Below are 60,000 nucleotides of genomic sequence, written 5' to 3'. Positions count from 1 at the left end.
AACGCGACTTACAAGCAACACTGACACAACAACGGCAACAATACTGACACAACAACAATACTGACACAGCAAACACTGGGCAACAACAGTGACACAACAACACTGACGCAACAACACTGACACAACAACACTGACACAACAATGCTGACGCAACAACAATGCTGACACAACAACACTGACACAGCAACTTGGTGACACAACAACACTGACACAACAACACTGACACAACAACACTGACACAGCAACACTGACACAACAGCAACATGACACAACAACACTGACACAACAACACTGACATTAACAACACTGACACACAACAACACTGACACAACAACACTGACACAACAACATGACACAACAACACTGACTGCAACGCACTGACACAACAACGGTGACACAGCAACACTGACTGGCAACACTGACACAACAACAGTGACAACAACAACACTGACACAACAACACTGACACAACAACACTGATAACAACACTGACACAGCAACACTGACACAGCAACACTAACACAACAACAACGACACAACAACACTGACACAGCAATGCTGACACAACAACAACACTGACACAACAACACTGACACAACAACTAACACTGACACAGCAAGCACTGACACAGCAACACTGACACAACAACGGTGACTTACAACAACACTGACACAACAACAGTGACACAACAACACTGACACAACAACAGTGACACAACAACACTGACGCAACAACACTGACACAGCAACACTGACACAACAACACTGACACAACAACACTGACACAACAACGGTGACACAACAACACTGACACAACAACACTGACACAGCAACACTGACACAACAACATGACACAACAACACTGACACAACAGCACTGACACAACAACACTGACACAACAAACACTGACACAACAACACTGACACAGCAAGCACTGACACAAGCAACAACACTGACACAACAACACTGACACAGCAACACTGACACAACAACACTGACACAGCAACACTGACACAACAATACTGACACAACAGCACTGACTCAACAACACTGACACAACAACAACACTGACACAACAACACTGACACAACAACGCTGACACAACAACACTGACACAACAACACTGGCCTTACAACAACACTGACACAACAATGCTGACACAACAACAACACTGACACAGCAACACTGACACAACAACAACACTGACACAGCAACACTGACACAGCAACACTGACACAACAACAGTGACACAGCAACACTGACACAACAACAGTGACACAACAACACTGACACAACAACAGTGACAACAGCAACACTGACACAACAACGCCTGACACAACAACGCACAGAGCATAGCACTGACACAACAACACTGACACAACAACAACACTTTGACACAACAACACTGACACAACAACACTGACACGACGACAACACTGACTTACAACAACACTGACACAGCAACAACACTGACACAACAACAGTGACACAGCAACACTGAGCTTGCAACAACACTGACACAACAACGCGACACAGCAACACTGACACAACAACAACATGACACAACAACACTGACACAACAACACTGACACAACAACGGTGACACAACAACACTGACACAGCAACACTGACACAACAACACTGACACAACAACACTGACACAACAACAACACTGACACAACAACGCGACACAACAACACTGACACAACCAACACTGGCCCACAGCAACACTGACACAACAACACTGACACAATAGCAGTGACAACAACAACACTGACACAACAACACTGACACAACAACACTGACACAACAACACTGACTAACAACAACACTGACACAACAACACTGACACAACAACACTGACACAACAACAGTGACACAACAACACTGACACAACAACAGTGACGCAACAACACTGACACAACAACACTGACGCAACAACGCACTGACTGTACAACAACAGTGACACAACAACACTGACACAACAACACTGACACAACAACACTGACGCAACAACGCACGACACAACAACTTGCGGCACAACAATGCTGACACAGCGGCATAACACTGACTCAACAACACTGACACAACAACAACACTTTGAGCACAGCAAACACTGAGGCACAACAACACTGACACATAACACTGACACAACAGCACTGACACCTTAACACTGACACAACAACACTGACACAACAATACTGACACAACAACGCGACACAACAACAGCACTGACACAACACGAACACTGACACAGCAACAACTGATGACACAACAACACTGACACAACAACACTGACACAACAACATGACCTTTGTAACATGACACAACAACACCCCGGCCCACAACCACCCCTGAGCCCCAAGCAAGCACTGTACAGCAACACTGACACAGCAACACTGACACAACAGCACTGACACAACAACACTGACACAACAACACTGACACAACAACACTGACACAACAACACTGACACAGCAACACTGACACAGCAATACTGACACAACAACACTGACACCTTAGCACTGACACAACAGCACTGACACAACAGCACTGACACAACAAGCACTGACACAGCAACACTGACACAACAACACTGACACAGCAAATACTGACACAACAACACTGACACAGCAACAGCACTGACACAACACGAACACTGACACAACAAACAACACTGACTGTAGCACTGACACAACAACAGCACTGACACAACACGAACGCGACACAACAGCAACACTGACACAGCAACACTGACACAACAACAGCACTGACCTGCTTACGAACACTGACACAACAGCAACACTGACACAACAACACTGACACAACAACAGCATGACACAACACAGTTACTGACACAACAACAACACTGACACAACAACACTGACACAACAACAACACTGACACAACAACTTACTGACACAACAGCAGCACTGACACAACACGAACACTGACACAACAACACTGACACAACAACACTGACACAACAACACTGACAGCAACACTGACACAACAGCAACACTGGAGAACTTCATAACCACTTCAAACACGTCATAACCCCAACAGATGACGTCACCGACACGTCATAAATGTTCATGCACGTCATAAACCCCAGCAGGTGACGTTACACACGTCATAAACCCCCGCAGGTGACATCGCAAACACGTCAAAACCCACATCATATGACATCACAAACACGTCATAACCCTGGAAATAGACGACCCAAAACAAAGCTTCACAAACATCACACGATCGACAGCGGATGACGTCACAAACACGTCACAAACACTTTGGTCTCACCGTCATCTAAAGCAATTTCCTACCAACTAGACCACAAGACTACCGCCCAGGAGATCATCACTGTGGCATAGTGGGGGGTGGGAGGGTAGGGGGGTGAGGGAGGGGGTGATGGGTAGGGGGGTGAGGGGAGGGGGTGATGGGTAGGGGGAGGGGAGGGGTGGAGGGGAGGGTGATGGGTAGGGGGGTGAGGGAGGGGGTGATGTGGGTAGGGGGTGAGGGGAGGGTGATGGGTGGGGTGGAGGGGAGGGGTGATGGGTAGGGGTGAGGGAGGGGTGATGGGTAGGGGTGGAGGGGAGGGGTGAGGGAGGGGTGATGGGTAGGGGGGTGGAGGAGGTGATGGGTAGGGGGTGAGGGAGGGTGATGGGGTAGGGGGGTGAGGGAGGGGTGATGGGTAGGGGGTGAGGGGAGGGTGATGGTAGGGGGGGTGAGGGAGGGGGATGGGTAGGGGTGAGGGAGGGGTGATGGGTAGGTGAGGGAGGTGATGGGTGGGGGTGAGGGGAGGGGTGTGATGTGGGTAGGGGGGTAAGGGAGGAGTGATTGTGGAGGGAAGGAGAACGGAAAGGTGAGGGAGAGGTGATAGGTAGGTTAATGAGGTAAGGGTGATAGGTAAGGGATATGAGGGAGGAGTAATGGGCTGGGTAAGTCAGTGGTCAGGGAGTTCAGTAAATGGGAGAGGAGTGAGAATGGGTAAGGAGGAGGAGGTAGATAAGGATGGAGAGAGGGAAGGAAGAATAATGAACAGGGAGACGAGGAGGTGGTGAATAGATAGATAGATAAGGATGCAGGATGATGGTCATAGATAGTGAAGGAATGAAGGAAGGGGCAAGAGCTGGGGCAGTATGAGATCCTTCAATGGCAGGATACGTGGTGGTGGTGGTGATGTGACATGATAGATACCTTTAACATGATAGAAATGATTGTTAATGTACTCTGTAGATACCATAACATGACGTCAGTACTAGAGTCCAGAGTACATTATTAGATGAAGAACTGGATGGGACCTCGAAGAGCTTACATATGAGATAACCTAACCTAACCTAACCTAACCTAACCTAACCTGACCTAACCTAACTAACCTAACCTAACCTAACCTGACCTAACCTAACATAACCTAACTAACCTAACCTAACCTGACCTAACAAATAACCAACCTAACCCAACCTAACCTAACCTAACCTAACCTGACCTAACATAACCCAACCTCCAACCTAACCTAACCTAACCTAACCCAACCAACCTAACCAACTAACCTAACCTTAGTAGGGAGAACGTGTGGATGTGTGAGAGAGAGAGAGATATGTATACAAAGGGAGAGAGGAGCAGAGAGGAGAGGAGAGGAATAAAGAGAGGGGGAAGAGGGGTAGAGAGAGGGAAAGAAAGGGATGGGAATAGAAACAAGGATGAAAATGAGGTGGAGAGAGGGGTATGAAGAGAGAGAGGGGAGGGGTAGTTATTGGGGAGGGAGGGAGAGATGGGAGAGGGGAGGAGATGGGAGAGGGGAGGGAGATGGCTGGGGAGGTGAAGGATCTGGGTACAGAAGGGGTGGGCAGGACGGCAGCTCTTTATCACGGGTTGGGGGGGGGTGGAGGTGGGGTGAAAGGTGTCTGGGTTTGGGGAGGGGGGGAGGGGGTGGGGTGAAAGGTGTCTGGGTTTGGGAGGGGGAGGGGGTGGGGGTAAAAGGTGTCTGGACTTTGAGAGGGAGGAGGAGTGGATGAATTAGGAGGTGGAGGGGTAGAGTGAGGAGGAGGTGGAGTGGATGGAAGGGGCAGGGAGGTGGAGTGGGTAGAGGAGGAGGTGGGAGGGGTGGAAGGCAGAGGGAGGGTAGAGGAGAGTGAGGTGGAGGTGAAGGGGCAGGGCAGAGAAGGTGAATAGTGAAGGGTTATTGTGGTTCGATATATACCAGGATCTCTCAATTACTCACCTCCCTTTCTCATTCTATTTCTTCCTCTTCCATCCCCCCAATCTCTATTTCTTCTCTATTCCTCTCTCTTCTATCCTTCACCATAAATTACCCTTCATAAATAGAATAAGTTACTATTAAATAACACCACGTAAATACCTTCACTGGACCTATTAATAAGTGTCTATGGTCTTTTGGTCTCTGCAGCGGCGTTTACAATAAGCGGTAACTTATCTAAGGTGATTACAGTACAGTATATCCGTCTAAGTCAGCGATACATTGGTTATAGTGTTTTGAAATATAATAGTTTTGCACCAACCTTACTGTGTATATAAATAATAACCTAACCTAACCTAACCTAACCTAACCTAACCGTACATATAAAATAATCAAAGTAGTTTCGCTTATAATAATAGAAAGAGTTGTGGCGATCAAGTGGACACAACACTCGCCACCCGTCCTAATGGTCACTGGTTCGATCCTATGGGGAAACTCCTATAGTCCACCCTGTTTGTATATGAGCTGTACTTAACTATATAATATATCTGATTATTTATTTATTTATTTATTTATTCATTTATTTTATCTTATTTTTATTGATTGTTTTTTGTTAATACACAAACCTGAATGAAAAAATAAATACTTTCAGGGAACGACCAAAGTGTTTTCTTGTGAATTCTTTGAAGTAAAAAAAATTATCATATATGCAAACTCGATTTAAAAAAACTTGACGGAACACTTCAAGTTTTATCTGAGGAAGAGAGTCTTGTGTTTTGTTTATTGTGAGGACCTGTTACTTGAGGTGCTCCGAGATACTGTGTGTGTAAGAAGCTGTTACTTGAGGTGCTATGAGATACTGTTTCCGAGTTGTTACTTGAGGTGCTCATATATGGAACTGACTTGAGGCTATGGATACTGTGTCCGAGTTGTTACTTGAGGTGCTTGGGGTACTGCTTCTGAGTTGTTACTTGAGGTGCCTTGAGGTACCGTGTCTGAGTTGTTACTTGAGGTGCCTTGAGGTACTGTGTCTGAGTTGTTACTTGAGGTGCTTTGAGGTACTATATCTGAGTTGTTACTTGAGGTGCTTTGAGGTACTGTATCTGAGTTGTTACTTGAAGTGCTTTGAGTACTGTATCTGAGTTGTTACTGAGGTCCTTGAGGTATGTTTCTGAGTTGTTACTTGAGGTGCTGAGGTAGTGTCTGGTGTTATTGAGGTGCCTTGAGGTACTGTATCTGAGTTGTTACTTGAGGTGCCTTGAGGTACTGTATCTGAGTTGTTACTTGAGGTGCCTTGAGGACCGTGTCTGAGTTGTTACTTGAGGTGCCTTGAGGTACTGTATCTGAGTTGTTACTTGAGGTGCTTTGAGGCACTGTATCTGAGTTGTTACTTGAGGTTTTTGAGGTGCTTTGAGGTCTGTTCTGTGTTGAGGTGCTTTCTGTATCTGAGTTGTTACTTGAGGTGCTTGAGACTGTTCTAGTTGTTACTTGAGGTGCTTTGGTACTGTTCTGAGTTGTTATTGAGGTCTTTGGATGTATCTGAGTTGTTACTAGGTGCCTTGAGGTACTGTATCTGAGTTGTTACTTGAGGTGCCTTGAGGTACCGTGTCTGATTTGTTACTTGAGGTGCCTAGGATGTATCTGAGTTGTTCTTGAGTGCCTTGAGGTACTGTGTCTGAGTTGTTACCTGAGTGCTTTGAGGACTGTATCTGAGTTGTTACTTGAGGTGCCTTGAGGTACCGTGTCTGGAGTTGTTACTTGAGGTGCCTTGGGTACTGTATCTGGAGTTGTTACTTGAGGTGCTTTGAGGTACTGTATCTGAGTTGTTACTTGAGGTGCTTTGAGATGCTGTGTGTTGACGACCCTTGTTATGAAACCCCTCATCACCCCCTTGTCCCCCTCATCACCCCCTTGTCCCTCCCCCTCCAGCCTGTTATCATTTCATTTCGATAACTTTTACCATTGTAGCGTCGTTATGTGTGTGTGTGTGTGTGTGTGTGTGTGTGTGTGTGTGTGCGTGTGTGTGTGTGTTTATGTCTCGTGGTCAACAGGTCCTTCACATATTATCCTATTTCCTGCAAATTTGTGGTCACGTTATTCTTTGTGTGTGTGTGTGTGTGTGTGTGTGTGTGTGTGTGTGTGTGTGTGTGTTTTGTGTCTCGTGAAATTGTGTTTTTTGTGTATTAGTTGTAATTATTCTATTTTATTCTTTTATTTATTTTATTATTTATTTGACCTAATTTTCGTTTTATTTATTTATGAATTTATTTTTTTTTTTTACTTTATTAATTTATTTAAATTATTTTTATTGTATTGTTTATTTACTTATTGTTGTCAGAATTTTTTTGAAAAATCGAACCCATGTAATTACTTTTTGGTGCTGGAATTTTTGTGGTATGGTTGGGTTAGGTTAGGCTATGCTAGGCTAGGCTAGGCTAGGCTAGGCTAGGCTAGGCTAGGCTAGGCTAGGTTAAGAAGAGCTAGGTTAGGTTAAGTAGGGTTAAGGTAGGTTAGGTTAAGTAGGTTAGGTTAGAGTAAAAATATTTAATTAGTTCTTATAAATATCGTTCACATATTGGTCTTGGGTAAATAAAAAAGTCTCCTTCCTCAAGATATTATAGAAAACGAGACTCATATTCCTGTTTTCTGTCACCATAAACTCAGCGCTATTGTTGTAAACATGTTTTCACCTTGATCTTTGTCGACCTTGTTCGTGTTTTCTTCGTGTTTGCTCACCTGTTGTAGTACTAGGGCAGGTAAATCAGGGTAATTTGTGGCTCTGGTGTGCGTTGTCTGTCCTCCAGGTGTTGATCTAACCTTGTAAACAGATTAGCCCGTTTTTGAGGGGCTTTAAACATATTAACCCGTGTTTAAAGGACTAGTAAACAGATTAAACCATTTTTAAGGGAATTGTAAGTAAATTAACCCAGTTGTTCTTTTAAGGAACTTGTAAACACATTAGTTTTCTTGCTTCTGTAAACGCATCGGCCACGAATCGCGGCCCGTGTACAAAATAATCTCCAGTTGAGTTGTTGTTGTTGTGTTTTTGATGCCTCGCCGCGAATGGATAAGGGGCATATATATATATAGGCCTAGTTACAGTTGTACTTCCGTCTGTCTGTCTGTCTCTGTCTGTCTTACCTGTTTATTCTTCATTAATGTTTATCCCTACAGTAAAAAAAAAAAATCTTCAGGTATATTTTAATGAGTACTTCAATATTTCAGGTAATTAATAACGCCTGGTATTATTTATTGATTTATCTTTTTATTAATTATTTTTTCATCCTAAAACGAATAAAAAATTAATAAAAAAATTCTTCACTATTGACTCGAGGCTTCACATTGTTTGTATGATGTTATTCTCTTTTAATTGGCTGTTGAGACTGTTAAGCTGACGAGCCGTGTTGTCTAGTGTTGTTCATGTTGTGTTGTTGTGTAGTGTTGTTCATGTTGTGTTGTTGTGTTGTTATTGTTGTTGTCTGCGTTGTGTTGCTGTGTTGTTATTGTTGGTGTTGTTGTTCAGTGTTGTTCATGTTGTGTTGTTGTTGTTGTTGTGTTGTGTTGTTCATGTTGTGTTGTTGTTGTTGTTGTTGTGTGGTGTTGTTCATGTTGTTGTTCATGTTGTGTTGTTGTGTTGTTATTGTTGTTGTTCATGTTGTGTTGTTGTGTTGTTATTGTTGGTGTTGTTGTTTAGTGTTGTTCATGTTGTGTTGTTGTTGTTGTGTGCAGTGTTGTTCATATTGTGTTGTTGTGTTGTTGTTGTTGTTGTTGTTGTTGAGTGTTGTTCATGTTGTGTTGTTGTGTTGTTGTGTAGTGTTGTTATTGTTGTTGTTCATGTTGGTTGTTGTGTTGTTGTTGTTGTTCAGTGTTGTGTTGTTGTGTTGTTGTGTTGTTGTCTGTGTTGTGTTGTTGTGTTGTTGTGTTGTTGTGTTATTGTTGTTTGTTCGTGTTGTGTTGTTGTGTTGTTATTGTTGTTGTTCATGTTGTGTTGTTGTGTTGTTATTGTTGTTGTTCATGCGTGTTGTGTTGTTATTGTTGTTGTTCGGCGTTGTGTTGTTGTGTTGTTGTTGTTGTTCATGGTTGTTGTGTTGTTATTGTTGTTGTTCATGTTGTGTTGTTGTGTTGTTATTGTTGTTGTTCATGTTGTGTTGTTGTGTTGTTATTGTTGTTGCGTTGTGTTGTTGTTCATGTTGTGTTGTTGTGTTGTTGTGTTGTTGTTGTGTTGTGTTGTTGTGTTGTTATTGTTGTTGTTCATGTTGTGTTGTTGTGTTGTTATTGTTGTTGTTCATGTTGTGTTGTTGTGTTGTTATTGTTGTTCATGTTGTGTTGTTGTGTTGTTATTGTTGTTGTTCATGTTGTGTTGTTGTGTTGTTATTATTGTTGTTCATGTTGTGTTGTTGTGTTGTTATTGTTGTTGTTCATGTTGTGTTGTTGTGTTGTTGTGTTGTTGTGTTGTTGTTGTGATATTGGTTTGTTATTAAAGCTTTTATGATTAATGGCAATAATTGTAGGATCGCGTGTGAAGATTAGCAACTCTGCCCCCGACTCACCAACCCACCTAACTAAACCACTCAACTCCACTAATCTCCACCCCACCAAACCTCTTCCACCACCATTCCCCTCTTCTCCTACCCCCAAACCCCCCAATTACTACCATCCTCCTATCTTCAAAACACTGCTGTCCACTTTACGCCCTCTTTCCCTGCACGCACGCCCAGTTTATTTTACTTAATGATTAAATGGCTTGAGTCTACCTTGGGAGTTTAGGTTAGGTTAGGTTAGGGTTAGGTTAGTTAGGTTTGGTTAGGTTAGGTTAGGTTAGTTAGGTTAGGTTAGGTTAGGTTTGGTTAGGTTAGGTTAGGTTAGGTTTGGTTAGGTTAGTTAGGTTGGGTTAGGTTAGGTTAGGTTAGTTAGGTTAGGGTTTGCTAGGTTAGTGAAAGGTTAGGTAAGTTAGGTTAGATTAAGTCAAATTAGGCTAAATGAAGTTATGTGAGCTTAAAGTTAGATTAGATCAGGTTAGATTAGGTTATGCAACTCATTTTGGCTTAGGTTAATTTTGATTAGGTTATATTAAGTTAAATTTGTGTAAGAATGGTTAATCTTCAGGTGAAATAAGTTAAGACGACCTCATTTTTCACCTAATCGTAATTGTATTCAACATATTGCAACAGCCACCACAAACATCTTGACATTGTACCATTTATGAAAGTTTCCTGTACCATTAGACAAAAACCCGACAGGTGAGTTCATAAGACGATAACTCTGGCTGGAGGTGTGAGACTATGCTAATTATTTTCCCCATTTAAATCCTTATTGTTATATATCCACGTACTGAGGTTAGTTAATATGTGTTTATAACTTCTGGATGCACGAATGCTTTCCCCACGCACGGATTCACGCACGCACTGACTCACGCACGCACGGATTCACATACACGGACGGTAAGCATATGGTGATATTAAAAGTATTTTATGCAATTCCTCATACAAGTCTCTGCAATAAATAAGACACTCTTAAATCATCACGAGAGAGAGAAAAAAAAGTGAAAGAAAGAAAGAAAGAAAGAAGGAAAGGAAGAAGAAAGAAAGCCACACACACACACACACACACACACACACACACACACACACACATACACAGACACATACACAGACCCCACACACTGGGTCATTTGGTGAGGTTTTGTACGTCTCAGTCAGCTGATCAGGAAGACACAAGGTCTCTGTAAGCGATTATCTCTTATTACCTCCTTATTTACCCTTAACTTAGAACTAACTTTATTTTACTCCCATGTGGAGGTGGGGAGGTGGGGTGGGGAGAGGAGGTGAGGATATGGGGCAGGAGAGGGGTGAGGGAAGAACGAGGGATGAACAGTTTGACGGGGGGTAGAAAGTTATTGACAGTTACAGGAACGGAGTCGTCACGGAAGGGGGAAGGGGGGTTAAGTACACGGCAGGGGAGATGTGAGAGGAGGGAGAGGAGGAAGAAGGGTTAGGTAGGGGGCTGCAGATGTTAGGTTTACTTTGAGTTTAGATGCGATTGGCAGGGAAGGTGCTTGGGGAAGAAACGATGAATGACACGATGCAGGAAATGATTGACAGGGTGGAGGGAGTTTGGCAGGAGACGGGTCACTAAGGATGGATGTGGGGAGGATTATCGACAGGGAGATCCAGTTTGGCAGGGGAAGACGGTCACTAGGAAGGATGTAGGGACCCTATCATTTAGGGAAGGTCAGTTTGGCAGGGGAGACAGGTCACTAAAGAAGGATGTGGGAGATTGTATCGACAGGGAAGGTCCGGTTGGCAGGAAGGCGAGTCACTAAGGAAGGATGTAGGGAGATTATCGACAGGGAAGGTCAGTTTGGCAGGGGAAAGACAGGTCACTAAGGAAGAAGGATGTGGGGAAGTTATCGACAGGGAAGGTCAGTTTGTGAGGAAAAAAAACAGTGTTAGTTTACAATGCAGAGTTTGGATGATTGGCAGGGAAAAAATTAGTGAAGTTGAATGCAGGAAGATGTGGGTGAAAGAAGAAGAGAAGAAGAAGAGGAAGAAGAAGAGGGAAGAGGAAAGAAGAGGAAGAAGAAGGAAGAAGGAAGAAGAAGAAAGAGGAAGAAGGAGAGAAGAAGGGGAAGAAGAGGAAGAAGAAGAAAGAAAGAGGCGAAGAGGAAGAGGAAGAAGAAGAAAGAAGGAAAGAGAATAGAAGAGGAGAAAGAAGAAGAAGGAAGAGAGGAAGAAAGAAAGAGGAAAGAGAGGAAGAAGAGGAAGAGAAGAGGAAGAGGAAGAGGGAAGAAATTAGAAAGAAAAGAAGAAAGAAAGAGGAAGAAGGAAAGAAAGAAAGAAAGAAGAGGAAGAAAGGGAAGAAGAAGAAGAAGAAAGAGGCAGAAGAGGAAGAGAAGAAGAGGAAGAAGAAGAAAGAAGAAAGAAAGAAAGAAGAAGAAGATGAAGAAGAAAGAAGAAAGAAGAAAGAGGAAGAGAAGAAGAGGAATAGAAGAAGAAGAAGAAGAAAGTGAGTGAAAGAAAGAAGAAGAACAAGAACATACTTTCGTGGTAGAGGGGGACTATAGCAGCATCACATCAATATAGCAACACTGAACAGCATCATGTAACAACAGCATGAACACATATCAACAACAGCACTGAACCTGGCATCAATAACAGCACTGTAGCATGTGACAGCACTGAACACAGCATCAATAACAACAGCGCAGAACACAGCATCAATAACCGGCTTTGAACACAGCACATCAATAACAGCAGCACTGAACACAGCATCAATAACGACAGCACTGAACACAGCATCAATAACAGCAACACAGACACAGCATCGAAATAACGACAGCACCTGAACACAGCATCAATAACAACAGCACTGAACGCAGCATCAATAACGACAGCGCAGACACAGCATCAATAACGGCACTGAACACAGCATCAATAACGACGGCACTGAACACAGCATCAATAACGACCGGCGCCAGACACAACGTAATAACGACGGCACTGGGCTGGCATCAAATAACAACAGCGCAGACACAGCATCAATAACAACAGCACTGAACTGGCGCAAAATAACGACAGCACTGGTTACAGCATGAAAACGACAACAGACACAACGCATAAATAACGACAGCACTGAACTGGCATCAATAACGACCGGCAGCATAAATAACGAAGCCAGCACTGAACACAACGTAATAACAGCAGCACTGAACACAGCATCAATAACAACAACTGCCGGAACACAGCATCAATAACGATGACACTGAACACTGGCCTCATAACGACCAGCACTGAACGCAGCATCAATAACGACAGCACTGAACACAGCATCAATAACGACGGCGCTGGACACACAGCATCAATAACGTTGGCACTGAACACCCAGCATCAATAACGACAGCACTGAACACAGCATCAGCGACGGCACTGAACACAGCATCAATAACGACAGCACTGAACTGGCATCAATAACAACAGCACTGAACACATCAAAAACAACACTGAACAGCATCAATAACGACAGCACTGAACACCTCATCAATAACAACAGCTCTGAACACAGCATCAATAACGACAGCACTGAACACAGCATCAATAACGACAGCACTGAACACAGCATCAATAACGACAGCACTGAACACAGCATCAATAACAACAGCACTGAACACAGCATCAATAACAACAGCACTGAACACAGCATCAATAACAACAGCACTGAACACAGCATCAATAACGACAGCACTGAACACAGCATCAATAACGACAGCACTGAACACAGCATCAATAACAACAACACTGAACACAGCATCAATAACAACAACACTGAACACAGCATCAATAACGAAGCATTGAACACAGCATCAATAACAACAACACTGAACACAGCATCAATAACAACAACACTGAACACAGCATCAATAACAACAGCACTGAACACAGCATCAATAACAACAGCACTGAACACAGCATCAATAACAACAGCACTGAACACAGCATCAATAACAACAACACTGAACACAGCATCAATAACAACAGCACTGAACACAGCATAAATAACAACAACACTGAACACAGCATCAATAACAACAACACTGAACACAGCATCAATAACGAGGACATTAGCCACAGCAGCTGCAGCGAGAGAAGAAATAAAGAGCGCCAGGTGAGGATGATGATGATGCAGGAACAGCAGCTGGGCGGTGAGAAATGCCTGCAGGGAACAGCAGCAGTGGCGGGGTGGGGGGTGAGGCTGGATTGTGACGTCACCCTGGCCAGGACGGAACACGTAAAAATTGTCACTTAATTGCATAGTGGCGGTGACTTGGGCCATGGTGTGTGTGTGTGTGTGTGTGTGTGTGTGTGTGTCTGTGTGTCTGTCTGTAATGAGTATGTATATAAAAAGACAGTTGAGAAAAATTTAATAAGAATTAAAGGAGAGAGAGAGAGAGAGAGAGAAAGAGAGACACAGAGAGAGAGAGAGAGAGAGAGAGAGAGAGAGAGATTATTGATTCGATCCCAGCCTTTAACACTTCTTCTTCTTCTTTCTTCATTTCCTTTTATTTCTCCTCCTTGTCCACCTCTCCTTCCTCATCCTTTCCACTCCCTTTCCCTTCCCACCTCCACCCATTTTTCTTTTTCCTCCTCTTTTTCCTCCCTTTTCGCCTCCCCCTCTCTGTTATTCCTCCTCCTTTCCACTCTCCCCCTATTCCTTTTTCGCCTCTTCCTCCTACTTCCACTTCTCCATTTCTTCATCCTACTTTTTCTTCTCCCTCTTCCTTTCCGCCTCCTCCTCTTTCTCCTTTTCTTCCTCCTTCCTTTCCGCCTCCTCTTTTCCTTTTTTTTCTGCCTCCTCCCCCTCCTTCTCCTTTTCTGCCTCTTCCTAGTTTCCTTCTCCTCCTCATTTGTCTTCTTTCAAACTCCTTCCCATATCCTTAATTTCATCATTACTTCTGCTGCTCTAACCTCATCCTTCCCCCCTCCTCCCTCTCTCCTCTTCCTCATTTATCACCGGTTCTCTTTCATCATCTTTCTTCCTCCTCCATCTTCTCCCGACGTCCTTCTTCCATCATCATCATCACATCTTATTCCTCTTCTTCCATCATTACACTTATTCCTCCTTTATCACCTTTCTTGTCTTCTCTCTTTCTCCATCATATCTCCTTCATATTTATCTCCTCTCCTTTCTCACCTACACCATCTCCCCCACTTTCTCCCCCCCCTCCCCCCCCATAGAGAGAGAGAGAGAGAGACAGACAGACAGACAGACAGACAGACAGCCAGCCAGACATGACAGACAGACAGCCAGACAGGACAGACACAGACAGACAGACAGACAGACAGACAGACAGCCAGACAGACAGACACAGACAGAGAGCCAGACAGACAGACAGCCAGACAGGTGGCAGACACAGACACAGACAGAGACAGACAGACAGACAGACAGACAGGCCAGCCACAGCAGACAGACAGACAGACAGACAGCCAGACAGACAGACAGCCAGACAGACAGACAGACAGACAGCCAGACAGCCAGACAGACAGCCAGACAGACAGACAGACAGACAGACAGACAGACAGACAGACAGACCTGTACACTGATCGTATCTCCCTGTAATATTTATTCGTCAAAAATAATAATAATAATAATATAAATTTTCTGTTCTAAATGTGTGAAGTATTTTTAGTCCTAATGATAGTAATAAAAGTAACAGTCAATATTTATTATATTTTAAAACACGAATATAACTCAGGAAATGTATTGTTTGGGTTGAGTGGTTGTAGTTTGTTATTGTTTGTTATTGTTTGTTATTGTTATTATTATCGTTGCTCTTATCATTATTGTTATCATTATCTTTGTTATTATTATTTTTATTGTTATTGTTATCATTATCTTTATTATTATTATTATTAGTAGTAGTAGTAGTAGGTAGTAGTAGATAGTAGGAGTAGTAGTTGTAGTAGTAGTTGTAAGTAGTATTAGTACCATCAAAATTATTCTCTCCCTCATTATATTTATTATTTTCTTTCATCAAAGTAACTAGAATCGACTACCAATGAAAGGTCACAAAATAACTTTAAAGCATCAAGACAGGTTCTAATTGGTCTGTCGTCGCTGTCATCTTAACTTCCCGAACAATGATTAGAGTTGATTGGTTGATTTCCTTAAGACGTCATATATCAAACCAAACGCTGATTGGTTGCCAGAATATTGCCACTGGATTGGCTGATTTCCATGAGACGTCACATGTCAATCCGAAACCTGATTGGCTGGGTTAGTTCCCCACCACAATAGACAGGAATACTATGTCACAGCGCAGGAACAGCATCACACAGCACAAGAACAGCATCACACAGCACAAGAACAGCATCACACAGCACAGGAACAGCATCACACAGCAGAGGAACAGCATCACACAGCACAAGAACAGCATCACACAGCACAAGAACAGCATCACACAGCAGAGGAACGGCGTCACACAGCAGAGGAACAGCATCACACAGCACAGGAACGGCATCACACAGCACAAGAACAGCATCACACAGCACAAGAACAGCATCACACAGCACAAGAACAGCATCACACAGCACAGGAACAGCATCACACAGCACAGAACATCACACACCACAAGAACAGTCGCACAGCATCACACAGCACAAGAACAGCATCACACAGCACAAGAACAGCATCACACAGCACAAGAACAGCATCACACAGCACAAGAACAGCATCACACAGCACAGAACAGCATCACACAGCACAAGAACAGCATCACACAACACAAGAACAGCATCACACAGCACAAGAACAGCATCACACAGCACAAGAACAGCATCACACAGCACAGGAACAGCATCACACAGCACAAGAACAGCATCACACAGCACAAGAACAGCATCACACAGCACAAGAACAGCATCACACAGCACAGAACAGCATCACACAGCACAAGAACAGCATCACAGCACAGAACAGCATCACACAGCAGAGAACAGCATCACACAGCACAGGAACAGCATCACGCAGCACAAGAACAGCGTCACACAGCACAAAACAGCATCACAGCAGAGGAACAGCATCACACAGCACAAGAACAGCATCACACAGCACAGAACAGCATCACACAGAGACAGCATCACAGCACAAGAACGTCACGCACGAACAGCATCACAGCAGAGAACAGCATCACAGCACAGAACAGCATCACGCACAAGAACAGCATCACAGCACACGCATCAACAGCAGCAGATGAACAGCATCACACAGCAGAACAGCATCACAGCAAGGAAGTCACACGCAGGCAGATCACAGCACAAGAACAGCATCACAGGTCACAGCAAGAACAGCATCACACAGCAGAGGAACAGCATCACACAGCACAGAACAGCATCACACAGCAAGAACAGCATCCAGAAGGAACAGCATCACAGCACAGCAGCATCACACAGAACAGCATCACACAGCGAGAACAGCATCACAGCACAAGAACAGCATCACACAGCACAAGAACAGCATCACACACAAAGGGCAGATCACACAGCACAAGAACAGCATCACACAGCACAGAACAGCATCACAGCACAAGCAATACACAGCAAATTGCGTCACTTTGTCCCTAAATCATTGTACTCAAGCGGTTTAAAATCTCTCTCTCTCTCTCCTCGTCTCCTTTAATCTGGAAACTTTATTCATCAAATGTTTACAGAGACAGTATATCATAAGAGTCCCGGCAGATGAAGCAAACACTGGAGGATTACCTTCTGCTCGAGTTGTACCTTGAGGATTTTCTCGAGTTATACCTTGAGGATCATCTCGAGTTGCACCTTGAGGATTTTCTCGAGTTATACCTTGAAGATCATCTTGAGTTATACCCGGATCATCTTAGATTATACCTTGAGGATCATCTTCGAGTTGCACCTTGAGGATCATCTTAAGTTACCTTGAGGATCATCTTAGAAGTTATACCTTGAGGATCATCTCGAGTTATACCTTGAGGATCATCTTAAGTTACCTTGAGTCTTCTTCTTGAGTGACTGCTCAAGCGATTGTCTTTGTCGTTTTTCGAAGGATGTTTTAATTCTCGGCATTTCAGATTTACACACACACACACACACACACACACACACACACACACTCCAGCTGGGCTATGGCACGAGAAGGTCTGCAGTGCCATTTTTGTTTACGTCTGATTTTTCAATATTTCTCTCTCTCTCCCTTTGTCTTTCTTTCTTTCCTTTCTTTTCTTTCTTTCCTTTCTTTCTTTCTTTCTTTCTTTTCCTTTCTTTCCTTCTCCCTTATTAATTTCTTATCTCTCCTCTTCTCTCTTATCTTTCTTATCCACCTTTACTATTTTCCCTATTTCACCTTGTCCCCCTTCTTTCTTGCTGCCATTTCTCAATCGCCCTTAACCTCTACACCTCCTCCCCTTCCCCCTTAAACCCTACATCCTCCTTATCTTTCCATTCCTTTCCCCCTAGTCCCCATTCCCCTAAACCCTTCCTTCACCTTTTCCTTCTCTCTATCTTCTTCCCCCATCCCCTCCTCTTCCTCCCCTTTGCGACCTCTCCCTGGCCATCCCAGCGGTCGTAAAAAAATCCCCGTAAAAAAAAAATTGCGATGTCTTCTTCTGTCATGTTTACCAAATGGTGTCAGGGTAGTGTGTGTGTGTGTGTGTGTGTGTGTGTGTGTGTGTGTGTGTGTGTGTGTGTGTGTGTGTGTGTGTGTGTGTGATCAGCTCCGGGTCCTTCTCTTATTTGCGTTAGATTACGTTAGTGTTAGGTAGTTTTAGTTAGGTTGGGTTAAGTTAAGTTAGGTTAGTTTGGATTACCTTAGGTTAGTTTGGATTAACGTTAGGTTGGTTAGTTAGATTAATTTACTATTTGGTCGTTTTATGTTACGTTAGCTGAGATTAGTTTGGGGTAGTTTAGGTTAGGTTAAGTTAATGTCAGTGTTAGGTTAAGTTAATGTCAGTGTTAGGTCAGTTTAGGTTGGTTAAGTTAAGGTCAGTGTTGGTTGATTTGGTCAGTGTTGGGTCAGTTTAGGTTGAGTTAAGAGTTAAGATCGGTGTTAGGTTAAGTTGAGGGTCAGTGTTGGTTAGGTTAATGTCAGTGTTAGGTCAGTTTAGGTTAGGTTAAGTTAAGATCGGTGTTAGGTTGCTAAGGTCAGTGTTAGGTTAAGTTAATGTCAGTGTTAGGCCGTTTAGGTTAGGTTAAGTTAAGATCGGTGTTAGGTTAAGTTAAGGTCAGTGTTAGGTTGTTAATGTCAGTGTTAGGTCAGTTTAGGTTAGGTTAGTTAAGATCGGTGTTAGGTTGCTGGTTGTCAGTGTTAGGTTGTTAATGTCAGTGTTAGGGTCAGTTTAGTTAAAGGTTAAGATCGGTGTTAGTTGGGTTAAGGTCAGTGTTAGGTTGGGTTAATCGCTATGTTATCAGTTTAGGTTAGGTTGTTGCTTCGGTGTTAGGTTATTAAAGTCAGTGTAGGTTAAGCTAAGATCGGTGTTGGGTTGGGTTAAGATCAGTGGTAGGTTAAGTTAATGTCAGTGTTAGGTCAGTTTAGGTTAGGTTGGTGATCGGTGTTAGGTTAAGTTAAGGTCATTGTCAGGGTGGTTAATGTTCAGGTGGCCCTAACCCTTGGTCTCTTAATAGCACTTTCTTCCTCAGTACATTTTAGTGTTTTAAATGGTTGACACTGTGAGCTTTATCACTCCATAAAGTAGTAATGCCTTTTTCTTTCACTATCTTTATCTTCTCTTTACTTATCTAACTCTATCTTTATCTTATCTTATCCTCTCTTCTTTTATCTGTATCTTTCTCTCTCATTTCTTCTATTTTTCCCATTCCTCTTGTATTTATTGTATTATTTCATTCTTGTCCTATCTATCTGATTCATCTAGCTATGTCTGTCTTCTTCTTCTTCCTTCTTCTTCTTCTTATTATTATTATTATTATTATTATTATTATTATTATTATTATTATTATTATTATTATTATTATTATTATTATTATTATTATCATTGTTATTATTATTATTAATTATCATTTAATTTATTATTATTATTATTATTATTATTATTATTATTATTATTATTATTATTATTATTATTTATTATTATTATTTTTTATTATTATCATTTATCATTATTAGTTTTATTAATATTATTATTATTATTATTATTGTTTATTATTATTATTATTATTATTATTATTATTATTATTATTATTATTATTATTATTATTATTATTATTATTATTATTATTATTATTATTATGAGACAAATTTCAACTGCTCTAAGAGGTTTGATAGCGGAAGGAGAAGAGTGAGTGGGAGTAGAGAGGGAGGGACAAGGGGGTGGAAGAGAGGTTGAGGTTGGGATGAATTGAAGATTAGAAGGTGTATGTGTGTGTGTGTGTGTGTGTGTGTGTGTGTGTGTGTGTGTGTGTGTGTGTGTGTTCTTGTTCTTTTGTTTATATTATTTTTGACTCATAGATAGAATGATAGATAGATAGATAGATATACATACACTCCACATGTATATACTCAATACATTGTACATACACACATCAGTACACATATACACACACACAAGGTCAATACCACACACACACACACACACACACACACACACACAACACACACACGTCTAAAAATAAAGGCCATTCTTTACCGTGTATAAATGTTTGTCTCATATCGTGTTTCTCACTGGGAGGGAACTAATGTGAGGTGACAGGGTACAGAGGAGGAATGGGAGGAGGTGGAAGAGAAGGAGGTGGTGGAAGAGAAGGAGGAGGTGGTGGAAGAGGAGGAGGTGGTGAAGAGAAGGAGGGGGAGAGGAGGAGGGTGGAAGAGAAGGAGGTGGTGGGAGAGGAGGAGGAGGAGGGACGAGTGGGAGTAGGTAGGGTTGTGTCAGAGAGTGAGTGGGAGTAAATGAGAGGGGGGAAAGTACTGGAGTAGAGTGAGTGGAGTAGGGGAGGAGGGTCAGGGAGTGATAGGGAGTAGGGAAGAAGGATCACAGAGGGAGGGAGGGAGTAGGGAGTGGGAGTAGGGAGAGGGGAGGTTACTGGAGGAGAGCCAAGGTTCCATTCACAGACTTAAGCTAGAGTAAATATGAGGGGGGCGTGTGGCAGCATCCCTTACCCTGACTCCCCGAGATCCTAAGAGAGAACCCATGACACCACCAAACATCAGCATCCTTCCCTTCCTTCCTTCCTTCCTTCCTTCCTTCCTTTTCTTTCCCTTCATTCCTTGTTCTGCTTTTCCTCTTTCCCTGTTTCCTTCCTTCCTTCCTTTGCTTGTATCCCTCTTTCCCATTTTTCTTCTTTCCTTCCAACCTTTACTTGTCTTCCTCTTTCCTTTCCTTCCTTCCTTCCTTCCTTCCTTCCATGATCCTTCCTTTCTTCCTTGTCTCCCTCTTTCCGCCTCCTTTCTTCACACTCATTCACTACTCACCTTCCCTGTCTTTGTCTTCCTCCTAACCTCCTTCCTTCCTTTTGTGTCTCTTGTTTACCCTCCTCCTCTCCATCCCTCCTCCCTCCCTCCCTCCTCCTCCCTCCCTATGATACTATTGCCAGGTTAGTGATCAGGCCAACCTCGTTACGGGTGTGTGGTGACTTCTCTAAATTAAAACCGCCCTGACCTTAATCCTTGGGGGTGGTGGGGGGGTTTGAGGGAGACACGAGGAAGGGGAGGGAGGGAGGGGAGGAGGGGGGGTGGGGTTGGAGGGAGGAGGGAGGGGGAGGGGGTTGTCTCAGAGAAGGACGACGTGCTCACATCTCATCCTGTGAGTGACTTTTAACTACCACCGTGAGGCTGAGCTACGTGGGAGCTCATTACAGCTTATCGCCAACCTGCCGTTACTGCCTGGCTGAGGGGAGGAGGGCGATGGGTGGGGCCGGGGTGATGGGTGAGGGCCGGGGGTGATGGGTGAGGGCTGGGGTGAGAGGGATTGGTGACTCTGGACTATCTGCATCGTGTTGTTCCTGCTGAATATTGAGGTGTTGTTGTTGTTGGTTTGTTGCTGTTGTTGTGGTTGTCTTAGTTTGTTTTGAAGGCCCTGGATTCGATACACGCCCGAAGTTGTTGTAGTTGATGTTGTTATTGTGGTTGTTGTTGATGTTGTTGTGGTTGTTTTTTGTTGTTGTTGTTGTTGTTGTTGTTGTTGTTGTTGTTGTTGTGGTTGTTTTATTGTTGTTGTTGTTGTTGTTGTTGTTGTTGTTGTTGTTGTTGTTGTTACTCTTGTTGGGTACGAAGGCCCTGGACTCTACGTACTCTGGACCCATAAAAAACCAGAGTCCAGATTACCAGAAAGATAGTCGTATGATGAAGGAAGGACCGGACCCTTGGCTCTGTATGTGTGTGTGTATCTGTGTATGTGTGTGTGTGTGTGTGTGTGTATGTGTGTGTGTGTGTGTGTGTGTGTGTGTGTGTAAGGAAGGTTTAGCTGAAGGTTAGGTTAGGTTAGATATGCATAAGATAGCCTAAAGATGTTGTTACCTTAGATTAAATTGTACTCCCATGCAGGTAAATTTAATAATCCCTGGTCGCCACACAGATCATCGGGGTCTGCTGTGGGGGTGGAGAGAGACAGCCTCGCCCTCTGCAGTGTGTTGGTGGTGGGTCTTGGTGCTACTGGCTTCCTGCATCTAAATCTCCTCCTAAGACGTTATAAGCTTGGTTAGGTTAGGTTAGGTAAAGAAACGTCCTAGGGTAACAGAAGAAGAAGAAGAAGAAGAAGAAGAAGAAGAAGAAAGAAGAAGAAGAAGAAGAAGAAGAAGAAGAAGAAGAAGAAGAAGAAGAAGAAGAAGAAGAAGAAGAAGAAGAAGAAGAAGAAGAAGAAGAAGAAGAAGAAGAAGAAGAAGAAGAAGAAGAAGAAGAAGAAGAAGAAGAAGAAGAAGAAGAAGAAGAAGAAGAAGAAGAAGAAGAAGAAGAAGAAGAAGAAGAAGAAGAAGAAGAAGAAGACGAAGAAGAAGAAGAAGAAGAAGAAGAAGAAGAAGAAGAAGAAGAAGAAGAAGAAGAAGAAGAAGAAGAAGAAGAAGAAGAAGAAGAAGAAGAAGAAGAAGAAGAAGAAGACGAAGAAGAAGAAGAAGAAGACGAAGAAGAAGAAGAAGAAGAAGAAGAAGAAGAAGAAGAAGTTAGAAAGAAAGCAGTATTGTTGTTGTTGTTTAGACAGCGGCCGACGTACCCAGCTGTGGGGCGGCAGCTGGTGGCTTTGTGAAGACTCTCCTGATCTTACTCATGTTAGGTTTTATTCCACTCTATTTTCAGGAGGGTGTGTATAAGTGTTCCCTTTTCTCCTTCCATTCGTCTGTCTGTATGAAAGTGATTCGGTTGTTCGAAGTAGAGCGGCGAGTATAGTACACTATATACTTAGTCACGGTACACCAGGAGGCACTGAGGCTTACACTACAGTCAATAACCTTCATTCCCCCAACTATTGTCTTGTACCCATTCACAGATAGGTCGATAGGGAGTGGCCCGGGATCCGAACCAACAACCATTAGGAGAGGAGGCGAGCGGTGTATCCACTAGGCAGCCGGAGCACCGTACACGACAAGTCATTTCCATTTATTAATTAGAAGAAAAAAAAACTTAGTGTACAACTTTTTATGATTAGGTGCGGCAGTAGAGTGGATAGAGCGTTCACCTCCTCTCCTATGGGTCCCTGGTTCGCATCCGGGGTACCTCCAGTCCACTCAGCTTGTGTACGGTTACCTAACGTTACAGCTGAGGAGGCGAAGGTGGTCGAGTACAGTGCCTCCTTGTGTACCGAAGGCTTAGTATACAGTGTGCTGCCTCTAATGGACTACCAGGCCTATAGTCCAACTTCACTTTTTCATTAACCCTGAATTCACGTCTTAATTAGCCTTCACTGTAAATATTTACCGGTAAAGGTGTATGGTGGTCTTGGGAATATTGGCGGGGGACTACACCTTGACTACCTTTTGTTTCTTCAATAAAGGTTAATTAACACAGTACGTATAAACTACTTGTTGAAAATCACCTTGTTGTATGATGGAGTTAATGAATGTTTAAAACTGTGTATGTATGTATGTATGTATGTATGTATGTATGTATGTATGTGTGTGCGGACAGGGAACAACGAGCACCAGCAAGAAAAGAAAAGAAGAAGAAAGAAGAAGAAGAAGAAGAAGAAGAAATCACAAGTACAGCTGAAGAAGAAGAAGAAGCAAAACTTTATATATATATATATACTCGATTGAGACTGAAATTGTCGCCACAAACTTTAATTAAATGTAACATGTGTTGTACCCGCCACGGCTCTGTAAGACAAACAACACACACACACACACACACACACACACAACACACACACACACACACACACACACACACACACACACACACACACTACCTGGCCAACACTCGGTAGATAACCCAGTGTAATGTCCTCAAAGTCCGGTTTTATTCCCCACTGTGGAGGGTGATGAGGCGGGCCCATCAGACTGTGACCTATGACCTGACCTTTCCCGTGCCCTTTGACCTTTTAAGACAATGATTTCCGGGAACGTCGACTGTTTTTGTTTTTTCCAACTATGACATTTCGAGAACAAACTAATCGGTTTGTGACCTTAACTAGAACTTTTGACCTATGAAGTTTGACCTTTGAGGGAAAATATTTGTGTGGGAATTTTCTACGGGAGTTAATGTGAACCTCTGAAGATGGCAGCCATTATTCCTAGGCAGGTGGTTTGTTTAATTTATGACTGACACAAATAAGTAAACAGCCAACAATTGAATCACCTGAAGAATAACCACCCTAGCTTGATTAACCTGATGATTTAAACACAATAGAGCTGCCTGGGGGGTTAGGTTAGATTAGGTAAGATTAGGTTAGGTTAGGTTAAGTTAAGTTAAGTTATGTTATGTTAGGTTAGATGAGGTTAGATTAGGTTATGTTAGGTTAGGTTGTTATAGGTAGGTTATGTTATGTTAGGTTAGATTAGGCTAGATTAGTTATGTTAGGTTAGGTTAAGTTAGGTTAGGTTAGGTTAGGTTGAGTTATGTTATGTTAGGTTAGATGAGTTAGATTAGGTTATGTTAGGTTAGGTTGTTAGGTTAGGAGAAGAAGTTAGGTTGCTAGGTTGATCCTAAAGTGAAATAAGCTTGGCTGGTGAAATGTTTAATGAGATTTCACTACCTGAAATATTGTGTGTGTGTGTGTGTGTGTGTGTGTGTGTGTGTGTGTGTGTGTGTGTGTGTGTGTGTGTACGTACCAAAATCACTATTAGAGTATTTGAGTGATACAGAATGTTAACTATCACTGTATGCTAATTATAACACCTGGACTTTTTAATGAAGTGCCTTGACTAATGCTCATTTTTACAACCTTCTACAGGTGAGTGGCTGAGAGGGCTATTACCTGCTGCCTGCTGCTGAGGTAAGGTGGGTGTGTGTGTTGACCAATTATGTGCGTGGGGGCCAGCTTCTCTCTCTCTCTCTAAGCTAGTCTACACAAAAATTTGATCTCACACACACACGCTCCTTTAAACCCACAGTTTTACTTTCCTGTTCTCACCCTGTCAGCCAAGTTGTTTTACTACTGTTCCCTGCTGTTCTCACCTCACTGTTCTCACCACTGTTCTCACCCTTGCTGTTGCTGTACCAAGGGAATGGAGGGAGGAGGAGGAGGTGAGGGGTTGAAGTTTAAATAACCCTCCTCCTCCCCTCCCTCCTCCTCCCCTCCTCCCCCCACCACCTTCCAAAAATGCTTCCCGATACCAAACAACACGAGAGAGAGAACATAAGTTTGGATGTTTATGAGAAGCTATGAAGACGCTGCCTGGACCCACAGCCTGTGTGTAAACGCCGTGTACTGTCTTGGCGGCTGTTACTATTTAAAGCCTGGTTACACATACGCTATTTTTTTTTTACAAGACTTTTTTTATGTAGAAATGTTTTAAGTTATTGTTTTTTAAGTATTTTGTTTTATATACGTACGTTATCTTTTTTTACAGTTCTTTTTTAATTCTTTTTTTTTTTATAATTTTTTTATATATTAATCTTTTTTATATTGTTTTAAGTGTTTAATTTTTTTATTACGTACGGTGCTTTTTTTTTACAATGGTCTTTTAGGTTTTTAATTTTTGGTACAATATTTTTTCGGGATCTATTATTATTATTATTATTATTATTATTATTATTATTTTGTTTTTTTTTTTACTAATTTACTACAATTTCATCCCCCTCATTTACAAATTATTAACCCAACAATGTCTTCCCCTTCATTTACAGTTATATATCCTCCACATTCAACTATATTTATACTTTTATTTTTACATCCTCGTCATTTACAACATGTATAATATACTATACTGTAAACATCTTCTCCACCTTTTCAAGATAAAAAAATAAAAAATAAAATAAACTATTTCTTTTTTATCGGTGTCTCTGTCGCCTCTGGGCTGGCCTGCAACGCGAGTTCTGGGAAGGGCCTGATCACACCCTACCCCCACCCCACCCCAACTCCCCACCTCATCCTCCACCTCACCTCCTACTCCGGACTTCACTATCCCATCCCATCCCATCTCCATCCCACCCTTCCTACACCTCTCCCGCCACACCAAGATGCAAATTTCAGGGAATCCTCCGACCTTGGTGAGGAAAACTAAAAGGACACCTGAGGGGGTAAATTGATTGCAGGAGAGAGGGGGAGAGAGAGGATGGGAGAGGGTAAGGGGAAAGGAGGAATGGAGAGAGAGGGTGGTGGGGGGGAGAGAGAAAAGGGTGGGAGAGGAGAGAGGGTGAAGCAGGAAGGAGGGTAGAGAAAAATTCTTGAAGACCAACAGTATATGTCTGCTGGTCCACACACTCTCCTGGCCGGTGAGGTCCTGTGAGCCGTGTCTTACCTCTATAATTTACTCTGACAGCATTACTCCCAACAGAAATAAAAGCGAATTACTATAATCCTCTGATGGCTGTTGGTCGTGGTGGAGGTAGGAGGGAGGGGAGATAAGGGTGGATGGGTGTAGGGGTGGGAGGGAGTAGGGGATGAGGGAGGGAAAGACGGGGATGGAATGAGAGGAGGGGTGGGATGGGGAAGGGAGGGAAGGGATGGGGAAGGTGAAAGGAGGATGGGAGATGAGAAGGAAGGGGTGTGTGTGTGTGTGTGTGTGTGTGTGTGTGTGTGTGTGTGTGTGTGTGTGTGTGTGTGTCCAGCTGTTGTGACTAAGACCATCCTTCATGGCTGGTGGTGGTGGTGTGTTGTGAGTCTGTTATTGTTTTACTGTCTCCATTTATCATACACACACACACACACACACACACACACACACACACACACACACACACACACACACACACACACACCCAACCCTCTCAAACATATACCGTATTTTATGTTCTGGGTGACAATATTCTGGACATAGATTAAAGTGAATTCCAGTATATATAAAAAAATAAAAAAACAGGAATTATTATGACGTTACGCTGTTTTGTAAGTCTGAGTGAGGTGTTTATAACGATGATTTATGGATTAAGAGGGCGATTTTTAGATTTAGAGTATTATATTTTGCAATCGGGACAACTTATTAGTACTTTGAGACTACGTGCCTAGAGATATACGGTGCTATCGTATGTCACAATGAGTCCATGTTGATGAGGATTTACCACTTGAGTACTGTACGATGACACAGGATAATTTAACCCCGATGTGAATACCCTTGAGTATGATGACTATTCCTAGTACGACAACTTAAGTGCGATTTACCCTTATGATGCTTTTTGAATGAGACTTTGACGACAGCTACCCTTCAGTACAGTTCATTTCAAAGAAGACTACAGACTCATAAAATATCTTGTTACAGTATATTGTTTTGTTTTTGCCTGTTTTATACTAAGTAAAGACTATTCCTGTGTGTGTGTGTGTGTGTGTGTGTGTGTGTGTGTGTGTGTGTGTGTGTGAAAATTATGTAGCTCTTTCATCGGCATCTCTATGTAACGCTGCCTAGTTTAGTCCCTCCATCTACACCCACCCTCCCTCCTCCTCCTCCTCCCTCCTCCTCCCTCCTCCCCTCCCTCCCTCCCCCTCCTCTCCCTCCCTCCTCTCTCTCTATCGAATTTTTCTCCACAACTGCTACTTTTAATTCCTGTGATGGAGGTTTATTTTGATCCCGTCTATACATCCATCAAGGTTCTCATTGTACTATAAAGTTAATGATGAAAGTCGTGCGTTTTTATTGGTTATGTTCAGTCTATAATAAAAAATAAATATATGAATGAATGAATAAATAAACAAATGAGAATAAATACATAAATGAATGAATAAATGAATACAAATGAATAAATATATACATATAAATAATAAATAAATACACAAATAAATAATAAAATAAATAAATAGAAATAAAGGATAAAGGTGTTGTATGACTCAGCTGATGTGTATCAGTTGACTGTATGACTCAGCTGACACTGTATGACTCAGCTGACACTGTATGACTCACAGCTGACACTGTATGACCCAGCTGACACTGTATGACCCAGCTGACACTGTATGACTCTGCTGACATGACCAGTGACGTATGATCAGCTGAACTGTATGATCAGCTGACATTATGATCAGCTGACACTGTATGACTCAGCTGACACTGTATGACTCAGCTGACACTGTATCAGCTGAATGTATGACCAGCTGACACTGTTGACTCAGCTGACACTGTATGACTCAGCTGATACCAGTCAGCTGACACTGTATGACTCAGCTGAACTGTATGACTCAGCTGACACTGTATGACCTAGCTGACACTGTATGACTTAGCTGACACTGTATGACTCAGCTGACACTGTATGACTGAAGCTGACATCGGACTCAGCTGACACTGTATGACTAGCTGACACTATGATTCAGCTGACACTGTATGACCTGAAGTGATGATTGTATGACTCAGCTGGACACTGTATGACTCCAGCTGACACTGTATGACCTAGCTGACACTGTATGACTCAGCTGACACTGTATGACCCAGCTGACACTGTATGACTCAGCTGACACTGTATGACTCAGCTGACACTGTATGACTCCACAGGACACTGTAGACCTGCTGACACTGTATGACTCAGCTGACACTGTGGCGACTTCAGCTGACACTGTATGACTCAGCTGACACTGTATGACTGGTGGCTGGACTCAGCTGACATGTGTGCTGACACTGTATGACTCCAGCTGACACTGTATGACTCAGCGACACTGTATGACTCAGCTGACACTGTATGACTCAGCTGACACTGTATGACTCAGTGACACTATGATCAGCTGACACTGTAGACTCCACTGACACTGTAGACTCAGGACACTGTCGACTCAGCTGACACTGTATGACCTCAGCTGACACTGTATGACCCAGCTGACACTGTATGACCCAGTGACACTGTATGACCAGCTGACACTGTATGAACTCAGCTGACACTATGATTCAGCTGACACTGTATGACTCAGCTGACACTGTATGACTCAGCTGACACTGTATGACTCAGCTGACACTGTATGACTCAGCTGACACTGTATGACTAGCTGACACTGTATGACCTAGCTGACACTGTATGACTCAGCTGACACTGTATACGTTGCTGTACTCAGCTGACACTGTATGACTCAGCTGACACTGGCGACTCAGCTGACACTGTATGACTCAGCTGACACTGTATGAGCTCAGCTGACACTGTATGACCCAGCTGACACTGTATGACTCCAGCTGACACTGTATGACCCAGCTGACACTGTATGATTCAGCTGACACTGTATGACTCCACTGACACTGTATGACTCAGCTGACACTGTATGACTCAGCTGACACTGTATGACTAGCTGACACTGTATGACTCAGCTGACACTGTATGATTCAGCTGACACTGTATGACTCCAGCTGACACTGTATGACTCAGCTGACACTGTATGACTCAGCTGACACTGTATGACCCAGGTGACACTGTATGACTCAGCTGACACTGTATGACCCAGCTGACACTGTATGACCTCAGCTGACACTGTATGACTCAGCTGACACTGTGACCCCGTGAGTCTCCCCAATATTTCCAGGCTTTTTTCCTCTCAACTTTACATCTGAGGAAAAAAACAAAATTTTTCGGTACACCTGACAGGTTAGGAAAGTTGCCACATTATATCTCTATTATTATGTGTTTATTGTAGCGGAGATAAACATTGATTAAATTTAGGCCTACCAACCCAACCCAACCCAACCCAACCCAACCCAACCCAACCCAACCCAACCCAACCTAACGTGACCCAACCTAACGTAACCCAACCCAACCCAACCCAACCCAACCCAACCCAACCCAACCCAACCCAACCCAACCCAACCCAACCCAACCCAACCCAACCCAACCCAACCCAACCCAACCCAACCCAACCCAACCCAACCCAACTAACCCAACCTAACGTGACCCAACCCAACCTAACCCAACCCAACCCAACCCAACCCAACCAACCTAACCCAACCCAACCCAACCCAACCCAACCTAACGTAACCCAACCCAACCCAACCTAACAACCCAACCCAACTCAACCCAACCAAACCCAACCCAACCCAACCCAACCCAACCCATCCCAACCTAACCCAACCTAACCTAACCTAACCTAACCTAATCTTGGGTTCTGTTTGCAGGGTGTTTATTAAAACCTTTGTGCCTTTTAATCACTGATAAGTTCATATACTTATACTAAAAACGATCTGTAAAATGGCATAAGACAAATTAAATCAGGTTTTAGCACAGCACTGTATATAGGTATGTATGTGTATGTATGTATGTATGTATGTATGTATGTATGTATGTATGTAAGTATGTATGTATGTATGTATGTGTATGTATGTATGTATGTATGTATGTCTGCCTAACTGATTTGCTACAGGTTATAGGAGCAGTAAGTTAAACATGGCAGGATAACACCGTAGAGTTTATGCTGACGGAGAGATAGAGAGAGAGAGAGAGAGAGAGAGAGAGAGAGAGAGAGAGAAAGAAAGAAAGAAAGAGGAGAGAAGGAAAGAGAGAGAGATAGAAATGCAGAAAGGGAAGAAAAGAAAGTAAGATATATAGAAGGAAAGAAAGAGAGAGACAGAGCGAAGGAAAAGAAGAGAGAGAGAAGGAAATAAAGAAAGTAAGTAAAAAAAATCAAATGGAAAGGACCAGTAAGATCAATAAAAAAAGAAACTTGTTTATAACCTTTGAAACACATGAATCTTTTAAGGACGTTCATGCTACTCTCAGAGTTTTGTTCACTGTTCACTTATTTCAGAATGTTTCGTTCAAGAGATGTTTCAACAAACTTCAACTTTATATTTCCTTTATTTGTCTCTCTCTTTTTTCTTTGTATTTCTCTTTTTATCTCTGCCTATCTTTCAATTTCACTATATATTTTGTTTATTCTTCTCTCTCTCTCTCTCTCTCCAAAGATGTTTCCTATATACATAAATCCTTCTTTCTGTTTAAACTTGAGTAAACGAATAAATACTCTCCTCTGTATTCATAAAAAAATCCCCCTCTTTATAAATCGTATATAAATCCGGTTTTCTTATAAAATGTAGATAATTAAACCAATAAATCCTTCTTTCTTTAAAATACATCATCGAAAAATCTCCACCTCTATATAAATCCTCTCTATAAAAAATCATCGATAAATCCCACATCTATATAACTCAAGAATAAATCCCCCTTCTATATAAATCATAAATAAATCCTTATCTCTAATAAAACATAGATAAATAAACCTAATAAACCCTCTGGCTATAGACATAACTAAACCAATAAATAAATCCCCTTCAGTAATATCGTAAATACCGTAAAATCACCTATTTTTCCCTCCGATAAATCCCCCCAAACTGGTGCAGTATTCTGATATCGGAGGCTGAGTGTGGCTTACCTGTCGCCCTTAACTGGAAGCTGTCAATCGATGTCCAGGGGTCGATAAGTTAAAGGCTAGTGAGTCACACCATCTATAACTGTACTTCTTTTACCTGCTGGGGACGAAGGTGAGAGGGGAGGAGGGTCTATAATTCAGGTGGTAGGTGGTATAATTGAGATGGTAGGTGACATGATTCAGGTGGTAGACATAATTGCTCTCACTTGCTGGGGACGAAGGTGAGAGGGTCTTATAATTCATTCAGGTGGTAGGTGGTATAATCGAGATGGTAGGTGACATGATTCAGGTGGTAGATATAATTGCTTCCTCACTTGGTGTATCTAAGGTGAGAGGGTCTTATAATTCATTCAGGTGGTAGGTATAATCCAGGTGGTAGGTGGTATAACTCAAGTGGTAGGTGGTATAATCCAGGTGGTAGGTGGTATAACTCAAGTGGTAGGTGGTAGGATTTAAAATTTATTCTTTACCTTTATTATTTATTAATTTTGTTCTTGTGTTTATTTTTTTCTTGTCCCTCAACCTTATTTGTTATGGTAATGCACTTGACGACCCACAGTATAGAGTGTGTTGTATTTTATAGCTCTCTCTCTCTCTAACATGCATGACGCCCAGAAATATCCAGTTCCACGGCCATGTCCCAGCACCCCCCTGCGTCCCCAGCATCCCACCATGTCCCAAGCACCCCACCATGTCCCCAGCACCCCGCCATGTCCCCAGCGACCAGCCATGTCCCCAGCACCTCACCATGTCCCCAGCACCCCACCATGTCCCCAGCACCCGCCATCCCCAGCGCACCCCGCCATGTCCCCAGCGCCCTGTCATGTCCCCAGCACCCACCATGTCCCCAGCACCTGCCATGTCCCCAGCACCCCGCCATGTCCCCAGCACCCCGTCGTGTCCCCAGCACTGCCATGTCCCCAGCACTGCCATGTCCCCAGCACCCCTGCCATGTCCCTTAGCGCCCTGTCTGTCCCCAGCGCCCTTCATGCCCCAGCACCCCTGCATGTCCCCAGCGCCCCGTCACCCCAGCCCCCACCATGTCCCCAGCACCCTCTGCCATGTCCCCAGCGCTCCGCCATGTCCCAGCACCCCGCCATGTCCCCAGCCCCACCATCTCCCCCCCAGCACCCCACCATGTCCCCAGCACCCCACCATGTCCCCAGCACCCCGCCATGTCCCCAGCGCCCCGCCATGTCCCCAGCACCCCGCCATGTCCCCAGCACCCCGCCATGTCCCCAGCACCCCGTCATGTCCCCAGCACCCCGCCATGTCCCGCGCCCTGTCATCTCCCCAGCGCCTGTCGTGTCCCAGCACCCGTCCCCAGCGCCCCCACACCCCAGCCCCCACCAGTCCCCCAGCACCCCGCCATGTCCCCAGCACCCCACCATGTCCCCAGCCCCGCCATGTCCCCAGCACCTGCCATGTCCCCAGCACCGCCATGTCCCCAGCGCCCGCCATGTCCCCAGCGCCCCTGTCATGTCCCCAGCGCCCCGTCGTGTCCCCACGCACCCCTGTCCCCCCAGCGCCCCAGCCCCACCATGTCCCCAGCACCCCGCCATGTCCCTAGCGCCCCTGTCGTGTCCCCAGCACCCCGCCATGTCCCCAGCGCCCCATCATCTCCCCAGCACCCCACCATGTCCCAGCACCCGCCATGTCCCAGCGCCATATCCCCAGCACCCCGCCATGTCCCCAGCACCTGCCATGTCCCCAGCACCCCCATGTCCCCAGCGCCCCGTCATGTCCCCAGCGCCCTGTCAGTCCCCAGCACCCCGCCATGTCCCCAGCGCCCTGTCACCCCAGCCCCCACATGTCCCCAGCACCCCCGCCATGTCCCCAGCACCCCACCATGTCCCCAGCGCCCCTGCCATGTCCCCAGCGCCCCGCCAACCCCAGCCCTGTCCTTTGTTCCCAGCCCCCACCATGTCCCCAGCAGCACCCCATGTCCCCAGCGCCCCTGCCATGTCCCCAGCACCTTCCCCAGCCCCCACCATTCCCAGCACCCCGCCATGTCCCCAGCGCCCTGTCAAGGCCCCAGCGCCCCTCGTGTCCCCCAGCACCCCGCCATGTCCCCAGCACCCCCATCTCCCCAGCCCCCACCATGTCCCCAGCACCCGCCATGTCCCCAGCGCCCCGTCATGTCCCCAGCGCCCCTGTCGTCCCCAGCACCCCGCCATGTCCCCAGCGCCCCGTCATGTCCCCAGCCCCACCATGTCCCCCAGCACCCCCATGTCCCCAGCACCTGCCATGTCCCCAGCACCTGCCATGTCCCCAGCCCCCACCATCTCCCCAGCCCCCACCATGTCCCCAGCGCCCTGCCATGTCCCCAGCACCCCACCATCTCCCCAGCACCCCACCATGTCCCCTGAGCACCCCGCCATGTCCCCAGCACCCCACCCCCCAGCCCCCACCATGTCCCCAGCACCCGCCATGTTCCCAGCCCCCACCATGTCCCAGCGCCCGCCATAACTGAGTGACAGCGTCGTTGTTCCTGAGTCTCACGTCAAGACCCAGAATGTTGGTCGTTGTTTGCTGTTACTATAAGCCGTTCACTCCCTTCGTGTATTACACCAGCGAGAACCCAACCTAACCCATCCTAACGTAACCTAACCCAACCTAACCCATCCTAAACCAACCCATCCTAAACCAACCCACCCATCCCAAACCAACCCAACCTAAACTAAACCAACCTAACCTAAATTAAACCAACCGAACCCAACCCTAAACTAACCCAACCTATCCCAACGTAACCCAACGTAACCCAACTCCAACCCAACCTAACCCAACCTAACCTAATCCTAAACCTAATCAACCTAACCATAAAATTAAACTAACCTAACCTAAGAAGCTCAATTTCTACCACACACGACACCTGGGAGGAACTCAGAACTGCCTGTTTCATTGAGTCACCTGCCTCCTGGGGAACCATAAACCGGGAACCACACACTCTACTGTTCGAGGGCGGAAGTGATTAAAAATGCAGATTGGGGAGGAGACATTCTAGGCAGCACTATCCGGCAAAGGGGGGACAGCACTATCCGGCAAAGGGGATTTGGTATCCGCAAAGGGGGGGGGGGGAGAAGAGGAAAGGGGGGGAGGCAAAAATACCCCACACACACACACACACACACACACACACACACACACACACACACACACACACACACACACACACACACACACACACACACACTATTAGGTTCGTATTCAGATCCTTAACGCTATATAATCCATGTGTTCTTGAAGTTAAAACTGAGGGAATAAGTGAAGAAATAATATAATAGAATGAGTAAATAAATCAAGAAAGATGTCAGAATTAGATAAATAAATGAAATTACAATAAATAACAATTAAGTGACGGGAATAAAGGAATAGCGAAATAAAATAACAGAATAAAGAAAAAAGTCACATAAATAGAAAAAAAAATCAATAAAATAACTGAATAAAACAACCAATAAAAATGACAGAAACAAACAACAAAATAAAATACGAAAATAAACAATAATAAAGTGAGAGAAATAAAAGAATAAAGCAATAAAAACAAAACCCAGCGACAATCAAAGAGACGGATACCACTAAAGTTAGCCAGACGTGAGCCCAGGTATGGAAAATCGGAAATATTTTATGTACAAATAAATATTCAACAGGGCGGACCCATAAAACTCCGGAGATGTTGTCGGTCATGTATGTTCTCGTCCAGGTCCTTGTGTGGTGGGTAAGGTGTGGTGCTTGGGAGTGGTGAGTTATTGTGGTTGTACGTGACAGGGGTGAGGCGGCACATGACATTACGTGGGAGGGGAGAGGTTGGTGTGTGTGACAGTACGTGACAAGTTAATGTAATATAACTCCACTATACCGAACAGCTGGTCAAACACAACACACACACACACATACGGGTTTGGGGGTTACTTGACCTTGACCTCCCTTCCTCGATCCTCTCCTCCCTTCACTGTCCCTCCCCCTTTCACCCCCTTCCTCTCACCCCTCATCCTCCTCTCCACCTCCCCAAAACCTTAAAATAACAATAACAAAAGGTAACTTGAGAATATAGGACTAAGTTCCATAAATCTTTCAAGTTTCAAATTAATCGACACACAACTTAACGGGGATCGAACCAGTTACCCTGAGGACGGGATACGAGGGCTATATCCACTCGGCCACTTGACTCCCTCCCCAGGACATGAATAAATCTCATGATATTAAATTCTAAAAGTATAAAGGAGGTCAAGATCACTGAGAGGTCATAGGTCGTTGCTCCCGTGTATATAACTCTGGAATCGATACACAAACAACAGGCATTTATTGAGGTCATAACTCAGGGGAGGAATTAAAATATTGACTAGAGAGAGAGAGAGAGAGAGAGAGAGAGAGAGAGAGAGAGAGAGAGAGAGAGAGAGAGAGAGAGAGGGAGAGAGAGGTATCCTGACATGATTTGAAGTTGTTAGTGCCCAATCGGGTCACCAACGACCACTGCCAGAGGTTTGTTGTACTGGAAAAGAAAAACTTGCAATGTACAGTATATATGTACTGTGGGGCCAGACACACACACACACACACACACACACACACACACACACACGCATACACACACACACGCGGAGCTCTTTTCACTGTGGGGTGGGGGTGAGGAGGAGAGGGGATGAAATGATGGGATAAAGAAGGAGGGGTAAAGATGAGGGAGGGTTAAGGAAGGTGGAGATAGGAAGATGAGAGTAGCTGGGGGGGTGAAGAGGAGGAAAGAAGAATGTATTATCCTCTCTCTCTCTCTCTCTCCTCCTCTCTCTCTCTCTCTCTCTCTCTTGACTGGTGACGGAGGATCAACCTAAACTACATCACGTAAAGCTGAAGTCAACGAAGCTGTAGGGAGGCCAAGAGGGCGTCGACCTCTGCCAGTGGGTGGGGGGCGAGGGGGGCGGGGCGGGGGCGGGTGGGGCGGTGGTCTTCAACATAACCTCCTCGATGTATCTTTCTCTTAAGTTTGAGGTCAAAGAAATTATTGAACGTAAGAATCTTTAGGAATTTGTTTTATTCTGTTTATATACTGTAGGGAGAGTTATGACGTCAGTATGCCAAGATGTAAACAGTGACAAACAATATATGACATAAACAATATATGAAACAAACAATATATGATAAACAATACTTATGACACACTTTTACACTATATATAAATGGCTCATATAAACAATGAAACTAAACGATATATATCATTTTTGGTTTTTTAATGGGGAATAGCCCACCCAGGTACAGGTCATCGACTCATAATAACATCATTTAGTGAAATATATCATCACCTATAGCTAAACAATACAACAAACAAATCAGGTCATGTAACAAAGAAAATGTCACAAGTAAACAATTAAAAGGTAAACAAAAGAATTAATTTATGAAACGAGAAACATTGAAAACACACAACACAAACAAGTATCCCGTGTTATACTTGGTTTACCGTATTATACAAGTATCCCGTGTTTTATCTGGTTTACCGTATTATACTAACAAGTATCCCGTGTTTTATCTGGTTTACCGTATTATACTAACAAGTATCCCGTGTTTGACTGTTTGCCGTAGGTTAGGTTAGGTTAGGTTAGGTTAGGTTAGATAAGGTATGTGCCAGATAATGTGTTAGTAGTATGTTATGTATGTGTGAATGTGTATGTATGCGTATTAATGTTTATATAAGTATCTTAGTCCAGAGTGACATCTAAAGTAGTCAGAATAAGTTAGATTAGCTGGAGAACAACCCCCACACCACCACACATTTGGTGAGTTCTCGTGACATTGGACCCGCTGTAAACACAAATGACACAAGTATTAAACTACTGTGGGCTGTACCGGTTCATCCTCAGGTACAGTAAATCGACGAAAAATAAGATGGATTGAGTGGATAAAAAAATGATGATGTGTTATGATGTTTGAACCTTCTAGTGTAAACAAAATGACAACATCCAAGTGTGTGTGTGTGTGTGTGTGTGTGTGTGCGCGGTCGTGTGTGGAGACCGTCACAAGGCATCAATAGTCGTAGTCGTGTTTATATTGACCCAAATAAAAAAAAAAAAAAATAACTATAATTCATTTTTTTTTTACGTTGACGATGGAAAAAAATAAACACCAACCATCACATTTTTACTCTACAGGGTGTGGTGTATAAGTTATGAGTGGATGGGAACGAGACACACGGATAGGTGGATGGGAACGAGACACACGGATAGGTGGATGGGAACGAGACACACGGATGAGTGGATGGGAACGAGACACACGGATAGGTGGATGGAACGAGACACACGGATGGGTGGATGGGAACAGGAACACACAGATGGGTGGATGGGAACGAGACACACGGATAGGTGGATGGGAACGAGACACACGGATAGGTGGATGGGAACGAGACACACGGATAGGTGGATGGGAACGAGACACACAGGATAGGTGGATGGGAACGAGACACAGATAGGTGGATGGGAACGAGACACACAGATAGGTGGATGGGAACGAGACACACAGATAGGTGGATAAGAACGAGACACACAGATAGGTGGATGGGAACGAGACACACAGATAGGTGGATGGGAACGAGACACACAGATAGGTGGATAAGAACGAGACACACAGATAGGTGGATGGGAACGAGACACAGATAGGTGGATGGGAACGAGACACACAGATAGGTGGATGGGAACGAGACACACAGTCAGGTGGATGGGAACGAGACACACAGATAGGTGGATGGGAACGAGAACACAGATAGGTGGATGGGGAACGAGACACACAGATAGGTGGATGGGAACGAGACACACAGATAGGTGGATGGGGAACGAGACACACAGATAGGTGGATGGGAACGAGACACAGATAGGTGGATGGGAACGAGACACACAGATGAGTGGATGGGAACGAGACACACAGTCAGGTGGATGGGAACGAGACACACAGATAGGTGGATGGAACAGGACACACAGATAGGTGGATGGGAACGAGACACACGGATAGGTGGATGGGAACGAGACACACAGATAGGTGGATGGGAACGAGACACACGGATAGGTGGATGGGAAACGAGACACACAGATAGGTGGATGGGAACGAGACACACGGATAGGTGGATGGGAACGAGACACACAGAGTAGGTGGATGGGGAACGAGACACACAGTTAGGTGGATGGGAACGAGACACACAGATAGGTGGATGGGGAACGAGACACACAGTTAGGTGGATGGGGAAACGAGACACACAGATAGGTGGATGAACAGACACACAGATAGGTGGATGGGAAACGAGACACACAGATAGGTGGATGGGAACGAGACACACAGATAGGTGGATAAGAACGAGACACACAGATAGTGGATGGGAAACGAGACACACAGATAGGTGGATGGGAAACGAGACACACGATAGGTGGATGGGAACGAGACACACAGATAGGTGGATGGGAACGACACGGGATAGGTGGATGGGAACGAGACACAGATAGGTGGATGGGAACGAGACACACGGATAGGTGGATGGGAACGAGACAGATAGGTGGATGGGAACGAGACACACGGATAGGTGGATGGGAACGAGACACACAGATAGGTGGATGGAACGAGACACACAGTTAGGGGTGGATGGGAACGAGACACACAGATAGGTGGAGGAACGAGGACACAGTTAGGTGGATGGGAACGAGACACACAGATAGGTGGATGGGAACGAGACACACAGATAGGTGGATGGGAACGAGACACAGATAGGTGGATGGGAACGAGACACACAGATAGGTGGATAAGAACGAGACACACAGATAGGTGGATGAACGAGACACACAGATAGGTGGATGGGAAACGAGACACACAGATAGGTGGATAAGAACGAGACACACAGATAGGGTGGATGGGAACGAGACACACAGATAGGTGGATGGGAACGAGACACACGGATAGGGTGGATGGGAACGAGACACACAGATAGGTGATGGGAACGAGACACACGGATAGGTGGATGGGAACGAGACACAACAGATAGGTGGATGGGAACGAGACACACGGATAGGTGGATGGGAACGAGACACACAGATAGGTGGATGGGAACGAGACACACAGTTAGGTGGATGGGAACGAGACACACAGATAGGTGGATGGGAACGAGACACACATAGGTGGATGGGAAACGAGACACACAGATAGGTGGATGGGGAACGAGACACACAGATAGGTGGATAAGAACGAGACACACAGATAGGTGGATGGGGAACGAGACACAGATAGGTGGATGGGAACGAGACACACAGATAGGTGGATAAGAACGAGACACACAGATAGGTGGATGGGAACGAGACACACAGATAGGTGGATGGAACGAGACACAGATAGTGATGGAACGAGACACACAGTCAGGTGGATGGGAACGAGACACACAGATAGGTGGATGAACGACACACGGATAGGGTGGATGGGAACGAGACACACAGATAGGTGGATGGGAACAAGACACACAGTCAGGTGGATGGGAACGAGACACACAGTCAGGTGGATGGGAACGAGACACACAGTCAGGTGGATGAGACCGAGGCACAGTCAGGTGGATGGGAACGAGACACAGTCAGGTGGATGGGAACGAATTGGTTTTATGGTTGTGGAGTAGACAAAGCTGTAACAAGCAGGAGAATTAAAAGAGATATTAGTAACGTTTAGTAGCAGTAACAGCAGTAATAGTAGCAGAAGCAGAAGTAATAAGAAAGAGCAGCAGCAGCAGCAGCAGCAGCAGCAGCAGCAGCAGCAGCAGCAGCAGCAGCTAGGCATGGAGGGCAGAGGATCAATAGAGAACTGCTCCTGCAGGTCCTCAGTAATGCCGCCCGAGCGCTGCTGTACCACCCCTGCTGCTGCTGTACCGCCTTGCTGCTGATGTACCGCCTCCTGATGCTGCTGTACCACCTCCCACTGCTGCTATACCGCTTCCTGCTGTTGCAGTACACCCTTCTGATGTTGTTGTATCGCTTCCTGCTGCTGCTGTACCCCTTCCTGTTGCTGTTGCTGCACCCCTTCCTGTTGCTGTTGCTGCACCTTCCTGTTGCTGTTGCTGTACCGCCTCCCTGCTGCTGTACCGCTCCTACTGCTGCTGTGCTGTCTCCTGCTGCTGCTGGTGTACTGCCTCCTGCAGCTGCTGTACCGCCTCCTGCCGCTGTACCGCCTCCTGCTGCTACTGTGCCGCCTCCTGCTGCTGTGCCGCCTGCTGCTGCTGCTGTGACCGCCTCCTGTGCTGAACCATTTCATGCTGCTGTTGCTGTACCGCCTCCTGCTGCTGTACCGCCTCCTGCTGCTGTACCGCCTCCTGTTACTGCTGTGCCGCCTCCTGCTGATGTGCTCTCCTGTTGCTGCTGCTGTACCGCCTGCAGCTGCTGTACCATTTCATGCTGCTTTTGCTGTACCGCCTCCTGCTGCTGTACCAACTCCTGCTGCTGTGCCTGCCCTGCTGCTCTTCACCCCTGTTGCTGCTGCTGTACTGCCTCCTGCTGCTGTGCTGCCCTGCTGCTGCTGTACCATTTCATGCTGTACTGCTCCCCGCTGCTGTACCGCCTCCCGCTGCTGTACCGCCTCCTGCCAGCTGCCGCCCTGCTGCTGCTGCTGTACCGCCTGCTGCTGTGCCGCCCCTGTTGCTGCTGTACCACCATGCTGCTGTACTGCCTCCCGCTGTACCGCCTCCTGCTGCTGTACCGCCCTGCTGCTGTGCTGCCTCTGCTGATGCTGCTGTACCGCCTCCTGCAGCTTCTGTAGCATTTCATGCTGCTGTTGCTGTACCGCCTCCTGCTGCTGTACCGCCTCCTCCAGCTGCTGTACCATTTAATGCTGCGGTTGCTGTACTGCCTCCTGCTGCTGTGTACCGCTCCCCTGCTGCTGCAGTGGCGCTTCCTGCTGCTGCTGCTGCACTGCTTCTTGCTGCTGCTGTACCGCTTCCTGCTGCTGCAGCATTCATTTCTGCTGCTGCTGTACCGCCTCCTGCTGCTGCTGTACTGCCCCCTGCTTTCTGTACCCTTCCTGCTGCTGCTGCTGTGCTCTCCTGCTGCTGCTGTACCGTCTCCTGCTGCTGCAGTGGCGCCTGCCGCTGCTGCTGTACCGCTTCTGCTGCTGCTGTACTGCTTCCCTGCTGCTGCAGTACCATTTTGCTGCTGCTGTATCGCTTCCTGCTGCTACTGTACCTCCTCCTGTTGCTGTACCGCCTCCTGCTGCTGCTGTACCGCCCCTGCTTTTCCTGTACCCTTCCTGCTGCTGCTGCTGTGCTCCTGCTGCTGCTGCTGTGCCTCCTGCTGCTGCTGTATCGCCTTATGTTGCTACTGCCTCCTGCTGCTGCTGTGCTGCCCTTGCTGCTGCTACATTCTTGCTACTGCTGTACCGCTCTGTTTGCTGTACCGCCTCCTGCTTCTGCTGTACTGCCTCATGTTGCTGCTTTTGTACCGCCTCCTGCTGCTGCTGTACTGCCCTTGCTTCTGCTGTACCGCCTCCTGCTTCTGCTGTACTGCCTCATGTTGATGTTTGCTTTTGTACCGCCTCCTTGCTGCCGCTGTACCGCCTCCTGCTGCTATTTATACCGCCTCCTGCTGCTGCTGTACCGCCTCCTGCTGCTGCTGTACCGCCTCCCTGCTGCTGCTGTACCGCCTTCTGCTGTTGCTGTACTGCCTTGCTGCTGCGGTACTGCCTCCTGCTGATGCTGTACCGCCTCCTGCCACTGCTGCACCGCCTCCTGTTGCTGCTGTACTGCCTCCTGCTGCTGCTGTATCGCCTCCTACTGCTGCTGTACCGCCTCCTGCTGCAACTGCGCCTCTTACACACTTTGTATAGTGGATCTAATAAACATTCTTACCTCTTTAACATTCTTTTATGTTTATATACAGGACACCTTAAACATTTTACCTGGGGTGAATGTTGGTAAACCGTAGACAGCGGAGTTATTAGGTCGCCTTTGCAAGCTGTCAGATATAATTATCGCGGGATTTAGAGGATCACGGAGGTAAGAACTGAATATTAAATATGTCTTAACTAAGTCCCTTAGCCAGACGATGCTGAGGTGTGGCTCTTGGGTCCTACTGAGCCGCCCTCGTGTTTAATGATGATGATAATAATGATAATAATAATAATGATAATAATAATAATAATAATAATAATAATAATAATAATAATAATAATAATAATAATAATAATAATAATAATAATAATATAATAATAATAATAATAATAATAATAATAATAATAATAATATAATAATAATAATGATAATAATAATAATAATAATAATAATAATAATAATAATAATAATAATAATAATATAATAATAAAATAATAATAATAATGTGATAATAATAATAATAATAAAATAATAATAATAATAATAATAATAATAATAATAATAATAATAATAAAAATAATAATAATAATAATGTGATAATAATAATAATATATAATGATAATAATTATATTGACAGGTCGATACATTTACTCTAATCTATTATGCCTATAAATATTAAGACACTAATTACTGTATCTGTAATTTACTGTACCTGTATCTGTAGCTGTTGTATCTAGAGTATTACACCTCACGATACTGTAATCACCTGGGAATTACTGTACCTCTTCTTGATGTACTGTACCTGGATATTTACCCTTATTTCCTTCTTTCCTTCCTCCATTCCTTCTTTCCTTAACTCACTACCTCCTTTACCTTCCTTCCTTCCTCCCTCCCTCACCCTTCCTTCCTTCATCCTCCTCCCTCCCTCCCTCCCTCTCCCTCCCTCCCTCCTTCCTCCCTTGTAGTAGTTTTTTTAAGTTTATTTTCGAGACGATTTTTAAAGGTCACTTTTTCTGCGTATATCAACACTGAAGATGTTATAAGCTCTCTCGAGTCTTGTGTGCTGTTGCCATATTTGTATCGTATCTAATCAATTTTCACGGATGATCACATTAGCCTCCATCTTGATTCATCCCAACACTGCCTCCTCCCCCACCACTCTACTCCTGCCCCTCCCCTGCCCCAATATCACCTCTACCACCTGCCTACCCCACACACCCCACTACCACGTCTGTACCACCCAATCCATCATTACCCCCATCATGCCTTGCCCTGCCCTGTTCCTCCCCGCCTGCCCTGCTCCCCGTTCCTCCCCTGCCCCTGCCCCTGTTCCGTCTCCCCGCCACTCCAGCCTGCCACTAAAGGCTCTCAAGCAGGAAGTGCATTAGGATAATTGGGGAGGATTTGGAAGGCAGAGCACGTGGAGTATGTTTATGTTGCTGGAGTGGCTGGCTGGCTGGCTGGCTGGGCTTGGCTGGCTGGCTGGCTATTGGCTGGCTGGCTGGATGGATGGCCAGTGACAGACAGACATAAAGATACAAATAGACAGACAGAGGAGAGAGAGAGAGAGAGAGAGAGAGAGAGAGAGAGAGAGAGAGAGAGAAGAGAGAGAGAGAGAGAGAGAGAGAGAGAGAGAGAGAGAGAGTCCGAAAAAGTTTGTTGACGTATTGTATGTTTTAGTATGGAGGATCCAATGAGGTCGACCTTCAAGTACGACCTACCATTAACCTTCCTCCTCCCTCCCTCCCTCCCTCCTCCTCCTCCCCCTCCCTCCCTCCTCCCCTCACCCTTTCTCTATCTCCCTCCCTCCCTCCCCCTCCCTTTTCCTCCTCCCTCCCTCCCCCTTTCCTCCCTCCCTCCCTCCCCCTCCCTCGTCTTAATCTAGTGTTATCATAAATCATGTTTTTAATTTTTCTCCATGACCCTGGGGAACAAGGAAGGGGGGTCTGGGTGGGTGTTGGGTTTTTTTTCAGGGTGTCCTTGGTGGGTCCCAATAGTTTCTTTCACACTGGGTCCCAATAGTCCTTCACTGGGTCCCAATAGTCCTGTGCTGGGTCCCAATAGTCCTTTGCTTGGTCCCAATAGTCCTGTGCTGGGTCCCAATAATCCTTTGCTTGGTCCCAATATTGCCCAGGGGTCCCAATACGCCTTTGGTGGGTCCCAATCCTCCTTTGGTCGTTGCAATAGTTCTTTGTTGGGTCCCAAGAATCCTTCTGCTGGTCCCAATAATCCTTCACCGGGTCCCAAACCCGGAGTTTCTTAACCTGTGTGCCTAAGGCTTTTGGTGGAGGGGAAGGGGGGGCTCTCCATCCTAGTTGGTGTACCTACCGTGGAGTCCTATCAAGAGTCTTAGGGACCGAGAAGGGGAGGGAAGTCCTTTCGGAGTTCAGTGACCCCAATCTCTAGTTGGGGTCCTTGTCGGGTTCACTGACTTACGCAAGATGGTGTTCTGGAGATCCTGGGCTGTGTGTGTGTGTGTGTGTGTGTGTGTCTCTGTCTGTCTGTCTGTCTACCCGTGTTTGTGTATTCCAGTTATTTTAGGTGAATAATAATAATAATAAATAAAATAATAATAATAATAATAATAATAATACAATAATAATAATAATAATAAAATAATAACAATAATAATAATAATAACAATAATAATAATAAAAATAATAATAATAATAATAATAATAATAATAATAATAATAATAATAATAATAATAATAATAATAATAAAACATATATATGACTACGACCCTAAATGATATATTGTCAACAAAAACCTTTCAGAAATCGAAAACAAAAATATTATGAAGTTGTTTTTTTCCCACGAAATGTCCACGGAATTTAAATCACTTGTCCCGCTTGTTTAGTGAATGTATACAAAGTACTCCAATATCCCCCACACACCCCCACACCCCCCCCCCCACACACCCCCACACCCCCACACCCCCCACACCCCCCACCCCCCAAACCCCCCACACACACAAACACATACACTCCACACACACCCCACACCCCCACACCCCCACACACACAAACATACACACTCCACCCCACCCCCACACACACCCACACACACCACACACACCCCCCACACTCACTCACACCTACCCCACACACACACACACAACACACACACACTCCCCACACACTCTCCACATCTCACACACTCCCCACACACCCACACACATCCCCACACATCTCCACAATATCCAGACCCTAAGCGCACATTACAGTAGACATCTGATACATAACTGGTGAATTAAACGAGTTATGTAATGGAAACTTTTAGGTTATTTTCACAGGTACTACGTCAACCTTGGTTCTTTATTCTGAGTCATGGTATATATGGTGGTATAGTGTATGGTGATGTAGTGTATTCTGAGTCATGGTATAGTGTATGGTGATGTAGTGTATTCTGAGTCATGGTATAGTGTATGGTAATGTAGTGTATTCTGAGTCATGGTATAGTGTATGGTGGTATAGTGTATGGTGATGTAGTGTATTCTGAGTCATGGTATAGTGTATGGTGATGTAGTGTATTCTGAGTCATGGTATAGTGTATGGTGGTATAGTGTATGGTGATGTGTATTCTGAGTCATGGTATAGTGTATGGTGATGTAGTGTATTCTGAGTCATAGTGTATGATGGTATAGTGTACTCTGAGTCATGGTATAGTGTATGGTGGTATAGTGTAGGTGATGTAGTGTATTCTGAGTCATGGTATAGTGTATGGTGATGTAGTGTATTCTGAGTCATGGTATAGTGTATGGTGATGTATTCTGAGTCATGGTATATGTATGGTGATATAGTGTATTCTGAGTCATGGTATAATGTATGGTGATGTATTCTGAGAGATAGTGTATGGTGATGTAGTGTATTCTGAGTCATAGTATAGTGTATGGTATGTGTATTCTGAGTCATGGTATAGTGTATGGTGATGTAGTGTATTCTGAGTCATGGTATAGTTTATGGTGGTATAGTGTATGGTGATGTAGTGTATTCTGAGTCATGGTATAATGGTGGTATAGTGTATGGTGATGTAGTGTATTCTGAGTCATGGTATAGTGTAGTGTATTTTGAGTCATGGTATAGTGTATGGTGGTGTAGTGTATTCTGAGTCATGGTATAGTATGGTGATATAGTGTATTCTGAGTCATGGTATAGTGTATGGTGGTATAGTGTATGGTGATGAGTGTGTTCTGAAACATGGTATAGTGTATGGGTATAGTGTAGTGTATTCTGAGATGGTATAGTGTATGGTGGTATTGTGTATTCTGAGTCATGGTATAGTGTATGGTGATGTAGTGTATTCTGAGTCATGGTATAGTGTATGGTGATATAGTGTATTCTGAGTCAGTATAGTGTATGGTGATATAGTGTATGGTGATGTAGTATTCTGAGTCATGGTATAGTGTATGGTGATATAGTGTATTCTGGAGTCATGGTATAGTGTATGGTGGTAGTGTATTCTGAGTCATGTTATAGTGTATGGTGATATAGTGTATTCTGAGTCATGGTATAGTGTATGGTGATATAGTGTATTCTGAGTCATGGTATAGTGTATGGTGGTATAGTGTATGGTGATGTAGTGTATTCTGAGTCATGGTATAGTGTATGGTGGTATAGTGTATTCTGAGTCATGGTACAGTGTATGGTGGATATAGTGTATTCTGAGTCATGGTATAGTGTATGGTGGTATAGTGTATTCTGAGTCATGGTACAGTGTATGTGGTATAGTGTATTCTGGGTCATGGTATAGTGTATGGTGGATGTAGAGTATTCTGAGTCATGGTATAGTGTATGGTGATATAGTGTATTCTGAGTGAGTGAAATTTGAGAGAGTGGCTGAGTGAGTGAGTTAGTAGGAGGGTTGAGTGAGTGAGTGAGTGAGTGAGAGATAATGAATGGGTTAGAGAGAGAGAGAGAGAGAGAGAGAGAGAGAGAGAATAACTAAAGAATGATAATAATGTTAGACTGTATAATTACGACCTTCCTATCACATCTATTTCAGTTCCAGTTTATCGATTCGAAGCATCTTGACGTCACGAGAGACTGTTCATTGATTCGAAAGGTTCTGACGTCACACGATCCATTCTATTAATTCGAAACGTCTTGACGTCATAAAGGCCCGGTCCATTCATTCTAGAGATTCTGACGTCACACGATTCACCTCACTGATTCGATTGGTTTTGAGGCCACGAAACGAAGGTCATTGAACCCTTATTATTATTATTATTATTATTATTATTATTATTATTATTAGTATTATTATTATTATTATTAGTAGTAGTAGTAGTAGTAGTAATAGTAGTAGTAGAAGGTAGTAGTAGTAGAAGTAGTTGTATTATACGTTGATCGTGCATTTAGTACCACCTCCACACATACACACAAAACACACATATTTACCTACTTTCCAACACCCAACTCCGTAAACAAAAACAAAAAAGTAAAAAGCAAGTAAAAAAACAAACAAGTAAGCGTTAAGTGTGGCCGAAGCAGGTCTTAACTCCTCAGCTGTGCTCCTGGTGCGGGGGGGGCGGGGCGGGGCGGGGTAATGTCTCGCCAAACAACACCTCTCATTTATTCATAGTACACGTTAACGGGGGCCAGGGGGGTGTTGGTCCTGGCACTCGGCCTAGTGATATAGTGAGTCGCCCGCCTGAATACTGTTTGTAAACACGGGAGTCCAACCTGGCTCTAACGCGTTATTAATTAAGGGTTACATAGAGGAGAATATTTTGTTGTATTTTTTCGCTTTTTCTTGTTATTATTGTTATTGTTATTATTTTTATTACTACTACTACTACTACTACTTTTTTGGCCTCCAGCCTTCCTCAATAGCCACACCTTCGCCGTCATTGTATTACCTTAAAATTAAATATCCTAATACAAAAGTTGTGTTTATTATTATTATTATTATTATTATTATTATTAGTAGTAGTAGTAGTAGTAGTAGTAGTATTATGCTAACTTTAGGAAATATTAATTTTCACTCCGCCCCAAAAAAATAATTATGACAGGTTGGTTTCGGAACTAGGGATCCAACACGTACAGAACAAGAACTGTATCAGGCCATCGGGGACATTAAATCACCTTTTTATGTACAGTAGTTGGCGTGCAAGATGACCATAAACCAGACTAATCACTCTACCTGGTGTGGATAATTAGACTGAACAGGTGTTAGAGTATGATTATGTTTACACCTGAGTAAGTTAAGGCGGCTACTGTGTTATGATATTGACACCCCGAGGGATATAGTGTACCGTGTTGGTCCTGTGTTATGATATTGACACTGAGGATATAGTGTGCAGTGTTGGTCCACTGTGTTATGATAATGACACCCCGAAAGGATATAATTAGCCGTGTTGGTCCACTGTGTTATGATATTGACACCCCGAGGGATATAGTGTGCCGTGTTGGTCCACTGTGTTATGATATTGACACCCCGAGGATATAGTGTACTGTGACGGTCTGTGTTATGATATTGACGCGAGGGATATAATTGTGCTGTGTTTGGTCACTGTGTTATGATATTGACACCCCGAGGATATAGTGTACCGTGTTGGTCACTGTGTTATGATATTGACTTTGAGGGATATAGTGTACCGTGTTGGTCCACTGTGTTATGATATTGACACCCCGAGGGATATAGTGTACCGTGTTGGTCCACTGTGTTATGATATTGACACCCCGAGGGATATAGTGTACCGTGTTGGTCCACTGTGTTATGATATTGACACCCCGAGGGATATAGTGTACCGTGTTGGTCCACTGTGTTATGATATTATTTTGAAGAATATAGTGTACAGTGTTGGTCCACTGTGTTGCTGATATTGACACCCCGAGGATATAATTATACCGTGTTGGTCCACCGTGTTATGATCATCGGCACCCCGAGGATATGAGTGTCGTGTTGGTCACTGTGTTATGATATTAATTTGAGGATATAGTGTACCGTGTTGGTCCACTGTGTTATGATATTGACACCCCGAGGATGGTGTACCGTGTTGGTCCACTGTGTTATGATCTTATTTTGAGGGACATAGTGTACCGTGTTGAACCCTGTGTTATGATATTGACACCCGAGGGATATAGTGTACCGTGTTGGTCCACTGTGTTATGATATTGACACCCCGAGGGATATAGTGTACCGTGTTGGTCCACTGTGTTATGATGTGACTTGAGGGATATAGTGATGTACCGTGTTGGTCCTGTGTTATGATATTGACACCCCGAGGGATATAGTGTACCGTGTTGGTCCACTGTTATGATGTATTTTAGGGATGAGTATACCGTGTTGGTCCACTGTGTTGCCAATGTTATTTACCCAAGGGATATAATGAGTGTACCGTGTTGGTCCACTGTGTTATGATATTGACACCCGGGGACATAGTGTACCGTGTTGGTCCACTGTGTTGTGATATTGACGAGGGATATAGTGTACCGTGTTGGTCACTGTGTTTATGATATTGACGCGAGGATATAATTCTTCACCGTGTTGGTCCACTGTGTTATGATATTGACACTTGAGGGATATGGTGTGCCGTGTTGGTCACATGTTATGATATTGACGCGGGGATATAGTGTACCAATGTTGTGGTCACTGTGTTATGATGTGCCCCGAGGGATATAGTGTACCGTGTTGGTCCTGTGTTATGATATTGACACCCCGAGGGATATAGTGGCTACTAATGTTGGTCCACTGTGTTATAATATTATTTTGAGGGATATAGTGTACCGTGTTGGTCCTGTGTTGTAATGTGACTTGAGGATACTGTGTACAGTGTTGGTCCCACTGTTATGATATTGACTTTTGAGGATATAGTGTACCGTGTTGGTCACTGTGTTTATGATAATATTGACACTGAGGGATATAGTGTGCTGTGTTGGTCACTGTGTTATGATATTGACACCCCCGGGGATATAGTGTACCGTGTTGGTCCGCAATGTTGTGATATTGACACCCCGAGGATGCCAATTAATACCGTGTTGGTCCACTGTGTTATGATATTGACACCCCGAGGATATAGTGTACCGTGTTGGTCCTGTGTTATGATATTGGCTTTTGAGGGATATAGTGTACTGTGTTGGTCCACTGTGTATGATATTGACACCCGGGGATATAGTGTGCTGTGTTGGTCCACTGTGTTATGATATTGACACCCGGGGATATAATTATGCTGTGTTGGTCCACTGTGTTATGATATTGACACCCCAAGGGGATATAATTGTACTGTGTTGGTCCACTGTGTTATGATATTGACACCCCGAGGGATATAGTGTGCCGTGTTGGTCACTGTGTTATGATACTGACACCCCGAGGGATATAGTGTACCGTGTTGGTCACTGTGTTATGATATTGACACCCCCGGGGATATAGTGTGCCGTGTTGGTCCACTGTGTTATGATATTGACACCCCAGGGGATATAGTGTACCGTGTTGGTCACTGTTATTTATGATATTGACACCCGGGGATATAGTGTGTGTTGGTCACTGTGTTATGATATTGACTTCCCGAGGGATATAGTGTACCGTGTTGGTCCACTGTGTTATGATATTGACGCGAGGGATATAGTGTACCGTGTTGGTCACTGTGTTATGATATTGACGCGAGGGATATAGTGTACTGTGTTGGTCCACTGTGTTATGATATTGACACCCCGAGGATATAATTGTACCGTGTTGGTCCTGTGTTATGATAATATTGACACCCCGAGGGATATAGTGTACCGTGTTGGTCCGCGGTATGATATTGACACCCCAAGGGATATAGTGTGCCGTGTTGGTCCACTGTGTTATGATATTGACACCCCAGGGGATATAGTGTGCCGTGTTGCTCCACTGTGTTATGATGTTGACACCCCGAGGGGTATAGTGTACCGTGTTGGTCCTGTGTTATGATATTGACACCCCGAGGGATATAGTGCTACCGTGTTGGTCCACTGTGTTATGATATTGACACCCCGAGGGATATAGTGTGCCGTGTTGGTCCACTGTGTTATGATATTGACACCCCCGAGGATATAATTAACTACGTGTTGGTCCACTGTGTTATGATATTGACACACCCCGGGGATATAGTGTACCGTGTTGGTCACTGTGTTATGATATTGACGCGAGGATATGGTATACTGTGTTGGTCCACTGTGTTGTATTCATTGACACCCCGAGGGATATAGTGTACTGTGTTGTGGTCCACTGTGTTATGATATTGACACCCCGAGGGATATAGTGTACCGTGTTGGTCACTGTTATGATATTGACACCCCCGAGGGATATAGTGTACCGTGTTGGTCACTGTGTTATGATATTGACACCCCGAGGGATATAATTATGCAAATGTTGGTTCACTGTGTTATGATATTGACTTTTGAGGGATATATAGTGTACCGTGTTGGTCGACGTTAGTACCTGTGTTGATGTTTCCGGCTGGAGATCATTGTCTGGCTCGTCTTAAACTACAGGAGTTATAAACAGTTTGTCGTCGGCACTAGAAACAGGTTAAGGTAGAGTCTCGATACAGTTAAGATGCCATTTCAAGCTTAAGGGAGCCAACCTAGGCAGTTAAGTGCATACCTCTCTTATATTATTTCCGGTTAGGAGGAAAATTCAAAGGCAAAGGTAATTTTAGAATCTGAAATGAACCTCCTCCGCTCCCCATCCACGCCCTCCTTCCCTTACCGAAATAACCGAGAATCATATACATAAAAGTAATGAAACCTAATCTAACCAAACCTAACCTAATTTCGTTTCGTTCTCATCACGTCGGCCTTCTCAACACCACCACTGTGTGTCTCATTTAATTCACCAGAGCAAGAGGGAATATATCTAGTGAATGAAAACTGGTTATTCATATTTCCGTTAGAGACAGTGAGGGGGGAACTCGAGGCTCCTTCGTCTTGGTGGTATGATGACTTCTTCCCAAATTGTCTTCTACCCCAAGATGTCTTTTACCTAAGATGTCTCTCCCAGATGTCTTCTACCCCAAATTGTCTTCTACCCCCAAGATGTCTTCTACTCCAAGATCTTTCAAGTCGTCTTCTCCTCAAGATAATTAGAAATAGAGGTCTGAAAGTTATTGAAGTAGTAAGATTGCTAGAAATACCTGTCCCATCTTATTAAAATAGAGAGATGATTACAAAATTGGGGTCCCATACCTGTCAGATTAGGGAGACCCGACTCTACTCTTGAGCGTCACACTCAAGGTAAGTGCGGCACCAGGACATTAAGAGAGGTGGAGGGTCATAGGCGTGACGGGAAATGGGGAGTAGGTCGGAAATACTTGAAATTTAATTGATGTGAGAAGGAGGATAATAGGTAAGGGTAGGGGGGGAGGGAGATAAGAGGGGAGGGGAGGTGGAGGTAAGAGGGGAGGGGAGGGGAGGTAGAGGGGAGGTGAGGTAAGAGGGGAGGGGAGGGGAGGTGGGGAGGAGGTGGGGAGGGAGGGAGGGGAGGAGGTAAGAGGGGAGGGGAGGGGAGGTAGAGGGGAGGTGAGGGGAGGTAGAGGGGAGGGAGGGGTAAGAGGGGAGGGGAGGGGAGGTAAGAGGGAGGGAGGTGAGGTAAGAGGGGAGGGGAGGTGAGGTAGAGGAGGGGAGGTGGAGGTAAGAGGGAGGAGGGGAGGTAGAGGGGAGGGGAGGGGAGGAAGGGGGAGGTGAGGTAAGAGGGGGGGAGGGAGGTAAAAGGGAGGGGAGGTGAGGTAAGAGGGGAGGGAGGTGAGGTAAGAGGGGAGGGAGGGAGGTAAGAGGGGAGGGGAGGTGAGGTAAGAGGGGAGGGGAGGTGAGGAAGGGGAGGGAAGGAGATAGAGGGAGGGAAAGGAGGATAAGAGGAGGGGGTTGGGAGAGGAGAGAGGGGAGGGAAGTGAGATAGAGGAGGGGAAGTGAGACAAGAGGGGAGGGAGGAGGTGGAAGAGGGGAGGTGAGGAGGGGAGGGGAGAGGAGAGGGGAGGTGAGGAGGTGAGGGAGGGGGGTGAGGTAAGAGGGGGAGGAGGGGAGGTAAGAGGGAGGGAGGGAGGTGAGGGAGGGGAGGGTAAGAGCGGAGGGAGGGAGGTGGGAGGGGAGGAAGGAGGATAAGAGGGAAGGGGTTGGGGAGAGGTGGAGAGAGGGAGGAAGGAGACAAGAGGGGAGGGGAGGGGAGGTAAGAGGGAGGGAGGGGAGGTAAGAGGAGGGAGGGAGGTAAGAGAGGAGGGAGGTGAGGTAAGAGAGGAGGGAAAGGGAGGTGACGTAAGAGGGGGAAGAGGAGGAAAGAGTAGGTCCTTCTATACCTATTGAGGAAGGTAATAGTTAGGTTAACGAGGTGTTGCTCTAGTTCGGGGTACAGGTAAGTCCCTCTTCCGCCATACACGCGTTCAGTCTACAGCCGCTCTCTCACAACTTTCTACATACTCATCGGTCATATTTACAACACACACACACACACACACACACACACACACACACACACACACACACACACAGAGCAAATCAATTCAACTAAGGTCAACTCAGGTCAAGTCAACCTCCCCCACTTACGTGACCTTGACTTACCGTGAGAAAGAAAAACAAAATTAACAACAACAACAACAACATCGAGGCCATTAGGGTGTTTAAACCTCAAATGGAAAATAGCTAAGTTAAAGGATAATAACAATCTCCCCTCTTCCCTCCCCTCTCCACCTCCCTCCCCTCTCCCCTTTCCCCTCCCCATTCCTCCTCCCCCCCCCTCTCTATCCATACCTCCCCGTCTCCCCTCAAACTACCGCTAGTTATGCGAATTACAGTCATTACAGCTATTATACGCTACTTGGCCATGTGTATCATGCTGTGTGTACCCTGATGGGGGGGTGGGGGGAGGAGGGAGGAGGGAGGTGAGGAGAGGAGGGAGGAGAGAGAGGTTAAGGGAGAAAGAGGATGGAGAGGTGGGGTTTGAGAGAGCAAGAGGAGAAATAGAGATTAGAAGATAATGAAAGACACGTAGAGCCATTTACAACTCCATTGACTCCTCCACTCCCACTCACTCACTGATTCCTCACTCACTCCTTGATTCACTCACTCACTCACTCCTGCTGATCGACTGGCTGACTGACTGGCTCCTCAAACTGACTAATCACCGCGGAATGGAACTTCACTCACCCCGTACACAGACCGAGTTCCAACTCTGTGTGGTGTTGTGTGTATGTTTGTGTGTGCGTCTGTGTGTGTGCTTCTGTGCGTGATTCTGTTTGTTTCTGTGTTTTATATATATGTGTGTGTGTTTTTCTGCTGCTTTCTCTGTATGTGTCTGTGTGCGTTTTCCATGTGTGTGTGTGTGTGACCATCAGTCCAGGGAAGGTAAGAGTGGACAATTACACCTGCTGTACCTGTACCTGTACCTGTACCTGTACCTGTACCTGTACCTGTACCTGTACCTGTACCTGTACCTGTACCTGTACCTGTAAATGAAACACAAACCTCCCAAATTTACGACTCAGGTGCTCTTTGAGGCGTGAAATTTATGAACAAACTGGCCTGCGATGGAAGGACGGAATGGCCAATCGATCAGGAGTGTGATTAGAATTGATTGATTGGATTAGGTTTTTTATTATTTATTGATTGGTGTTTGAATTATTTCCTCTGGTGTATGAATATTTGTTTTGGGGATCACGTGAAGATTAGGCACCCCTGTTTATTTCACTTGATTGTTAATTAGGTACCATAAAATTGCTAATCTAACCTATTCTAATCTAATGTAATTTAACCTAACTTAATGTAATCTAACCAAACTTAAACTAGCCTAACCAGACCAAAACTAATGTAAACTAACCAAACCTAACCAAACCTAACCAATACAACTTATCTACCTCTCTCCATTACGGTGTTCTCTTTCTTCTTCCTTCCTTCCTTCCTCCTCAGTCACCAATCTTCCTCATTCGTCCATCTAAAGTTCTAAGCCTAATCACCTTCCTGGACAGTAATGGTGGTTCCTGTGGTGAGTCATACCTGTTGTACCACACACCTGTGGTCAGCTGGGATTCAGGTTACTCCCCTCCTCTCCCTCCTCCTTTCCTCCCTCCTCTCCTTCCCTTTCTCATCTCCTGGGCTAAGAACACGTGGGAAGTGACGAGGCGCATGCAAACTGACTCCTGTAGCCTCTCGTGGTAAAGTTGGTGGTGTCTTGCCTTGCCATCTGAGTGTTGTGGGTTCGATTACTGTTGCTGGGGAGGGGGGTTGGGGAGGGAGGTGGAGGTGAGGTGTTTGAGGTGTTTGGGGAAGGGAGGTGGGTGAGGGTGTTTGGGGAAGAGGGTGAGGGGTGTTTGGGTGGAGGGTGAGGGTGTTTGGGGGTGGGTGAGGGGTGTTTGGGGGAGGAGGTGAGTGAGGTGTTTGAGGGGGGGGTGTTTGGGAAGGAGGTGGGTGGGGTGTTTGGGGAGGGAGAGTGAGTGAGGGTGTTTGTGGGAGGGGAGAGGGTGAGGGGTGTGTTTGGGGAGGGAGGGTGAGGGGTGCTGGGGAGGGTGAGTAGTAGTGTTAATTCTTCTTCTACAGGTGAGTCTTTTTTGTGTGTGTTAATTACAGGTGGAACTTGAGTGTGTATAAATGGCTCCTGTAGGTGAAGATTGATTTAGATAAAGTAATACAATTGAGGAAATGTAAATAAGTTGTGAAATGTGGAATTGTGAACGACTGGATAATAAAAAAAGTGAAGAAATATGTGTAAATTGTGGATGATGGATGAAGGTTAGGTTAGGTTAGGTTAGGTTAGTTTAGTTTTATGAAGCTTCTGTTAATTGATAGTCATTTTTTTTCTGTTACATAGTTTCATCACTATCATAACCACTACTACCTTCACCTACCACTACCACCACTACTGCCATCACTCACCACCACCACCACTATCACTACTATCTCTATTCCACCTGTCCCATCTACCACCACCACCACCTACCATCACCCACCAATACTAACTACCACCACTACCACTACCTCCACCACCACCACCACCTACCACTACTACTACCTCTACCACCACCATTACCCTCACACCACCACCACTACCCCACCTACCACCACCACTACTTCCCACTTACCACCACCTACTACACCACCACCACCTACCGCCTACCACCACACACTATCTCCCACACTCTCTACCTACCCTCTCCTATCTATCACCACCACCACCATTACTACCTACCACCACCACCACCACCACCACCACCACTACTACTACTACTATGTACCTACAACCACCCGTCATCACCATGTGCCCTCATCTACTTAACTACTACCACTACTAGCTCGCGTGGGACCTGACCTTCCTTGTGTGGTCATAAAAATTGATTTACATATAAGTTTCCGCATTGAGGCACAGTCGAGGTTATCTTTATGAGGGTAGAACATCGCTTAGAATCAACTTAACTATCGTCATTACTTACCTGTGTTAATGTTTACCTGTTTAGACACCCTCCTCTCCCCCCTCTCCCACCCACCCCTCCTCACTCACCGTGTACACCTGTGGGTAAATCTCCCTCGCCACCTGGGTCTCTATCCCGTTTCTTACACTGGATTAAACTAAACACTATTTCAAGTCGCCTTTATTAGTGAGTTACATTACACATTTACAATCTCGGCCGTGTTATTACCGTATGTTCCACCTGTAATGTAATCTGTAATTCCTAGCTAAATATATCTTGTTTCAGCTGATTGGCGTTTGTGTTGTTATAATTGGATACCCGAACTGATGTGTGTGTGGGGGAGAGAGGATGATTAAGGTGGGGTATTTAACCTGAAGGATTGACACTCTTGGTCCGGGTTAATAATGAGATTGGATTACCTGAGGATTTGTGTCCCTCCTCCCCCCTGCAGGATTATTTCACCTTAATTATATCTGAGAGTGAGGGGGTTAAAGTGGATATAAGTTGGGTTTGGTTTCGTTAGGTTGGAAGTAAATTAGGTTTAGATTGGGTTAGTTTAGGGTAAGTTTGGTTCGGGTTAAGTTATGTTGGATTAAAGTAAGTAGATTAGGTTGGCGGTAGGTTAGGTTAGGTTAGATTGGGTTAGGTTAGGTCGCGTTAGGTTAGGATATGTTAAATTACCTCCCGCCTCTCCTTGTGTCAGTCAGTACCTCTACACCTCTTCACCCCTACCCTCCGTGACCTCCTTCTGCTGTAGTTATATAAGACCTTCAGGTGTAACTCGGGGAGGTCACCAGCTGGAGTATTCACGAGGACGTCCACTGACATATTTTAATTATTTGTACAGAGAACCTCCATTACTGGCCCATATACTCCGGGTCACCACCATCACATCAACATTCTCTCCTCCTGTTTATTTCACCTTAGATTAATCACCATAAAGGTAACCTAATCTAACTTGACTTAACCTCCTAATCATATTTAACCCCTAACCTAACCTAACCTAACCTAACCTGACCCTGACAACTAACTATAACCTAACCTAACCTGACCTAACCTTTGCCTAACCTAACCTAACCTGACCTAACCTAACCTAACCCCTAACTAACCTAACCCTAACTTCTTCTACCTAACCTAGACTAACCCCTAATCCACTGTAACCTTACCTTCATTAAATTTAATTAATAGATAATTTGTGTTACCTATGTTTCTCAATCAATCACTTAAGCCAATGTGTCTGTCTGTGTTTTGATGTTGTTTGTTGTTTTGTTGTTGTTTATACCTGAACTGAACTTCTACTCTGTTTACCTTCAGACTCTCATATGTACACCTGGCTAGGAGTCATGATGTGTGTGTAAATAAAACAAACCCACAAGTAACTACTGTACTAAAATAACAACTTACCTGGCCAAACACGTCTCAGGTGAAGTAAAGCTAGAGCTTAGGGTAACATAAACTCCTGACTTTACGCTGGAAGACGGACCATCACGCCACACTAAGATGATAATTACTTCTCTACAGGATGATGAAGATGAGAGAACAGTTTTGTTTAGTAATTAGACAAGGTGCATGAAGCAGTGTGTGTGTGTGTGTGTGTGTGTGTGTGTGTGTGTGTGTGTGTGTTTTAAATAATGATATTGTTGGGACTATCAGTGATATAAACACACACACACACACTACTATTCACACACACAGCCCCTGACTGGCCCCTACACACACTGGTACTGACTACTGGCCACATTTTGTGGCACACACATTTTTTTCGTACAGCACACACAGCCCCACACACGCACACTCTTTTAGCCCCCTACACACAGCTAAACTGGCCCCCACATGGCACACAGCCCTTTGGCCCCCACACAGCCCCTACACACAAACCCCTGACCCCCACACACACACACACACACACACAGCCCCCTACACAGCACACACAGCCCTGTGTGGTGGCCTACACTTTTTGACACTGGCACACATGACTACCACACACACACAGCCCCTACACATTTGCACAATGACCCTACTGCCGCACAGCCCCCTGGCCCACACAACCCCCACACTGGCACACTGTTGGGCACACTGGCCCCCACTGGCCCCACACAGCCCCCACACAGCCCCACACACACAGCCCCCTGCACACAGCCCCCTGCTGGCACTCACACAACTGGCCCCTGCACACACCTGGCCCCTACACACACACACAGCCCCCCTACTGGGACACACTTTTGTTTTTAGGCCCCCACAGCACTGTTACACCTTCCCCTTTTTTGGCCCACTCTTTGGTCACACTGGGCCCTACACAGACACACCCCGCCCTACTGGCCCCACACACACACAACCCCCCTCTGGGCCACACTGAGCCCCTGGACACACACACAGCCCCTGCACACACACAGCCCCTGCAGACCCTTCACTGGGCCCACACTGGCCCCTACTGACCTGAGCCCCACACACTGGCCCCTACATTCCTTTGTTGTTACACACTGGCCCTACACAGCCCCCTCTTTGGCCCTACACTGAGCCCCACACCTGGCCCCTACACTGTTACACACACACAGCCCCACACACTGGCCCTCTGGGCCACTGGCCCCACACAGCCCCCACACACAGCCCCACACACAGCCCCACACACTGTTCTTGCAACCCCCTACACACACACACAGCCCCTACACAAGCCACTGCCCCCTACTAGCCCCTACTTCCTGGGCCCCCACGCCCTACACAGCCCCTCTTTAGCCCTACTGGCCCCCTGTTCACTACACAGCCTACTGACCCCCACACAACCCCCTACACACACAGCCTCTGTACACACACACACACACACACACACACACACACACACACACACAAACCTCCTCAACCCCCACACAGCCCCTCTACACACACACACACACAGCCCCCACCACTTCTCACCCCTCTTTTGCTTACACCTTCCCCAAAAAGATTGTTTTCTGTTATTTGATTGAGACGTTTTTAAATTTGGTTTCTGTCGGAGGGAAAAATAATTTCTTGAGGTGACTCATGCTGCAGATTGAGTATCGAACTTTTGGCTGGGCGTTGACGTCTTGTCGATTTGTTGGTTGATTGTTGAGCTTGTATTGTGTGGTTGTTGAGCAGGGTGGTGGTGGTGATAGTTGGTGGTGGGTGGTGATAATGTTGGTGGTGGTGAGGTGAGTGGTGGGTGATAGTGAGTGGTGGTAGTAAGTGGTGGTAAATTGATAGTGGTAGGTGGGTAGCAATACGTAACTTCTA

General features: G+C 45.1%; 1 protein-coding gene across 1 annotated transcript; it reads left to right on the top strand.

The window, feature by feature from the left end:
* Positions 1 to 32,172: 32,172 nt before the first annotated feature.
* On the top strand, positions 32,173 to 34,041 carry LOC121860260 (vegetative cell wall protein gp1-like). Its single transcript, XM_042357339.1, has one exon. It carries the CDS (start codon positions 32,173 to 32,175, stop codon positions 34,039 to 34,041), a length of 1,869 nt encoding a protein of 622 aa, XP_042213273.1.
* The last annotated feature ends 25,959 nt before the right edge of the window (positions 34,042 to 60,000 follow it).

Source organism: Homarus americanus, unplaced genomic scaffold (genome assembly GCF_018991925.1).
Source record: "Homarus americanus isolate GMGI-L3 unplaced genomic scaffold, GMGI_Hamer_2.0 scaffold28956, whole genome shotgun sequence".
NCBI lineage: Eukaryota > Metazoa > Arthropoda > Malacostraca > Decapoda > Nephropidae > Homarus > Homarus americanus.
This window is presented reverse-complemented; position numbering and strand designations above follow the sequence as displayed.

What these genes read in the sequence shown, in the direction of transcription:
- LOC121860260 (XM_042357339.1), top strand. Translation starts at nt 32,173, where the DNA reads ATGCATGACGCCCAGAAATATCCAGTTCCACGGCCATGTCCCAGCACC.